Here is a 72,089-nt window from a genome sequence, read left to right as displayed (position 1 = left end):
GAGCACATTCTAGGCTTAGGGAATCCTAAGTACACCAAATAGAGTTCTAAAATACATAGTAGAATCGGGAAGCTGCAAATAATCCAGTACTAATGAAGTGGAAAGGAAGGAGTTATCACCAAGTAGGCAAGAGACAACGCTTACAATGCCATCGTAAAGACCTTTTCATAGGTACTGAAATAATACTAAATAAGGGAGAGGAATGACAAAATGTACTTTAGGGAGAAACCTTTGGTCTAAATGTTACGTGAAAGCAAATCAAAGGGGATAAGGACAGGGGGAGGACCAGTTAAGAAGCCACCATATTAATCCAAGTGAGAAATGATGGTTTGAACTAAATGGCCCGGGCATAGTTAGGAGATTTGAAGATCAAATAGGTGTGGGATTGCGAGAGCAGGAGGGATCAAGAATGGGCTTCAGAGACTCTGTAAGCCTTCCCCTAGAAAGCGAAATGCATATGGTTACTTGCATTTCTCTGGGGAAGATCATATATAGCTCTTATCAGATCCCGATGTGGGTTCATAACTGAAACAACGTTCAAACTACTACACTGTGCCATTATCACAGTCACACTTTATTTAAAGACTCAAATCTTCTTATAATTGTTTCTTAGAGTTGCCAGACTTCGTTAATAAAAACACAGGATTAGGTACAGGATTTAGCAAATAAAAGTTTACATTTAACTGGGCATTCTGTACTTTATTTGGCATCCCTACTGAAAGACATTCACGCTGTGAAATAACATTTCTCTGCGATGACACTCTGTATTCCTCATTATCTGGGTACAAAGTTCCTTCAATTCAAATTCCATTAATTAATTTATTCATTCAACAAATATTGATTGGCTGCCTACTCTGTACGTGGTGAGTACACATTAGTGAGTAAACAGATCATAGTCCCTTTCTCTGGGGAGCTTACAATGTAATTGAGAAGGTGATTTTTTTTTGGAAAAGTACATTAAAGAATTAAGAAATAATTATAACTAGTAAGTGTTAGGAGTCAAACAGGGAGTTGTGCTAGAGAACAATGTGACATTTCGCTCAGAGGGGAGGGAAACCAGGCCAGGTGAAAGGCAGGAAGGAAAGCGTTCCAAGCAGTGGGAAGAGTTGAGTGGAGGACAGGGAGGTGAGAAAGAACTACTGAGCTTGTAAAACAGAAAGATTTTGTTTCATGGTCAAAGGGGAGAGTGGAAGCAGTCAGCTACATAATATGCAGGGCCCATTGCAAAACGAGCATGTGGCCTCTTGCTCGAAAAGCAGGAAAAAAAAAAGTGCCATTAAAGGTCTTAGAATATAACATCTTCTCTTTTGTTATGATTTTTTAAACCTGTTACTATCATTTGAAGTTAAAAAACTTTTTTAAAGTTAAAATTTTAAATCATTAGCACAAATTATTCCATCTATCTTTATATTTGACAATGTCACTTTTAAAGGGGCATATAAGAATATTTACCTCATATGCAGAATTGCCAAAATGACACAATCTGTATTTCATAGCTCATACATCTTCGTGTATTTCATTCTTAACCAACACAGTGGAAATGCTGCACAAAACTGACTTGACTGTTTTTATATCACTTCTTGAAACGAACACAGTCTACCAACACTCTTCCCCTTCAGCTTGCTGATGGATAAGGAAGAAGGACTCAGTGAAAAAGGAGCTATGGACTGCCTGATCTTTCCCTTCTCGTCTACAACATCCCTCTCAGTGTAAGTTACTGGCTAATCCAGGGTAGTCAGAGTAAGAAAGATATAGTAGGGTTTCTTGGTCCTTTGGGTTTCTTAGAATGCTATTGCCTTCTTTCTGCACTAGAAGCAAGGTCTGGTTCAAAAGGAAAAGATGGCTTCTGAGAGCTTCAGCAAGCACCCCCTACTTATTTAGCTATAAACACAGCACATGCACCTTGTACTCTGAACTCCCACACAATTGTGAGTCCAGTGGAATTTTGTGCTTCTAGAGCACAGTGAACTGGGCATCAAGGAACGTTGGGTCCATACAGTTGCACCTATTTCTCCTGCTGGTGGCACACTCTGTTGTCTCATTGGACTTTACTTACAAAAAACAAATTCAATGATAAAATTAAGAATTTCAGAATGGCAACAGCAGAGCATTAAACCAAACACAAGGTCCTATGTGTCACAGGCCCGTGAAGCCAGCCCTCTGTGAGAAGAGAGGAAGCTAGAGGAGTGGACAGAAATCAGACCATGCAATTCATGATCTTTGGGGTCTATAATTTTCCCATTGCTCTCCCCACTCCCAGATCCTCTTTCTTCTGTAGGGAAAACCTACACACCTTTTAAATGCAACAATCCTTGTCTTAAATCCATTCCATTTATTCCAATATAACTTATTTCTTTCAGTTTATGAGGACTTTCTTTCTTATTACTAATGACACCTTGAACTTAAATGAAAAACAATCAAAATCCAAGTATTCCTTTATCTCAATATTTACCTCTAGATCTGTCACAAAAATAATAACAATAAAGTAACAACAATAATAGCACATTATGAATTGAATCAGTAATGAAGGCCAAATATTTTATGTGGTAGTTTGCAGTGAAAAACGCTTGGAAGCAGACATCATGAATCTCCAAGAAACTCTTTCACAGTTGAATTTTGCCATTTCACAGGACTGTTGGTTCTGGGGTGATGCCCTCTTAATCTGTTTTCTGACACCCATTGATGCATTTCCTCACTTCTGTGATTGAAGTACTGCATGCACTGATCACTGATTTGTAAAGTGGAGTGTGAATGTCCGATGCATTTTAAAAAGAAACCTTTAACACTTCACTCTGTTCTAGCCTGACTTCACTTTACAGTGCAGTCCCCTGTGTCACTTGCTGTCTGGGTCCTGATGCATCAGAACTAGGTAAACAGAAGGAGGTAGGGGACAGAAGAAAGAAAGCATAATAAACTTGTAGACCAAGGGCACTCATACTACCAGCATCTTCTCGTAGATTATAATTAAATGAAACCCCTGAAAATTTTCTTGAAGGTATTTTTGCTTGGTGGAGTTTTTTTGTTTGTTTTTGGTGGGTTTTTTGGTTTTTGGGTTTTGGTTTTTTGTTTTTTTTTCTTATAGTACACAGCCCCACTGAATCTCATAATTCTGCTCTGGCCTGTTCTCTTCCTGCACTTTGGGAAGCTGGCTGTCATTAAGGGCTCATGAGACACCTGGCCAATGCTCACTGGGTTTCATGGAATTCTCCATGCTCACAGCTTTTTGTAATGATATGAATGTCTGAGCTTGGAAATTAGCATCACTTGAGAATAGTAACAAAATATTGAACATGGGCTTTTCCTTCAAATACTTTCTATCTTTGAAAAGAATCATCCTTTTTCTTAAAATAATTTCCAAAATTCCCCATAGGATATTTATTTTTAAGACCCACATTTTCATCACATTTATTCTTCACAGCTGATATATAAATACTGTTTATACTATAATTTTTTTGTTCTAAGAGCAAAATTACCAAGTCAACAACAACAAAAAGATACATTACATTTTTTTTCTCTTTGGTGACTTAAGAAAAGTACCAATGATATATATTATAAAAAGAATTGTATCACAGTGTAAGATTCCTAATTATTCCTAATGCATCAAACTTTTTTTGTATCTACCATATGTATATGGTAGATACTAAAACCAGAGTTTCTCTACCCAACGTGCAACAAGGCAATAAAAACAGACATCAAGCTTTTGCAGTGAAGAAAGGTAGACTATTTATTGGTGAGGAGAATGGGGAGCTAATGCTCAAGAGTCCCAAACTCCCCAGTGGCTTGCAAGGGAGGGTTATAAGAGCAAAATTTGGGGCAGGGGTCCCCTGAGACGGTGGATGTTCTTGATTGAAGGCCCATGAGGTCATGTTAACAGAAGTCTCCTAAGAAGGTGGACACCATTGGTTGGAGGCCTGTGAGGTCATATTAGCAGATGTTACTTAATAACTTCTGGTGCCCCTTCACCTGGTCCCCTGGAGGCCTATTCCATCTCAAGAGACTTGGAATCTAAAAATTATCTTTATTCTTTATGTTAGAGATTTCATTAGGTATATCTTGTGATTGTATCTTTAGGGTAGTGCTGATTAAATTACTTGCCCTACAGGTTCTTTTGAATGACAAGCATTTCTATCCCTTGAACCTAGGCCCCTGTGTTCCTTGGCTGGTCTGGCGCGGCCCCGGGGCTGATATGACCCCATTCATTTTTCCATCTGAACTCACAAGATGGACGTTGGCTTCAATACTAGGGACTGTAGTACCAAAGTCTATATACAAATCTCTGTATGTAATCCACAGTACAGGACTATTGCCATAAACAAAAAATGGTAGTAATATTTTCTTTGTGTTAGGTTAAATAAGCTGAGATTTCTTTGAGACTGTCTTGCCAGCACATTTCTGCCATTGTGCTTTTTTCCTCATTTAGTATGCTTTACTTAGCATCCTTTCCTCCTCTGAGCCAAAGCCCCAGATTCATGACTGCCTGACTCTCTTCTCATTCTTACTCTCTCTTCTCATTTCCTCCAAGGTAGACAAGTTCTTCTCTAAGTTGTCCAAACCATAGCCCTCTTTTGCCCAGTACCAGTAAGCCTCTTGGCTTGTGTTTGTGGCCAAAAGAGGACCTCTCTATACCAATAACTTCAGGAGCTCAGTGCTGAGCTTTTGATATGCTAAATGAGAGAATAAAGAATTTGGAAAATCCTCTTTCAAGGCAATAGCCTGGTTTATGAAGCTATTGTCTTGATGCATAATCCTACTTTGCATTTGTTCCTTCTATTTGAGTGCCTTCTTGAAACTCTCTAATCTCTACACAGACTCAGTCCCAGGCAGATGGATGCATAACTAACTAGAGTGAAGCCTTATATTTAGAAAAAGCAAAAATAATAGTTTATAATTTTCAAATGCTCTCCCTTTTTTTAATGATATAGCCAATACCCAATCTCCTAGGAATTCACCTACTGTCTTCTCAACTTGCATTTGCTATTTATTTCCTCATCTTCTTACAAATCTACCATTTGCCAAAAGTGCCAACAACAACAAAAAAACTAAATACTATACTTCTTCCAAATTCATGCACACCCTTGACACTTCCACTCTGGTGGTAAAATGGCAGCACTAAGGCAGCATAAGAAGAGATGATAGAATAACTGAAATTGAATACAGCTCCCCAGTTAATAAAATTTATTTTAATAGTAATAGTCATATTGATATTAATAACAAATGTATTGAATAACCAATACTACACAGGCACCTTTATTGACTGCCTTTAGAGAGGAGGATGGAGATTAACACTTCAGGGGATTCAAAACTCTTCCCCAACTAACACTGGCCTCTACTAATCTTGTGACCTGGTTACTTAAGGCCAATTTAACATATCCCTAGAAATGTAATCAACATGCCGCTTAAATAGGTTCATGTTTGGCCAGGGGATGACAGGTTCTTTCTCCTCCTATGTGTGCTTTCCAACAGCACTAAGTTTCCTATAATTTCTCTTAGGATGCCAATAATTATTTTTCAAGTGTCTCCACGTGTACTAATATGAGGATGTCATTTCCAGATGTGATAGCTGTGTGATTTTGGAAATGTTGAGTGCAATGAAGGCAAGATAGGCAAATAAAACCATTTCATGGACAGCTTAAGGAAAGGACTGATGCTGTGTTGGCCAGGCAAGGGCTGGGGCATAACAAATGAAGGGAATTAAGTATGCATAGTTCTGGAAAGCAAATTCTGGGAAGAGAGAGACAGCGCCTACTTTCTGTCCTTTCTCTTTTTACAGGCCTATTCAAGAACTATACAAGGAGTCCCCAAATTACAGGAGTTGCAGGATCTTGTGACTCTGCTTGGGAAAAGTTTCATCCATACAAAGGAGGACCTTGTATGAGGCTCCCAAATTCCTGATTATCTCATTCCTCCACAACACTGGGGTGAGGAGACAGGCAAGCATCTGTATGATGGGCTAACACTACTTATATTTTGGATTACTTTGAGTGTGTAGTTAAGATCTAGAAAGTACACATTTGTACCATTTAATTTCCAAAATTTTTAAAAATTAATTAAAAATTAATTTAAAAATAAACTCCTCTCATGCTGGGGTTCTACTCTGTGTATATTTGCCACCAAGTTGCAATAGTCGCTAGTGTCAGTTATTGCTATTTTAATTTTCCAGGAAACATTCTCTAAAACCTGTTCATGCCATATGCATGTGTAACTTTAAAAAAAATAGAATGCATTGGTTCTTTTTTTACTAAAAATGTAATATATAGTTATTGCAGAAAAATGTAAATAGAGGAAAGCACAAAGTTGAAGAACATTTAAACTTCCAAAATATTTTTATGACCATTGTCTAATTGTATCCCCACAATACCCTTACAGATAAGGCAAGATCATTGTCCACGTAGCTGTTGTGGAAAATGAGAGTGAAGTGAGTTGCCTCGAGTTCACAGCAGATCCAAGGCTACCCCTGCGCCTTGTCTAATTCCTAGGCCAGAACTTTTTCTGTGCCATACTGTGGGCCACAGGGAGTGGAAAGGGAGCAAGGATTCCCTGGGAATTGGAACCAAACACAGAAATGCAGATACACTTGCGTGGCTAGTCCTGAGCCCAGCAAGGCTCGTGAGTGGATTCTCTCCAGCTGCATCTTCAATGACAGATTTCTCAGGGGTATTGAAAACTGCTTGGAAGGCTGCTTCCATCAGTGACCATGGAGGCTGACAGCTCTGGCCGAGTGATTCTTGGCCTTCGTTAGACATCCACCTCTGAGTTCAGGAAGGGTGTGGAAGGAATGTGTAGAGTCCTATCTTTTCCCCTCCTGACATCTTAAGAGGGGGTATTATGTTGCAGGCCATCATGGATCAGAAGAGCATTCAGATTAGCATGATCATTCATTTATCAGATGAAAGGTGTGCTCCAGTTTGTATTCCAGTCAAGGGCAGGTGTATCCATGTTTGTGCATAAGTACATCGACCTGGGGTCCCTGGGTAGCTCAGTTGGTTAAGCATCTGCCTTCAGCTCAGGTCATGATCTCAGGGTCCTGGGATCAAGCGCCGCGTCGAGTTCCCTGCTCAGTGGGGAGTCTCCTTCTCCCTCTCTCTCTGCTCTTCCCCGCTGCTTGTGCGCTTGCTCTCTCTCTCTTTCTCTCTCTCTCTATCAAATAAATAAATAAAATCTTTATAAATAAATAAATAAATAAATAAATAAATACATCCACCCTCCATTTGCCTTCTGTCCAGAGACACTATAGGCAAATCTGCTTTAATAAATGGATTCGTAAAGTGCTCTGTAATTCTTACATGGTTGATTATCCATGTAAAAGGTTTTCCAAATAACAAACAGCTAATAGCAAATGAGAATGTGTGATGCTACTTGATGTCTATATGAGTAACAGATTTTAAATAGACAGTTTTCCCTGACAGTTGAATACCTGTCTTTAAAGCCTATATTTAACGTTAAATATTTATACCATATGTTTAGGGAGGATTAGCCCTCTGTGGTCCTGAACGGTATTGAAAGCATCATTATTTATATGTAAAGTAAATTTATGAACGGAAAACCTTTATATTAAATATTCTCAGTGGCAAATAACATGAAAGAGAATGGTTGTGTTCAGAACAGTAGGAAATAGAGACAAATAGAATAGATAAAGGAAACAATTTCATAAAATGGGCCAGGGGCATGTGGAATACATTAACAAAAACAAGATAGGTAACATATACCACATGTGCATGAGCCGATATGTTCAGCAGACTGCTAACTGAGCTTTATGACAAAGAGACTGTCATGGACCTGGAAGCAGAGGGCAGATGTGACATATTTGTTAAGCAGGACTAGATGACGAAGCTATGGAATCTGTTAAAAGTCACATTTCCGAAGAATGGGAAAACATCATGGATGAGTTTTCTGCTTATTAGTTTTTTTCTAATATTGCAAAGTAATAGCATACTTTTCTTTAAGACAAATACTTCATATTGAATTTTTCATTTACACAATCATTTATTCACTTCCATTCACTATGCCCTCACCTCCACTCCCAGCAAAAATACAAACCTACTTATATATATGCGTGCAGGCAATTGGACCTGGAAGGCCATTATTGCAAGTAGACTACCTCTGAGATTTTTGCTGTCTTTGTGGACAACCACTAGAAAAAATATTAGCTGACCATAGTCCCTACACTTATGACCAGTTTTTAAATTGACTGCCCATGGAACACCAACTAGAAAAGTAAGGACAACAAAAAATCCAGGCCTCTGATGACTCCACTGTCTAAGTTTGAAAGGGCATAAACAAAAAGGGACTTCTTAAAACGAATTGGTTAATTTTAAGGCCAGAGTGTGACCACAGACTAGAAATTTTTTAATGACTAGAGGACCAATACATTGAAATGACATTTAATGACATTTAATGACTAGAGGACCAATACATTGAAATTATCATATTGAGGTTTTTTTTTTGGTCACATAAAGAAATAGGGAATCCTGAGGAACTACCCCAGTATAAATAGATAATTCAAGAGAATAAAAAGTAAAATTATTCCTTAGAAAGATTGTTGCCCCTCTTGTAACTCATCATAGGACATCCTGGTCCATTTTCTGAGAGTCTTTTCTGATACTGAGCTTTGATGAGTACTCTTCTGATACTAAGCTTACATCTATCGAATTACCAAAAATATTCTTAAATGATAATATCTACTATAGGTGAAGGCATGGAGAAATAGGGACTCATATATTGCTGGAAGGAGAGCAAGTTGATTCCCACTCTCCCATTGTACACATTTTATCTCTTATGAGGGAGTTTCTGGGTCTGGCTTAAGAGAAAGAACATCCCCAGAGGTATCCATTCCTTTAGAACACAAGAACAGCAACAGAGATAATGGTCTCAAAGATTTGCAGAGGAGTGACCTGGAGAGACACAGAGATGACGAATGAATGGTTAGAGCACAAAGATGGTCATTATATATAAAGAGCTCAGTTCAGTGCAGACTAAGGGACTCTATCCAATAATCCAACCAAATTTCCAGAGTGAGAGCAAGCATTCCAGACTGCCTTCTGGGTTGTTGTGACATTTTCCCCATCAGTGACTGATCTGCCAGGATCTTGGGAGGAGGCACATGTAATCTATCAAACTCTTTACAACAACCAAGAATTAATTTGGGAATAAAACCCCTCAAAATGGAAAAATACATCAGTATATAATTATTTCATCATAACCAAAACAGTTTGGCATCAAGAATTCTACCGCCGTATTAGCTTATTACCTTGGAACACTGGGCTAGTTGGGACAGCGTCATTTGGATATCACTTAAGAGATCTAACTTTCTTCAATTCAGAAACCAGTCCCTAGGCAGGACACATACAGTGAATTCCGAGTTGCAGTAAGTGCAGTAAGTGTGTTTATTGTCCTGCTTATCTTTATTCCAGACACAGACACATACAATGCGTGTTAGCAATACATATTCAATAATACGAAGTGTTTTGTGAATTACTCTGCATGGAGCAAACAAGTTTTTCACACGTGGGTATATGTTATTATTATCTAACATTAATTGCCAGACAAAGTCAACTTCACAAAAACCCAGAGTAGGCAGCTACAAGAAAGGCGTAATTTAAGGACATCTTAAATAACACTGATGAAAATATGGCTCACCACCAGCCTGCTACCATTCCTGACTTTACTATGGTCAGCATCATACAAGAGAGCTATGAATAGGCATTTTACTATCTGTAAATGATAATCTATCATCTGGCTAGCACTTCAGCATGAATTACTTAAACTCAGTGTGAGCCAATGTGATTTAGCAGAGAAAAGGCCAAGGGAGTAGTAGTATAAGACAGAAACGTATTGATTGCGAGACAAGTGGAGAGTAAAAGGAGATAAGAGATGTCTGACAAGACAGTGACATTCAGCACTACTACCAAGGAATCCCAGCAATCAGTGTTTGGCTATAGGGCACGAGAACCCTAAAAGGTGCTATGAAAGGTTATGTCATCAGGTTGATAAAATCAGGAGAGAGTGGGTACCCAGTTTCTCAAAGAGAGAGTATTTTATCCAAGTCTGTACCGGTTCTAATGTGGTACATATGTAGGGTTTTACACGGGTCATTCTAGTTCAGATTATTTTCTCTGGTATTCTAATATTGAAAAAAGTTAAAATTACATTAACATGTGTGTGTGTGTGTGTGTGTGTGTGTGTGTGTGTGTGTGTGTGCCTTGTATACCATAATTTGGAGTAATGGGAGGTGAACCTCTTATCATAAATCTGATTTAGGTTAGATATTACCAAGGGGTTTATTTTTCCAACCACTTCCTTATTCATTTACCCTTTCCTTCACTTTATTTTCATAAATTCATCACATTGTCAGTATAGAAAGCTTCTTAACAACTGCTACGAGGATTCAGCACTTTGTCTTTTGTCTTTGAGCACAAGAATGCCGACACACTCTTCCTAAATAATCCCTAAGTGTTCCATGCAAGGTGCTGGCAGACGAACATCTCAGATTTACTAATCCCCTCCCCCTCGCCCTTTGCCCAAGTTATTTTTCTGTTGAATGTACAATTCTTCAGAATTGTTTGTGTGAATTTGAAAGACTAAATGGTCATGGTGCAAAGAAGTGTGCGATTATTAAAGCAAAGTATTTTCTAATTCTTTTGTCTCCACTTTCTGCTTCCAATAGCTGACACTAATTTAAATAATAAATAAGCTCCATGGTTACCTTTTGCTCTATTCCATGCTAAACATCAGCACCTGATCTGGTTTCCAGCATTATTGCAAAGACATTTAAGTGTACAGTATAAGATTTTACTTGATTTATTAAAGTAATGAATTAGTTTTATTGTGGGTGATTAAATGTATTTTACTTTTTAAAGCACAAGAACTAGAAAAGAAGAGCATCGTTACAATCTGAAAATAACTAGAAAGATAAGTTCATTAACTTGCCTACATTTGTGCATCATAAAAACCTTGTTAAAAATTACTCCCTAGCCTGCTGTATTAGCTTCTTTATGAGGTAATTTCTCCATACAGTAATAAGATTTTTCTTTTACTCTCCAGTGCATATTAAACCCACTAATCTTCTTTTATAAACTATAGTTTCAGCCACTTTCTCAATTTACTCACTTTAAAGATACACTCCTATTAATATTAAAGGTAGCAAATGCAGATATGAACTTTGCAAAACATGCTTTCGGATTTATGGCACAATCTTTTAACAGTGTACTGGAATAGTACAAAAGGGAAAAAAGCCGTAAATGTCGAGTATGTCTCATGGCAAGCCAAACAATCTCAGTCCCCAGAGAATTAATTTCCCACCCCATTCATTATGTGAATGAACTGTAGACATATTTTCTGCTGTCAGCAAATAAAAACAGAATGGAAAGACTCCGTTCATTGAAAGAAATAAAATAAAATCTTGCACAGAAACCACACAGTCGTCAACGGTCTGATTGATATGGATTATTGGTATCCTGGGGAAAGGACAACTGGTAGCCATTTCTACCTGTGGGTTGATCTCTAAGGGTCAAGATTTTCATTTTGTATCCAGAATCAAATAAGTCATGTATGAGGTTGATTATTCAGTCTTTCGAAGATCGAATTCCAGTTATTTTGGTTATATCCCTTGTTTCTATAATTCTTCTAAAATATCCAATATTTTAAACAGTTTATTATTTAAAAATGGCAATAAGTAATTAAGCTAATACGGGGCTTCAAACGTCCTCAAATGGGTAATCCATCTTGGAAATAAATTAAGTCAAATTGTCATAGAAATCTATTTTAAAAGAGGACGCAGAAACAGCTGCTCTGACCTTTTCCCTTCCATTTGACTTTAAGGTGAAAAATAAGACCTTCCCTATTGCTCAGTAGTTGGGCTTATGTTGTTCACTGGATAACAGAGATTTAAAATTTTTTCTGTTTGTATGCAGAACTGGGGAATGGCATTTGAAATGTATGGGAAAGGCAAAATTGCTCATATATAAAGTTTCTTGCAGATCAACAAAAACTAGAGAAACACCTCAGTAGAAAAAAAGAAGTTTTAATTGAAGAGATCATACAAAAGAAGGAATATAATGGGCCAATAAATATATGGGGGGAAAAGTCCCACCTTTCTACCAGTTAAAAATACAGATTAGAAATTTTAATTTTTTTCCAACTTCAGATTGACAAAAATTAAAAATAATGGAAATAATTTATTGTTCAGAGTTTAGGAAAACAAACTCTCCTATGTTGCTCATGCCTGCAATCTTTTGAGAAACTTTTAACAATATGTAAAAAAAAAAAATTTAAACATGCATACTATTTACCCAGCATGCCTAAGGATGCATTTGGATGTATCTAGAAGATGATGGTGAGAAGGAAGAAAAAATTGGTAACAATGCAATGTTCACCAATACTTCGGTAATTATGATACATTTAAAAATACTGGAACATATTCAGCCATTATTTTATTTGCCAACATTGAAGGATTTCTATTACGCGCTGAGTAGAAAACAAATGATCAAACAGTACACATTGTACAGTGTGGGCTTTTCTTCAAAAGTACAAATATATACATATACATTTTCATTAAAAAAAAAGAATATACACTAAAATGCTAGCAATAGCTATTGCTGTGAAACAGAATAATGGGTTGTAAGTAGCCTGGGCTGATTTTCATTAACATTCTGCTATGCCCTTTTCTTTCCACCTATTAACCACATTGAATAAATAAATGCTTGGAAGCTAACTTCAATCTTCTATGGAATATATGATTACTGCCACAAGAAATTAAAGCCCAGATATATCTTTAACTTTTGTAGGTAACACAAATCATTCAGCTATCTGTAAACATACATATGATAGAATAATAACATATGGGTGAGGTCTCTGACATTTAATAGATACTCAAAAAATAATGTGTCAATAATGTTAAAGATAAATGAACTTAAGCTAACATTAAGTTAACATCTATGCCATTTTTATTGAGTTAGCAGATTAAGATCATAAGTAATTATTTCCTCTTTTTTCAAAATTTTGAGTATGTTATTACAAGTTAGAATTTATAACATCTTAGAGTCTAAAAGTTTTACACATATTAAATCTAACACTACAGAAGTTGGCAAACTACCACTTATTCATCTAAAATAAAAACATGGAATAAATTTTAAGTAGAATTTCTCCAAATTTGCTTCTTCTGTGTGTGTGTTTATGAGTGTGTGTCTTTTAAAAAGAAATTATAAGGCCTTATTTAGATAGGTCAAATAATTGTCTTAATTGCCACACTCTATGGAGAGATACTTTATCGTTGAAAAGTTTTAACTTTTTTTAAAACAGGAATTTGTATCTTTATTTTTACATTTATCTAACAAGAGTTTTATGTTCTCTTATTCTTCCCTCTTGCTCTCTACTTTCATTTCTTCTTCAGGCTAATTTGTTGTTCATTCCTACAATCAATCACATAAGCCTTCCTCCTGGTATATTTGAGAGAGAGAGAGAGAGAGAGAGAGAGAGGTTTGTGTGTGTGTGTGTGTATGTGTGTGTGTGTGACTTTCCCTGGAGCTGCTGTCGTCTTTTCTTGGACCAGATATTACATTTCTCTTCCTTATTTCTATAAATCTGCATTCTACTTTAGAATTCCTTCTTTCATTTACGTCCCATATTCTGAATGAGCAGATTATCCCAGCATGAACATCCCAATACAATTTCTTTGGACTCTTCCATTTAGCCAGGTGTTACTTGATTCTTTCTGCAAAGCCATCAGGAAAGGAGCTTTCTCTGAGATGGTCCTATCAAGAATCCATATTTTGTAGGCCCCTCTCTTCAACAAAAGTAGGTAGTTTGGTGAAAAATAAACTAAAATAGAAGTCAGTGCTAGAAGTTAAAGATAAAAAAACACAGGTGAACAAAATTCAGTAGGTATGCATGGTTGGTAAGAATTACAGAAACCTTGACTTCTACCAGTGAGAATACAAAGCGTAAGTCAGTGTGGAGACTTCTAGACCTTTGTTCTATTTCTAGCCACTTGTGCCTCTTGCATAGTAGGTCATCAGTTAGTATTTGTGGAACAAATAAATAGGTGATGGAGGGTGGGCTGGCCACTCTGAATCAGAGGTTTAAATGCTGAAAGAAGCAATCAATCTTCCTTACATCTGTTTTTTTCCAAGAGAAATCTAACACTGTTTCATTACAGTCACTGTTCTTGTATCTGGTCTTAATAAAAAAATATATATTTTAATAGTCTCAGAACCCATTACATTTGGCTATCCTAAGCTGTTTCCACCTGCAGCCTTTACACAGGCTTTAAATAAGTCTTTTCTGATTAAAGAAGGACAGACCAGGTTGGCATCATTAATATGAACTGTTCCTCCCTTCTGAGTACATATGTTGCTCCTAATGACAGATGGGAGCATTGGCTGGTTACACAGACTGCAAAGACTGAGGATTATAGGGCAAAAGGGATGCTAAAATAATAAAAGACCAGTTCTGGTATTGTAAGCAAGTGTGGAAGAAATTTCTTCACCCTTGCTTGCCACTGGCCCCAACAAGGGATTTGGGGGGGGGGGGATGAGGGGGTGTTGCTATGTGGCAAATATGTTGACCAACACACATTATAAGTGGACTGTAATGGTAGGCTTATTTGTCTAAGACATTAAAGTTACCCTTTTTAGTTAAGTGTTTTATTCTGGCATTTTGGAAAGATACATGATGCCAAACAGAATATTTATAACAAACCTTTTAAGATTTATTCTCATCTATTTTTGCCCTCAAAGGTCATTTCATAAAAGAGATCAAAAGGCAGCTTCTTCCAGGCCAGCTCAGTGGGTGGCCAGAAACAGATTAAGTACTAACAGAGCCCGGAAGAAGTACAAATCTGTAGGACTTGTTTTACACAGTTCCATAAGATATTGTCTCGATTACTATGCCACATAATTATATATATGAAGTAGTTTAATTATAACTGATATAATAAAAAAGCATTAAAAATGATCTTGAAACAAGCTTACCAAATGGGCTTCCTGTGAATATCTAAATCCTTTACTGGTGGTAATTTGTTTATGCAGCAATTTAAAGATCTTCAGGAACCCTTACATCATTTGGGGGTTAAACTCTACCCAAAAGAATAGTTTCTATCTTTCCAATTGCTAAAGTTCTACTGTCGAGAAAATCTGAACATTTGGTTTATTTATTTTCCAGACCAGTACAGATTAATTAGCTAAAAGTTTGAATTTGAAGTTTGTATTCCCCCCATTTTTTTTCTATATCTTGTTACTTTTGTAGGTCCATTCAGTCAGCACTACTGTGTATCATCTACGTGCAAGGCACTATGCTAGACTTTTTTGGTATACAATGATGAAAGGGACATGTTAGCTAACTTCAAGGAGATAAAACCCAAAAGGAGAATCACACGTGTTAAAAACAAAAGAAAACAAAACAAAAATGTAAAAGATCTCTTGCAGTCTGAAGAATGCTAAAAAGAGGTGCTTACAAAGTATGGTGACAGCTCAAAGGACATGCACAACTCCACCAAGAGGTTCAGAGAAGGCTTAAGTTCAGTTAAAATAAGTATTAACAAGTGAACCGCAGTTTATCAAGAGAATGACAAGGTTTCCAAAGGAGGAAGAAAAAAAAAAACTATTTGGAGGGAAAGGAAACAATATGTGCACAGGTGAAACAGGGAACTGAAAGAAGTGGATGTAAGTAGATTGAGGGTATGAGAAAGGGCACGAGGAAAATGAAGACAAGCAAATAGATGGGAGTCAAGTTAGAGACGACTCTCACTCTTTACAAAGAGCCACCAGCCAAGTAAGAAGAGAGGTGACAAGCGTTGTAATGCAGACAAATAGCTGGGAGTGTATTGGAGAGCAATGGAAAAGAAACATGAAGTGGAGAGAGTGATTGTGTATGTTTCAGTACTTCAGGGAAGAGGTGATTAGGTGATCACCCGAGAGAGCATGGGGAGGAAGGAACAGATCTGAAAGGGATGCTGGATGAAGTAGCAAAAGGACTTCACAAGTTTTGTGAGTGCAATCTCCCGGTTGTGCCAATAGCCACTGATGGAAAATCAGAAGGAGGGGCAGATAAAAGAAGCACAACACTGTTAGAATCAGCTTCGTAGGGCAAAATGATGTCTTATGTTAACAATAGACTGCCAGGATCGGGTATAATGTGATTCATGCACATGCTGAAATCGAGAAATCCATACATGACCCAAGGGTATGGGAAGGTAGAGATTCAGTGACAAGTGTGGCAGAATAATGGTCACCCAAAGATGTCCATGCCCAAAAGCCCAGAACCTGCGAATATGTTGCTTGCATGGGAAAAAATGTTTTACTGATGTGATCAAGGTTAAGGACTTTGAGATGGGGAGATACCAGGTGGATTCAATCTAATCACACAAGTCTGAAAAATGGAAGAGGAAGGCAGGAGAGTGGGCCAGAGAGATGCAGTATAAGAGGGCCTCACTTGCCACTGTAGACTTTGAAGATGGAAGGAAGGGAGCCACGAGCCAATGAATACAGATGCCCTCTACAAGATGGGAACACTCTTCAGCTGACAGCTTGAAAGGAAACTGGGATCTCAGGCCTATATAATCAATGAACTGAATTTGCCAACAACCTGAATAAACAGGTAACAGATTCTTCCTTAGAGCCTCCGGAAAGGAACACTGCTTGCCAACACTTTGATTTTAGTCTAGAGGGATCCATAACAGACTTCTGACTCACGGAACTTTAGAATACTACGTTGTGTTGTTTTAATGCACTGAGTTTGCTGTAATTTTGTTACAGCAGCAATAGAAGACCAATACACCAAGTTAGAACATAGGATGAAGGAAAATTATGCGAGAAGGGGCTCAGGTGGTGGCAGTAAAACTTTGAGTCACAGAGCAGAATTGTAAAAGCATTTTTGTCTTCATTGTAAATAGCAAAATACAGAATTTTTCCATATGCTTAACTGGGAAGTACCTAGGTTTGTTGTCCCAATGCACGTCTCTTAATATAACTTGGAAAACTTTGTTCATATAAAATAGTAGAATAATATAGCACTGATTATAAATATTTTATTTATTTACATCTACCTCATTACCAGTAGACAGAATTATCTAACAAAAATATGTATAATGGAATAAAATTTAATGTATTGTCAGGGATCTTTTGCATGCAAGTAAAAGAAAGCAACTAGAAGTAATAACCTACATGGGAATTTATTATAAGGATTTGAGAATGGTCCAGAGAATTTAGGGACAGGAATGCAGCTCTGCCTCAGGACCAAATGGACATGAAACCAAATGTGGCCGGCACATTCCCTAAGTGTTTAACAGTGGTCTTGCCCAGCATCTGTTCCACCCTGCCCTCTCACTATTGACTGCCTTCCTTTGTTCTTGATCTACAAGGTAGCACAAGGTCATTAAGTGCACCACGTTTTAATTTTATTAGAGGTCCCTGAAGAAAGATTGACTTGACTCTCTCTGCCCCAAGTCTAAACCAAAGAAAAGAGACTCATTTGGTCCAGGTTAGGTCAGGGCCCAAACACCTGTGGCCAAGAGTGAGGTTATGTCAGGTTAAGTAGATCCATGAGGCGGTGGGAAAAGGAAATTTCCACCTAAGGGATGCTAGTCAAGTCAGTTTCCTATATAACCATTATAAATAGATAAAGAGTATAAAACGGAAAATAAAGATAGAATGGTAGAATAAAGCCAGTGTTAAAGTTGATACACAAAATTGCACACCAGAAGGTCTTAGGCCAATTGTTAAAGGGGGTTGTATATTTGTTTCTAAACTTTATAAAGTCAAACTAAAGGTGAAGACATAATCAGCTCAAAATTCACGACTTCTCTAAGATAAAACCACCCAATAGCTAAGGAAAAGGAAATTCTTTTAGGCATTTAAGTTTGAGAAAAATTTCCCAGAATGGATTCTTTGTGTGATATAATGGACAATATCCTAAAAAGCATTATAAAGTACAGCTGGAAACTTATATTCAGCTGTTTCTAATGGACTCTTCACTGCAGTCAATGTCATGGACATCAGCAATATTTGCTGACTGGCCACCTGTTAATAGATGGAAAGCATTAAGTTTATCTATTAAGCCTAATCATTGTTTCTAATTTTGAAATTAAAACATATGTTGATCATAGAGTCCAACTAATCTTCTGTTAATATTTATTGTGAATGTTGAAAATATCAATTTCATACAAAGGTAAAATCTCATTATATTAATCCAATTAGTATGAAAGACGATGGTGTCCTGGTTAATGTTCAACAACCAGTTCTAGGTGGTGTTGGGGTGGGAGGGTTGGATGGTGCCTTACTTTGTAGAGTTCATTGATTTCTACATTGTAAATACTTTTTTTTAAAGATTTTATTTATTTATTTGATAGAGAGAGAGATCACAAGCAGGGGGAGCGGCAAACAGACGGTAGAGGGAGAAGCAGACTCCCTGCCGAGCAGGGAGACCGATGTGGGGCTGGATCCCAGGACCCTGGGATCATGACCTGAGCCGAAGGCAGACGCTTAACCGCTTAACCAACTGAGCCACCCAGGCGACCCTATATTATAAAAACTCTTACACTAACCAATTTCAAGTGAGCAGTGGGATAGCACTGAATGTGGAGTTGGAAAGAAATGTGCAACAGCACACCACTATATAGTATTTCTACCACGCAGATACGATAAACATAAATAAACTCAAGATATAGGTAATAGTAAAATGTAGCAAATAATTAGGAAGTGGTAAATTTTTAGTATTTGTTACCCAATTTGTTTGTAAGTATATCATTTAAATTTAATAATGGCTGGATTTAACAACTAGTTTTCAAAGTTCCTGAAAATGTAGCAATCAGCTCTTACGAAGTCGTACAGGCTGCTCTATGACAATACTGGAAAACCAACACCAATCAATTGTTTTCTAAAATGATAAATCCGGGGCGCCTGGGTGGCTTAGTTTTTAAGCGTCTGCCTTCGGCTCAGGTCATGGTCCCAGGGTCCTGGGATCGAGCCCCGCGTCGGGCTCCCTGCTCAGTAGGAAGCCTGCTTCTCCCTCTCCCATTCCCCCTGCTTGTGTTCCCTCTCTTGCTGTGTGTCTCTCTCTGTCAAATAAATAAATAAAAATCTTAAAATAAAATAAAATAAAATGATAAATCAGTTAGGATATGCAATATGGACCACAATTGGCTGTAATGTAGTGGAATCAGCAAACAGTACTGAGGACATTTTTTTAAAGCTGTTTTGTCCCAGTACAGGAATAAACATCTACTTTATTGTGGCAGGTGGCTTCTTAGCAGTGAGGCAGGTTTTGTTTTGATGGTTTATAAAACAATTGAATTTGATCCAGTCTGAATGTACTTCAGCATTCACTCAGAGTCTCTAGATTTTATTATCTGATTCACTATTTTAGTTTTCAATAATAAAACCTACTTTACTATTTTAAGTCATCCAGGAAATGTAGCCTTCTGAAACCTCCATCACTAACTCCTTCCTCCCAACTGCATATATTTTTATGAGAGAATATTTGGAAAATATGGGATTTCTTAGGAATGTAGCTATTTGCTAATAGCTTAACACACTATATTTAAAACATTTAAATTGTTTTCTTAGATGCTGGAGTCTTAAATTTATCACATGTAAGAAACTAAAGCAATGGGGTAAAATGTGAAGATGATACATTTTTAAGAAAGAAACAAAATTGGCTGATAAAACAACTCTATAAAATATTCAAAAATACTAACAGAATAAAGCTTGTTACGTGTATGTACTACACTATTATGCAGCATATGGAGTTATGGAAATTGAGCATCTCGTTCAAGAGATCTAAAAACAGGAGGAAAAAAATGCCATACCAGAACCAAGAACAGAAAGATAAAGTTCAAACATATGTGAAAATTTCTGAAAGTTTGGTATGTGGCTGATGAAAAATTCAAGCTATTGGGTTCCCTGAAGGGAGTAATATTTTTGCACAGGTATAAACAGCTACTGTCCAAAGAATTACGTTCACTTGCAGTTTTGATATAGTTTGATGAGATAGAAACAGGATAAAGAAGAGTGAGGAGAATAGAAGGGATGGTACAGAAATGAAAACATGGTTACCACCAGAGATTTGGAGCAGCATTTCCCAGGTACTAAGAGCCATCATCATGAAACTCTTGATGAATTTCCTCTCTCCACTTTATTATTTATCATCAACAGACAAGGAATCAATGCAAAATCATTTATGTGTAGAGACTATGATAGAAAGACTTTTTAAAAAAATAAGTATTTATTGATTTATTTTGAAAAATATTTTATTTATTTATTTAAGTTAACCCAATGTGGGGCTCGAACTCATGACCCCAAGATCAAGAGTCACATGCCCTACCAACTGAGCCACCCAGGCATCCTGATAAAAAAAGGTTTTGTATAAAATTTTCAATTGCTAGAGACCTCATCATAACCAGTATTTTGTAGTGACCTCATTTCTCCTATGTTTCACCCATGCTATAAAATAGAAAGCTATTCATACTAGTTAGAATACATATGTCATAGCAATTTAAAGTGAACACTGGAGTAAGACCAACTACATGCAAATCCCAGGTCTATCCTTTACCAGTTGTATAAAGTTAATATTTAAACTCTTTATGCATCAGATTCCCCACTTAATATGAGGGGGTTAACAATAACTAATTCACAGGACTGTGGTGAAATTTTAATAAGTTAATATACTGTTTAACGAATTAAATATATACATATATATTGGACAGGGTTCAATAAATATCAGCAATTGTCATGATCCTAATCACAATCATCAACATCATTGTTATATTATTACTATGAAAAGAAGACCATAAGTTCACATACATACACCACCTAAAATGTTGAGAGAATGTCGGCTAAAAACGTTCTAAAGTTGAAGCCTATGATGATTGTTTAGATAGTCCCCAGAGGAAAATTGTTAGGAACTATCTATCAAAATAAAGGGTTGGTGGAGTGACCCCACAAGACGGATACAGAAGATAAAAATCTTACAGCTGGACCTAATAGCCCAAGCTCCTGGCACTACTCCCACATCTTAACCTCGTCTGACCTGGTGGAAAAAGGATCTGGGCAAGCTGCCCCCATAGCTCTGGGGAAACCACCCCTAGATGGAGCAGTTTAATTGAACATTCCAAAACTTCCTAAAGTTCCATGATGGGATCATGTCATCCTCACCCAAAGAGCCTAGAGCTGTTTTTTGCCACCCAAGGAATATTTGTTCCATCACTGTGCTCCAAGAAACTGCGTTTAAACTACTATTTTTTCGCATTCCTCAAAGGAGAAGCAATGTAGCTATATAAATATATATATATATATACATTTTAACTTTTTTCTTAACTTTAAAATCTGTATGGGACAAGACTAGAATATAGGGGGCAAAGTTTGATAGCTTTGATTAAAGAACTGAAATTCTATTCACATCCCAAACAGTGTAGGCTGTGTGTTTGTGTGTGTGTGTGTGTGTGTGTGTGTGTGTGTGTGTGTGTGTGTGTGTGTGTGTACGTTTTGCTCAATGAACGGATGTGAACTAAAATAAAGGCCTAAAAAGAATGATCAGCTTCAAACTTAAGAATAATCCTGGAAAGTGATTTGAAGCATTTTTGAAAAGAAAATTATTAGATAAGCTAAATAAGATTAGAAGAAATTTGTCCTTAAAAAAGGAAAATCCAGGGAAGCATGCCTAGATATGAAAAGATGGACTGAGAGTGATGCCGTACTGGGTAAAACACTAACAAGATCATAGTAAAGATAGCCTGACAAGTTATTTACACAGATTCAGAGTAGTGGTGGATGGAATAAACGTGAGCTCGTACTCTCTTAGCTAAACTTGCGTGGAGAAAAAACTATCAGAAAGAAAATTAATGAACCGGTGCTGTGTAAAATTGACCAATGCCACTGGCTCTTAAATATGGCTAAATATAATTGCCCAAAAGGGACATGACTTTTTTCTTATAATTATATTTTTGCATTATTTTTTCAAAATGCATTAAAGATCCTTGCCCCAAATAAAAATTCTGCTTTTGTCTTTTATCTAAAGAAAAATCTATAGCCTGTTGGATTTAAATCTAGGTTTTCAACCCAGTCCCCAGTTTCACATTTACTGTTTAATAAGCTCCACCCTGTGAATAGGTTAGCATCTGTCTACATAGTTTACAGGAGCAGATCAAACACACTTCCTTATTTACCAAAGAAATGACACTGTAGACCACTCCTATCACTGGACTCAAATAGCATCCTAACAGCTCAGCAAAAACCAAACACAGAAGGTCTGGTGAGCAGTACCACTGCTATCTTGATCAAATTGGCCTTCTACTTGGACACACAAGTAAAACGTACGTTAAGTCCCTTGTAGTTAAAAGTGGTTCCTTGAATATCTGACTACTAAACTGCCACCTGCTTTGAAGCTCGAGTTTTATGGCCTATTTATTTACCAATCTGGGATCTGAAGAGTTGGAGGCCTGATACCTAGCACCACTGATGATAGTAATTAAAGAAAACAAAATATGTTGCTCATTATCAGACTATGAGAAACATTTTTTAATTTTATGTTTTTTCTCTATTCTCCCCAAAATAGTTCTGACAATTTGTTTTATTAAGAAGTTACATATACCCTTGTGATGTGTGTGTGTGTGTGTGTGTGTGTGTGTGTATTACTTTAAAATGGGGAGATATATTGTATAGCTATAGAAAAAAAATCTTAAAAGGAAAAGAAAACCTCTAGGCAGAAAATGAATCTGAGGCAATTTTTAAATATTATCTATACAATTTGAGTATTTCATGAATACCAATAATCTAGTCTCTTTTTGAAAGCCAAATTCAGCAAAATCTTAGTTGAAATTTAAGAACTACTAAATATTTTTACTCTATCCCTTTTAAGGAGAGTGGAAAATATCATGCCACCCAATCCATAAAGATACTCAATTTGAAATACTCATAAATAAAATTGTGGTTTGCAAGTTCCTTCAAGTCTCACTCGTTTTGTACATTTATGTTTGACTGGACAGTGAACACTCAGCTAGTACTCCAGAAATCTAATTGAAATTAAATAAGCAGCCCAGGTGTGTGGCTTCACTTTATTCTTTTCTTTTTTTGTCCACTCATCAGGGGTTGCCCCAGGTTCTATGCTAAGTTCTGCATGTACTACACTAAACAGTCTCATATAATCTACTAAAACTCTATCAAGGGAATGACTCCAGCTGTTGACTAAACATTTTATTGTGGAAATTAAAAATGTAAAATTAAAACCAAATTTTACAAGCTATCAATACTGTTGACTACAAAAATGTTTTCTGTCTTCCCTCTGCCTCATTTACCTCTCTGTAAGTCGCTTATACTTGTCCACTGTCTGCACATCTGGAATGATTTCCCCTTGGCCCGGGTAGACTTAAACCGATTCTTCCACCCACCCTTGTCTAGTTTCTCTTATAACCAAAGGTGTACAATTCAAGGTGTCTGTCAGGAATGAAGGTGGCCATTTGTCCTGGAAGTAGACAGGGTCACTGGACCATGTCCTCTCCAAAAACTCAGTTGCTATAATGTGGCACTAATTGGAAATTACATCAATCTGTCGATTGATAGACAGACAGACATAAACTTTTATGGATATAGGACTGAGCTTCCAAAAGAAGGTCTGCTTTTTAAGGAACGAGACCACAACGTGTTCCTCAGTGTTGTAACACCAGAAGCCCAGAAAGAGAAAAAGAACAGTGGGAGTAAAGCACATTGGACATGCCAATAAATGAATGATAAATTATTAAAGCATGATTGGAAATATTGCCATTTTTCATAGCTGTCACTTTCAGTATAAAAGCATCAGCACATTAAACTAGTTACTGCTTTTTCATAATTGAGACTTTAGCTTCTAGCTGTGCCCTGCAGCTTTTCATTAATCACTGAGACTGAAGTTCAAGCTCAGTGACAGCTTAGAAGGCATTAAACGGGCAAAGTATTTTCCAGGTACAGTTAGGAAAGGCCTTTTAGTCCTATAATCCATAGCTAATTGTTTTTCAAAGTCTCTAAACACAATCTACTTCTGGCGTTTCCTAGTGACAGAATTAGCTGCAAACTGGTTTTTTTTTTATCTTCCCAGGCTTTCTCTCACTAAAATCTATTGAGAGGCCTATTGTTAGCTGCATAAAACAGGTGCAAAATGACTGTGATATGTAAAACTGTAACTGATACTTCACCAAGGAAACATTTATTAGGTTGCCTCTGAAACAATACTTCCTGAATACTTATTCTAATCATACCATTTAATTTGTCATAAAAGAAACAAGATGGCATGAAACTTTGCACACAGGCCGAGTTCACTTTTCTAATGGGAAAAAAAAAAAAAGACTCCTTTGGGTCTCTTAACAAATGCAACCGAATCTTCACCCGACATGAAGTAAGACTGAGGCTTCCCACATTTACACTTGGAACTCCAAGATTCCCAGCATAAGCCCCTCTGTTGCTTTGGTTTGCCAATTTTTTTTCTTCCTTTTCTGAAAAGTGTTGTACATCAGATTTTAATGGATGTGCCAAAACATTCTTTCTTTTGTATAACAAATTATCAAGAGCATTGAGGTTCATTAATTATGTCATCTAATTGGATTGAGGCAGGTGCAAAATACCTCAGATGAAGTGGTCACTGGCAAGAAGGCCTAAGTGCAAGTTTTTCTATTAGAAACCAGCATGTCTCCAGACTCTTGGAATTACTTTGTACTTATTGATTAATGGCCATAATTTATTACAGTGCAGAAGATCTTGCATTGAGTTAAATGTGTGATTAATCAATTTTCCATCAAATTATGAACAGCAGACCAGTTGCCGGAAAGAAAATACCAAGTGCATTTTCCCATGGTGTAAATATATCAGGACTTCAGCTAATAACTGTCTATCACTTGCTTAATATTCCCTGTCACACTGATAAATGTCATCTCCACAAATGGGCCACAGGTAGCAATGATGGAAAGACCACCAAACATGTTTTATAGCTGCCCTTCTTATATAATGAAATACTCTTTGAATCCATCTCAAAACAATTTATTAATGCAAAATTCATTTCTGCCTTCAGCTTGAAATACATCATTGTTAAGTCAACAATATTATATAAACTGATAACTGATATTGAGGAAAGAAAACCTTAGGCGAGAGGGAGATGAATTTTGGACTTCCTGCGCACGGGAGCTCTTTTTTAGTTCCCGTCAAAAATTCAGACATGTGACTAATTGTTGTCAACTCTAATCTGCTTTGAAAGCATAGCACATGTGTGGGGTGGGGCTGCCACAGAGACCTGCTGATTGAAGAGAACGCAGTTTGTTCCAAAGGTTAATTTCTTTGGTTAAATAACAGGTACTGTGAGGGTTCGCCACAGTAATTGTCTCCTTTGAGCAAGGGTACTTTATCTTACAACTAAATTAGGTGGATGCTACCTCCGAAAAAGTACAAAATGCAAATCAAAGCCGTAAGATAAAAGAGCAGTACCTGAGTCAGTCATGTTTTGGGAAAATGAACTTGTATTAAAACCTATAGAAATAAAAACTGATAAGATAAAGATTTAACTGAGGCAAGTAAATGACAGCGATCAGTCATTGAGCCATCCCAATCCAGAAAGTGTGGAGCAATACATATAACAACTCTAAAGGAAGCTGAACCGATACTAAAGACGGGTCCTAAGAATGCTAGAGCAGGAGAATCAGGATCATCATTCCTCCTCTTCGGGGAGCAGGGAGACAGATGAGCCCAGGGGGTGAAGCTTGCTGTGTGGATCCCTGTTGGTGAGACAACAGCTCTCTCTTGGTGATGTTAGATCCCCAGCTCCGTGAGGTTAGGTTACGTTAGAGCATTCACGCTTTCTGTATGAGGACGTGAACATTTGGCCAAACTCCCTGGAAGAAGTTCACTCTGTGGCATACCTGTAAGTTTCATCCTGACATTTTAGGCACTCTGCCCTGAAGTTGGATTCTACGCTACCTTATCTGAGATTAGAGTGTTTTTGTCTTAAGCCCGTCCCTAAATACGATGCAACTTGCCCTATCTTGAGAAGGCTTGATTCTGTTAGGATAGTAGTCAGACCTGGTGTAAAGCTTTGCAAACCACTTTCCCTATTGTCACAGTCTCTTGAGCTGAGTGAATTATGATGTCTCAGAATCTATTCTTCTCCAAGAGTAGTCACATCCTCTTCTTAAATTTAGATTCCCTAGTTTCTAGACTACATGTGCAAGGAGAATAAGAACTGGAAGGTACATCTAGAAGCTCTTTCTAGCCCCATTCCCATCTACTGTATGATTTGGCACACATCGTCTTGGAAATAGTTCCCCAGCCCTCTTTAATGCCATGCAAGGGATTTATTTTAGCTCTTTAATTCCAGTTCCCTCCTCCTGTGTTGTATAGAATCTTTAAGTATGTTGGATGTTTTATGCTATGTCTTAAAATTCTGTAATTCCTCAAGCTCAAGTCTCAATCGTTTTAACACCTATTAAATCTCTCCAGCTAGAAGGGATCAAACTTCTCCTTGGAAGAAGGGGGATTAGGGCTTTCCACGTGCCTAGCAAAAGTGTATATTACACAGATCTTTTCTTAGTCCCATGGAATTTTCAAGTTGAATCTTATTCTGACACTTATCTTAATATTTTTCTTTGGTCACACCATACTTAAGATAGACCTCAAACTTGCCACACAGGAGGAAGTTTTTGCTTCAGGGAGGTGAGCTGGCCTAAGGAACACGTGACCGTAGGGAAGAAATTGGACCCTCTGTGCATTGCTGGTGGGAATGTAAAATGGTGCAACCGCTGCAGAAAATTATACGGGATTTCCTCAAAAAATGAAACATAGAATTACCATATGATCCAGCAATTCCACTTCTGGATATAGGCCCAAAAGAATTGAAAGTAGAGACTCAGATATTTGAACACCCACGTTCCCAGCAGCATTGTTCACAACGACCAAAAAGTGAAAACAATCCAAGCATCCATTGACAGATGAATGGATAAACAAAATATGGTTCACACATATAGTGGAATATTATTCAGCCTTGAAAGGAAATTCTGATACATGCTGCAACATGACTGAACCTTGAACGTTGTGCTAAGTGAAACAAGCTAGTCACAAAAGGATAAAAATGGTATGATTCTACTTGTTTTCTTTTTTTTATTTTAAAGATTTTATTTATTTGACAGAGACACATCGAGAGAAGGAACACAAGCAGGGGGAGTGGGAGAGGGAGAAGCAGGCCTCCCGCCGAGCACGGAGCCCGATGTGGGGCTCGATCCCAGGACCCTGGGACCATGACCTGAGCCGAAGGCAGACACTTAACGACTAAGCCACCCAGGCACCCACGTATGATTCTACTTCTATGAGGTTCCTAGAGTCATCAAATTCATAGAGACGGAAAGTGCAATGGTGATTGCCAAGGGTTAGGGGGAGGAGAAAATGGGGAGTTATTGATTCATGGGTAGAGTTTCAGTTTTGCAAGATGAAAAGAGTTCTGGAGATGGGTAGTGATGACGGTTGCAAGCATTGTGAATGTACTTAACACCACTGAAAGGTACACTTGAAACGGTTAAAATAGGAAATTTTATGTTATGTAAATTTTAGCATCATTTAAAACGAGAAAAAGAAAAAGAACAAGAACACATGACTATAATAAAGACGGGGCAAGTGGGAAAAAAGACAACAGCTCAGAGGTGGCCTTGCTAGTTTGGGCTTGAACCCCCTCTCCCAAACATGGTACAGACCCTGGAAAGGTATGGCCAGTCCCTTTTGTGCAAAATGCAACTGATCTCTATGCAGAGAGACATGGAAAGTTCAATTATGTTACATATCATTCGTTGAGTACATTTTTGCCTCTCAACATAGCCAAACAGGTAGAAGAGCAGCCAGATTGGCAGGCACCATGCAGCAAGCAGTGTGTAAATCTGGAATATTTAATTTCTGGGTACCATGATTCTCTAGTGGCTTCAGGTTTGGAATCCGATTCACATTTAAATATATGACTCCTGCTGTCATAGCAATGGAAAGAGGGGATACCCCAGAGGGACAATCGTTACTCATGTTATGGACTGAATGTTTATGTCCCCTCCCCCCAAATTAATATGTTGCAATCCTATCCCACAATGTGATGGTATAAGAGGTGGAGCATTTGGGAGGTGATTAGAATTACAGGAGGTCATGAAGGTAGAACCCTCAGGAATAGAATTAGTGAAGCCCTCGTGGTTGGGACTCCTTAAGGGAGTCACAAGAAAGCTTGCTTCCTCTCCCACCCTTCTGCCATGTGAGGATACAACAAGATGGTGGCACCTAGGAAGAGGAAGCAGGCTCCCACCAGACACTGAACCTGTTGGCACCTTGATCTTGGACTTTCCAGTCTCCAGGACTGAGAAATAATTTCTGTTGTTTATAAGCAACCCAGTCTATAATATTTTGTTATACCAGCCTGGACGGACTAAGAGAGCTTGCCTCCAAAGGATTGTGGTGGGGTTGAAACAAAAGTTAAGGGTTACCACCAGATCTTCCAATGAAAGCAAAAATTACAGACATTTATAAGAAAACTTCCAATGTTTAAATTTTGAAAAATGATACAAAAAAAAAAAGGATCCTTTGAAATACTATGCATGTTTTAGCCTGGTGACAAACTCAGCCTTTGAATCAACAGTTTATCCCTTCTGTTTTAATGGATAAGGTCAAATCCTTTACCTAGACTATATTATTTTTCTAAACTAAACTGGTTAGAAGCGACTCTTCCATCTCTAAACTCACAGATACATTGTATCCATCCATACACAGATACCTCTTTCTTTAATGTTCCTGTGTGTGTGTGTGTGTGTGTGTGTGTGTGCGCATGTGTGTGTGGTGTATGTGTAATTTTGATTCCTATAATCCACGCCACTTGAGGATAGAATAGAATTATATATATCTACGATGTTTAATACAGTACCTTATACCCATGATCTGCTAAATAAACACTTGCTAATGTATAAATGTCCGAATCAATGAATGTGAACTGAGGGGGTGATGACCTCAAATAACAGCCTGCATTATACTAGAAGCATATTTCCGAAGTCCAAATTCGTTTGCAATGTTTTCTTTTTCCCAATTTGTAGACTTATTTATATGCAAAGTTTACATCATTTATCTTTGTCTCCCTCCCCCTCTCTCTTCCATGTACTAAGTGCTAAGGTATATTGATTAATTATTTCAGTCCTATTTAACTGTTGGTTAAATGCCCCCAATTCTACATACTAACTCATTTAATCGTCATACAAATCCTGTGATGCGGGTGCTATTATTGTTCTTAATTTCAGATGAAGAAACCGAGAGGAGAGGAACTCGCCTGTGGTCACAGAGCAGGTAGTGGTGCCCCGACTGGGTGGTAGGCAACAGCCACATCGCGTGGTCTCCAAAATGCCTGGAAGGCACTGCCTCTGTGCCTGGCAGTGAAAGCAGGAGGATAAAGATGTCGGTGGCTCTTACTCTTTTCAGCTGTTTCAACATTTCAAAATGTAGCTTTTGCTTTGGCTCTTGTTTTCATTTTTATTTTCTTCCATTCTTTTCTAACAAAAGACATGTAATTGCATTTGTCAAATCAGGCTTGAAGTGAAGCCACAGGTTTGTCACCAATACAAGACTTCCGCAAAAATCAAGGGAAACTTACTGTGAGAATCAATTGGCTATACCAGGAATTTACAATAGAGTGTTACATATTTCATTAGTATTTATAAATTGTATCTAAATCCTTTATATCAGTAAAATCTACAGTAAACATACGTACATATATATAGTCATACCTTTTGTCCCAGAGAACTGGTTGTTAAACCTTTACCGTATACCACTGTCTTGGAGAAAGCGCAGGCATATCTGAGCGTGAGCTAAGGAGAAGCTGAGCTGCAGATACATTTCCTTTGGCTTAGTGGGATATATTTATTAGGTTTGCAGTCACTTCCATGTATAGCTAAGTGATTGTTAGCCATACACATTTAGGAAAGGCTTCTATAAATATTTCAGTTGCTCACTGTGCTGACTTACTCAGTACAATGACATAAAAGTGCGGGGCCGGAGATTGTATTGTGATCTGAACATACCCTGTGGTGCCCAGGACAGGAAGTACGTGGGTTGTGGTCAAGAAACAAGAGTCAGAAGTTATTCTGTGGAAAATTCCAATTATCAACCATGAAAATTATTAGCAGAGAATTAGGAGACCCTTGACACCTAGTAAAATCCAAAATTCTCCCCTGTAGGAACATACATAAAAGGTAAACATTTATAATTATAAACACACCATACTTTTTGTTTGTTTGTGTCCCACATGGCTTTAGTTTTTTTTATTTGAAATAATGAATTCAATAAATATTAGTTTGGATATTCATTATTTTCAAGCCCTTTCTAGGCTTAGGAAATTCCTAATTTAATTTTTTAATTTTTTAATTTAAATTCAGTTAATTAAAATATAACGTATTATTAGTTTCAGAGGTAGAGGTCAGTGATTCATCAGTCTTATATAACACCCAGTGCTCATTATATCACCTTCCTCCTTAACCTCCATCACCCAGTTACCCCAACCCTCCCACCCACCTCCCCTCCAGCAACCCTCATCTGGTGTCATACGAGTAAGAGTCTCTTACGGTTTGCCTCCCTCTCTGATGTCATCTTGTTTTATTTTTTTCCTCTCTTCCCCGATGATCTTCTGTTTTGTTTCTTAAATTCCGCATGAGTGACATCATATGATAATTGTTTTCTCTGATTGTTATTTCCCTTAGCATAATACCTTCTAGTTCCATCCACGTTGTTGCAAATGGCAAGATTTCATTTTTCTTTTTTTTTTCTTTTATTTATTCATTTGTCAGAGAGAGAGCACAAGCCGTGGAGTGGCAGGCAGAGGGAGAGTCAGGCTCCCTGCTGAGCAAGGAGCCCAACATGGGACTCGATCCCAGGACCCTGGGATCATGATCTGAGCCGAAGGCAGATGCTTAACCAACCGAGCCACCCAAGTGTCCCAAGGTTTCATTTTTTTTTTTTTTTTAAAGATTTTATTTATTTGACAGAGAGAGACACAGCGAGAGCAGGAACACAAGCAGGGGGAGTGGGAGAGGGAGAAGCAGGCTTCCCGCCGAGCAGGGAGCCCGACGCGGGACTCGATCCCAGGACCCCGGGACCATGACCCGAGCCGAAGGCAGACGCTTAACGACTGAGCCACCCAGGCGCCCCGGTTTCATTTTTTTTTTTGATGGCTGAGTAGTATTTCATTGTGTGTGTGTGTGTGTGTGTGTGTGTGTGTGTGTGTGTGTGTGTGTATCTCACATCTTCTTTATCCATTCATCTGTCTATGGACTCTTTCCATAGTTTGGCTATTATGGACATTGTTGCTATAAACATTGGGATACAGGTGCCCCTTCGGATGACTACATTTGTATCTTTGGGGTAAATACCCAGTAGTGCAATTGCTGGGTCATAGGGTAGCTCTATTTTCAGCTTTTTGGGGAACCTCCATAGTATTTTCCAGAGTGGCTGCACCAGCTTGCATTCCCACCAACACTGTAGGAGGGTTCCCCATTCTCCGCATCCCCACCATCTGTCGTTTCCTGACTTGCAATCCCTATCAAAATACCATCAGTATTTTTCACATAGCTGGAATAAATAATCCTAAAGTTTGTATGGAACCAGAAAAGACCCCAAATAGCCAGAGGAATGTTGAAAAAGAAAAGCAAAGCTGGTGGCATCACAATTCCGGACTTCAGGCTCTATTACAAAGCTGTAATCATCAAGACATTATGGGACTGGCACAAAAACAGACACATAGATCAATGGAACAGACTAGAGAGCCCAGAAATGGACCCTCAACTCTATGGTCAACTAATCTTTGACAAAGCAGGAAAGAATGTCCAATGGAAAAAAGACAGTCTCTTCAACAAATGGTGTTGGGAAAATTGGACAGCCACATGTAGAAGAATGAAACTGGACCATTTCCTTACACCATACATAAAGATAAACTGAAAATGGATGAAAGACCTAAATGTGAGACAGGAATTCGTCAACATCCTAGAGGAGAACACAGGCAGCAACCTCTTCGACCTCGGCCACAGCAACTTCTTGCTAAACACATCTCCAAAGCAAGGGAAACAAAGACAAAAATGAACTATTGGGACTTCATCAAGATAAAAAGCTTTTGCACAGCAAAGGAAACAGTTGACAAAACCAAAAAATAACCTACAGAATGAGAGAAGATATTTGCAAATGTCTTATCAGATAAAGGGCTAGTATCCAAGGTCTATAAAGAACTTATCAAACTTAACACCCACAAAAAAAAATAATCCAGTCAAGAAATAGGCAGAAGACATGATCAGGTATTTCTCTCTCCAAAGAGAAATATACATACAAATGGCCAACAGACACATGAAAAATGCTCACCATCACTCGGCATCAGGGAAATACAAATCAAAACCACAATGAAATACCACCTCACACCAGAATAGGTAAAATTAAATATACTATACTTTTCAAAAAAAAGTTACTTGATTTAGAAAGGCAATTGTTTAAAGTAGTGGGAAAACTGTAAAGGAAGATCTTTGCAGCATCCTTCTTTAAATTTTTTTCTTCCTTGATGGAAATGGCGTATTTTATAAAGCTAGAACTCAACATTTTAACCGCCATTTGGAAATGATTGAGAATGTTTCAATAAAACAACTGAAATATTATAATGATCTGATTTGGGTGAATATGAAGGTTATACTCTTTGGCCTTCTTTAAATTTATTTAATAAAAAACAGAAAAGTCAGATGAAAATCAGGGAAACTCATGAAAGGTAATAAAGTTAAGCAATGAAATCAATATTGCTAATTTTAATAAAACTTTAATCAGGTCATAGCAAAAACAGTAGCTCATTCAGAAGAGATACAAATGAGCTACATTTCAATTGTAGTGAAAATGACTGTCACTGAAAGAAACTGCTAGACTGATAGGTAGTGATTAGGAAATTTATAATGTGGGTAATGGTGTCTTGGAAAGGACACTGGCCTAGGACTTGATAGACGTGAGTTCAAGCCCCAGCTCACCCTCAACCAGGGGTGACACCGGGCTATTTCTGGTTCCTGACTGTTAAAAATGCCTTGCAGTTGGGCCAAGAGTCAATCATCTGATTGAATCTCAAGGTCTCTCTCATTCTCTCTCTCAATGAATTCTGATACTTGTCACAGAGAATAAATTACCATCTTACATCTAGATGATACAAAATTTGTCAAATTCATGTTGAGTAGCTCTTCAAATATAGCATGGGCTAATGCATGGACTATTCTGAATTCATTTTATATGAAACAGGGCTCTTGCCCCTCAGAAATTGCTCCTTTCCTTACCCTATACCCACAGCACCTCATTCCCAAAAACACTTTGTAATGTCTCATTATAGCATTGCCAAGGGCATCTGTCTGTGCTCTGCCTACTGAACTCTGCCTCAGTAATGTAAAGTGTTTGATCTGGGCAAACAAGTTGGAAATTCAGTCTTCATTTCCCAGACTGTGGTGGCTGTGGTTAAGCATTAGAGAAATATTATTTCTTGTTTATACATTCTGGGACACCAATTAAGAAGGACGGCTTGGGTGTGTTCCACACCAGAAGGTACTGAGGCCAAAGGCTTTTACACATTTTATCCATGACTTGGATGATGAACTAGGAATCCTGTTTATTCATTTTAAGGATGAAATCTTGGAAGGAGGTGCTGTTTATCCTTTGGAATATTTGAATAAAAGTCAAGAAAACCTAAGTAATTTGGAAAAGAAATCAGGAAAAGTTTGAGTAATCTCAAAAGATGGACATTGGATGGTAAAATTTTAAAGTAAATTACGAACAATGAATCATGGAACACTACATCAAAAACTAATGATGTAATGTATGGTGATTAACATAACAATAAAAAATTAAAAAAATAATAAAGTAAATTAAATTTGGGGGATGTCAAATAAAAATGTATTGTGTAGAGTTGTGAATAAATTTTAAGGGTCTAGTTCTCAGACTGGGGCTGCAAATTGAATAAGAGACAGCAAAATTTCAGCCTAGCTTTCTTGCTCTCTCCAAAAGTCACTGTGAATCTGGTTGAACTTGGACATATACAAAGGAAAATTTTCAAATTCACCCACAATTTTATCCTATAAATTAATAAAATGAAGATAAAACAGTAAAAAGCAACAGTATTACCTGTAGGAATTACTCATTCAAACTTCTTTACATGTCAGATATCACTCTCTCCATGGTATATATTTGAACAGCACATTTAAGAGAAAAAATATAACTTGGAGATAATGCAGAAGAAAGCAGTGACACTGATCAAATAATTAGAAGTAGGTGGCTATAAAAAGAAATCTTAGTAAGAATTAAAAGTGTTCAAAATGAAAAACAGAATGCCTGAGGAATAACACAGTATGGATTTTGGTGTTTGTAAAATGTATCTGAGATTCTTTTTCTTGAAACTATTTGGGGCGCCTGGGCGGCTCAGCCAGTTAAGCATCTGCCTTCAGCTGGGGTCATGAACCCAGGGTCCTGGGGTTGAGCCACATGTCGGGCTCTCTGCTCAGTGGAAAGCCTGCTTCTCCCTCTCCTTCTGCCTCTGCCCCTCCCCCTGCTCGTGCGTGCTTTCTCCCTCCCCGCCATCTCAAACAAATAAAATCTTAAAAAAAAAAAGAAACTACGAATAGAAAAAAATCATTTTAAAAATGGAATTTGGACCTAAGGAAGCTATTTGTAACCATCTACTTATGATCATGGCTGTTAGTGCAGGGGGCAGTCCTACAAAGCAGAGAGGCTACCTGCCCTAGTCTAAAATTAGCAGCCCCTGCTTCTCCTTCTGCACTAAAGCTGCTTTAGGCTCTTCTATCTCCATGTGTCTCCTTTTAAATGCAAATGATTTGGGAAGGGTTGCCCTTAATTCACTAATTTTATCTAGCAGTTAACACCTTAGCAACTAGACACCCAACTGAAAGAGAAAGGAACTGGATGAGGGTTTTGGTGGATGTGCAGCCTTCCTGAAGATAAGAGGGAGATGTGGAGGTTCCTGGAAAGGAGTGTTTGTCAGAAAGGAGGGATGTAACCAAACGGTCCCTCATATCAGTCCATTTTTGGTGTGTATGCCAAAGGTCCCAATCCCTGACCTAGTGTCACTCCTGAGTTTGGTATGAAATGATGAAAGAAAATTTAAAGAACTCTGTTTAAACTTGTCACAGGCACAAATTCCAAACCCCACGAAGTGAGGCACTTTTATCTGTGGTGCTGCAGGGCGGGTAGGAAGGGAGAAAAGTAAATGGCTTGAAAATAGTTAGACCTCTTTAACTAAAATTAGTTTCTGGCAAGGGCTCTCAGCCACACTGGCCTACATTCTCCAGAATTATTGTTCTTATGCTTTTTGCCCAAGTGTGTTTGCGCAGTTTCCAAAGTCAGGAGCTGACCATAAAGGGAAATCAGAAAAGCTGTGACTAAATGAAGGAGAAAATAAAATCCATATGCCTAAAATTCTATTGCATAAGTGTCATTAATCGTTACTTCTGGAACATAAGACTCCTCTGTGAGCATATATGGAAAACTTAATTTTGTGACTTTGACATACACTATCAAAAACTGCCTTCTAGCCAAGAAGAAAGAGTTGGCTTACACCCCAGTAAATGGTGCTATCATTACTCAAGGGAAGTGCGGAGCACTCTGCTCTAGATGTATGTTACTTTTCTTGTTTGATGTCCATTAAAATTCTATTTCCATTCTCCAATGTGGTTATGCTCTGCAAACTCTTTGGTGTGAAGCAACTAAACTATGTCCAATTGAAAAAACTGGAAAATGGGCAGGCATAGCTCATATGGCCATATAATACACATATTCATCAAAATGTTTTGAAAGAATTGTCAAAAAAATGTAGAGTACAAGTTACTACTGTCCTGGGATGGCTGAATATTACATGCTGTCCGTTTGAGTGAAAAATTACTGAAGCACACACTCAAGCAGTGTAAGAATCATCAGATCAACAACACTTTGAAGAGCTACATTTACACAAACCACACACATCTTCATTCTGACTGAGGAGACAAGGATATGATAATTTAGCAAAACATATTTTTAAAAACTTACTTTGACCAAAACAAAGGTTAGTAGTTGTATCTTTATGGCAAAACACACTGATTTTCTGTGCTTGGCATCCCAATTAGCCTAAACAAAATGGCAGTCCTTTCTCACTCTTTCTGCAAAGGAAGTATGGAAACTCCATTGCCAATATTTGTCATGACCTCTAAGCCAGCCCTTCCACGAACATTTCCATTTTTATATTTGCCTTTGCTTTAAGCCTGTAAAACATTCTGAAGTAAGAAAGTAGGGAAGGGGGAAAGATGGTTTTGGGGGAGGAAAGCATGATTTAAGATCTGTGGAAAAACAGGGTAAGTGTTTTCTCTCTGTTAATAAAATATTTCTTTCTTTCTTTCTTTCTTTCTTTCTTTCTTTCTTTCTTTCTTTCTTTCTTTCTCTCTCTCTCTCTCTTTCTCCTCTCTCTCTTTCTCTCTTTCTCCTCTTTCTTTCTTTCTTTCTATTTATTTTTTATTTTTATGAAGGTAGAGATTTGGATCTGCCTTGTTCACGGCTGTATTCCCAAAGCCTAGAACAGTGTCCATCAGAGAGTAGGTGTTTAGAGAATATGTATTGAATGAATAAATGGTGTTTTTCTCTGTAAATAACATCCAATGAATATTTTTCTAAGTATTTCTTCTTGATTGTAGAATATCCATTGACAATATTGACTGAAAAAGAGTGTTCTTTTTTACCCCCACCCAAGAAGGAATCCTTCTAACAGAGCACATAAATTCCAGAGGAACACATGTGAAGAGGTGAATCTTCTCCACGTCACATCCCCCTCCACAGCCCAGATACACTCAAACCGACCCAGAAATCAGTTGTGTAACGATGTTGCAGTCCTCATTGAATTGCTGTCCACGAACATTATTAAGCATCTATCATATGTACGGAACTGTGCTGTGAGCCATATACAAAGATGAATAAGGCATGGACTTTATATTCAAATTAGAGTCTGTAAAGGAACAGGATACATAGACAAATAATTTCAATACAGTGTACAAAGTGCAATAATAGGAGTAGTTTACCCTGTTTGGAGGAGCCGGCAGGCAGGGCAGATTTCTTAGAAGATATTGTGACAGGTATTACAGAACATATTTTGACTGAATGTTAAATAGAAGCTTGCTAAGCAGACAGGAGCAAAAAGGCCATTCCAAAGCGAGCAGCCCGAGCAGTAATGTGAAGTCCGGAAATTGCCTAATGCATTTGGGAAACCACAGGTCAATGCTGTGAGGTGAGGCGCAACGGGAGTTGAGTTTGGAGAGATAAACAGATACGAATTCTAAAAGTGATGGAAAGCAATTAGAAGGGTTTAATAAATAAGGGCATAACATGATCAGATTTGCATTTAAGAAAGATCACCCTAACTCCCATGGAGAATGGGTTTAAATGGAGTGTGACCAAGGATAGGAACGTAGAACTAGGAACAAATTTAGGGGTTTGGGAGCAGGGAGGGCATAACTCAGGTATTTGTGAATACCTTGGTGTACATTCCTCTACATTTCAGGGGAAATTTCTTAGCTAAAAATGCAGATTAAGGAATATTTGGCATATAAGCAATCATTAAAGTCCATGGTGTATGACAAAGTCATGATGAAAAAAGCCAGCAAGCCAAGAGAAACAGAAGGAATCAAAAGAAAGGAAAAGAATTCCAGGCAGGAAAGAGAGAAGCAATGAGCATAGAAATGGAAGTATGAGGAAAACCAGGAGATAAATTACTTATATTGTAAATATACCCACCTTCCTTGTTTCTTTCTAATGCAGGATAGTCAGAAGAAAGGCAAACAGGGACAAGCGGGCCCTGCCCTAAGAGGTGACCACCCTTAAAAGGATTTTACACCACCCTGGAAGGAGCCCGCCACCCTTTCCCATGTGATAGGTAGATGACAAAAACCTGATTGGGTGACAGGAGCAGGGAGGGTTAATCAAATTTAAAAAGCCTGCCAACAAGCCCATAAAAACCCCCTAGACTTAGAAACTCCAGGGGCAACCCTCTCAGGTCTCCTCCTTCTTTGGGAGCTTTGTACTATTATTGCTCAATAAACTGCTTTGCTGCCCACCACTCTTCCTCTGGTCTACCTCTTCATTCTTCGAAGTGGCGTGATCAAGAACCTCGAGCACCAAAGGAAAAGAAATCCTGTAACATTTCTACAACTTGAAACCTTCAGAAAGTAAGCATATGTTTCAAATAGTTAGGTATTTCTATTGTTCAGAATAGAAATGTAGAAAGAAAATAAATTTTCTTAGGGGGTATGAAATATTCTTACCACCAAATCTGGCTGCACACTGACTCCTGATCTTACCTATAAGCAAAGCATTTTTTTAAAATTCCACTTGTGGGGCACCTGGCTGGCTCAGTTGGTAAAGTGGCTGCCTTCAGCTCAGGTCATGATCTCAGGGTCCTGGGATAGAGCCCCATGTCTGGCTCTGTGCTCAGCAAGGAGTCTGCTTCTCCCTCTCCCTCTGACCCTCCCCACCGCTCGTGCTCTCTCTGTGCCTCAAATAAATAAAATCTTAAAAATAATAAAAATAAAATAAAGTAAAATTCCACTTGTGGGGCACTTATGTGGTTCAGTGGGTTAAGCATCCGACTCTTGATTTTTGCTCAGGTCATGATCTCAAGGTCATGAGATTGAGCCCCAGGTGGGGCTCTGGAGCCTGCTTAAGATTCTCTCTCCCTCTGCCTCTGCCCCTCCCCCACTCACACTCACTCCCATGCTCTCTCTCTCTCTCTAAAAAAAAAAAAAGAGCTAAAAAAATAACAAAATACCACTTCACATTTGTGTACAGGGTTTTTTTTTTTTAAGATTTTATTTATTTGACAGAGAGACACACAGCAAGAGAGGGAACACAGCAGAGGGAGTGGGAGAGGGAGAAGCAGGTTTCCCGCAGAGCAGGGAGCCCGATGTGGGGCTCGATCCCACGACACTGGGATCATGACCTGAGCCGAAGGCAGACGCTTAACATCTGAGCCACCCAGGCGCCCCGTATACAGAGTTTCATTGTAAAGTTTTTTCATATGTACCCATCTTGTTATCAATTCTTACAATAAACCTATAAGGTAGGAATTATTTTCAAAAGGGAAAAACGAAGGCTCAAAACCCAAGTAACCTATCCAAGGAAAGTTCCCAGGTCTTCTGAGTTCCAAGTTGCTTACACTAATAGTATACTCAGGGTTCTTGGGGTAAAGCTCTTTCATTCATACAAAACAACTTGGCCTTCTCTGAAAAGCTAAGCTGATTTTCATGTTGGTTACTCCATGAGTTGACTAAGTTGCCTCTCTAAAGTTTAGTCCTATGGCATAGATAAGGGTTTTCAAGCTGAAAAGACCTTTTAACAATAACACAATATGTCACAAGGCTTAAGGGGATGTGGTGAAGATTCACCATGGTATTACAATGAGCCTTTAAAATTTCACCTGACACCTGTCAGAATGGCTAAAATGAACAACACAAGAAACAACAGATATTGGCAAGGATGCGGAGAAAAGGTAACCCTCCTACACTGTTGGTGGGAATGTAAGCTGGTGCAGCCACTCTGGAAAACAGTATGGAGGTTCCTCAAAAAGTTAAAAATAAAGCTACCCTACGACCCAGCAATTGCACTACTATTTACCCAAAGGAAACAAAAATACTGACTCAAATGGATACATACACCCTGATGTTTACAGCAGCATTATCGACAATAGTCAAATGATGGAAACAGCCTACGCGTCCATTGACTGATGAATGAATAAAGAAGAGGTGGTTTATATATATAATGGAATATTACTCAGCCGTAAAAAAATGAAATCTTGCCATTTGCAACGACATGGATGGAGCTAGAGAGTATTATGCTAAGCAAAATAAGTTAATCAGAGAAAGACAAATATCGTATGATTTCACTCATATGTGGAATTTAAGAAACAAAACAGATGAACATAGGGAGAAAGAAAAGAGAGAGAGGCAAACTAAGAAACAGACTCTTAATTAGAAAGAATCGACAGAGTTGTTGGAGGGGAGTTGAGTGGGAGGATGGGTTAAATGGGTGATGGGTACGAAGGAAGGCACTTGTGATGAACACTGGGTGTTATATGTAAGTGATAAATCACTAAATTCTATACCTGAAACTATTGCTATATTGTATGTTAACTAACAGGAATTTAAATTAAAACCTGAACTACAGGGGTGCCTGGGTGGCTCAGTCGGTTAAGCGTCTGCCTTCGGCTTAGGTCATGATCCCAGGGTCCCAGGATCCAGCCCCACATCAGGCTCCTTGCTTAGCAGGGAGCCTGCTTCTCCCTCTGCCTCTGCTGTTCCCCCTGCTTGTGCTCTCTCTCTGTCAAATAAAATAAATAGAATACTAAAAAAAAAAAAAAAACCTGAACTACAAAAAAATAGATAAAATAAAATTTCAAAGAACAGGAATACCAAATGTCTTAGTGAACTAAAGCAAAATGGCCATACTTGACTGGGTATGGTTGTGAAAACTCATGAGAATTTGTGGCACATCAGCTTGCAAGGTATGGAGACATAAAGAGAAAATTTTTGTCTCCCTGAAGAGAAAAAGCTCATATTTCTGGTGCTATTTGTCATGTCCCAATTGGCCAAAGCCATAATCTTAGTCCTCAGGCTAGTCTTGGGTCTTTGAAGAACTGATCTACAACAGAACCCACAGGTTCTGAACTCACTCATCCCCCTGGACTCTCTGTCTGTCAGATTCCAGTATCCCCTCCTGGGTGATTCAACCTCTGTCTGGCTGTGGAAAGCCTCTGGTTTCACCTTTGCTACTATGATCTCGGTGCTGGTAGCTCTTCCCTGAGCAACCCAAGATCAGCTCTGCCAACTGAAGACCCTGGACTCAGCCCAGCATTCTGGAGAGGATGATGAGTAAAGGCAGCCAAACCAGGCCACGACTGCCAGAGCACCACCCTACCCTTCACTGATAAAATTCTAATTTGGTTAAGAATTTTTTTTAACACCTTTGTGCCACTATATAGATGTTTTTAAAACAACTTAAATGTCCATTTTTTAATGTAACCTGGACTTTGACATTATAGATCTCTTTAACAAATATATAAATCCTATTGGCATTATGGTAAAATGGGTTTTTGTATACAGTTATCCAGAGATGAAATCTTCTGAGATTTGAAAGAAAACACTTTTTGCATCAATTGCTAGCATTTTCTCTTAAAATTAACTTTTAAGTCATCAAATTCCAGAATGCATATGAACTTTAATTATTTACTTTTTTGGTATAAAATAACAGAGCAGATTCACTTAAGAAAGTCAATTCAGAAATCGTGTGTGTGTTACCAATATCTCCAAAGATACCTTTTCAGAAAAGGGTTAGAAGAAACTCCATTGTTTCAAGGATAAATAGTCTCTGTATAAATTATTATTCACAGTACTGTCTAAACAGAAAGAAATTCCTTGACTCAGTGGTGTGGATTCTTGAAGAGTTTCAGTTGGAAAGTATTATGCACTGTTAGACAGGGAATGTTTGAGCCAAATATTCAAATACACAGTCATTTAATAGATCTTATTGGAAGAATCTTTCACTATTATTTTAAGATCTTTCTATAATTATACACAGAAAATTTGTATTCAGCCAGAAAAATTTTACATTCTTCCTAATCCACCATTTTAATAGAAATATTTCTTCTAGCAATTATTTCTTCCCATTGTTTCTATCTGTATTAAATTTTTCCAAAGCTTAAAATTAAAGTAGAGGATGGTATACCTGAGACGAATGGAACACTATATGTTAACTACACTGGAATTAAAATGTAAAAAGTTATAGTAGAGGATAAGGGTCTCTGTCAATATCTAACAATCTAAAAATGACCTTGTACTTTTAGACCAATTTTTGTAGGCTCTGTATTAATTATTGAACGCATTCATGTTAGCAGCTCTAGACAGAATGCCTGCTAGAGTCCACAGCAGGATAAGACAATTAGTAAATCCGTGAAATTTTCTTCTGTTTGTACTTCGATTTTAAAGGTTAAATGTTAGTTTGTTTAAGATGTTTTATGTGTTGGTCAGAGATGTTTCTATACAACAGTGCTGAATGGGTTTCTTCATGGTATGAAATACAAGTGTGTGAAAATCAAGTATGCATAAGAAAACCAAATTTGGTTTCATTTATCATATGGCCTTGAACATTACAAATCCTGTGGAATCAATAAATAATTCAATCCAATCCATTTAAAATACATTTATGGACTGTCTACATTGAGCAGGGCACTGATACCTTCGCAAAGTTTGAATCTACTAAGTACACCACACACAAAAACACACACATACACACGCACGCACACAAATGGCTTATTAAGGATGCATGTCAAAAGCAGGATCAGACTAGTAGAGGGTGGATTAAAGGGTAAAGACACTGTCCACTTTGCCTCAAATATAAGCAGGACTGATCCTCAATGGGCAGGTACAGACACAGTGGTCCTATTTGCTTAAAAGTTGAAGCACTTCTGTCCTGGGGTGCTCTCCCTCATCGTGGCTGCTGAAGCCCCTCCCCCAATCTCATCAGGGTTTAGAAATAACAAGGCTGAAGTCAGCACAGCAGGAGACAGTGAGGCTTGCACTGTTGGTTGGTTCTTGGTGGTTGGAAGCGAGTATAACCACTAGTCTGACGTCTTGAGCATCCATCCTGAGAATAAGGTGGAGATGGTGGGAGAGAAAACAGGTGAATTGGAAGCAGATCAAAAATTAATTTGCAAAAAAAATTAATTAATTTGCTTAAAATGGAATCTGAAAACTATTCCTTAAGCCCGGGATCAACACTGCAAATGGCTGCAGGAGTTAAGCAAATAAAGTAAGTTGGCCAGAGGAGGACTGTGGTAAACTGGAGAGTATATGTCTCATAGAAGCTAGAAGTTGCTAGTCCTGCACCCAGTATTATGCAAAGTCTTCAGATCTTTCAAATGATATTAGAAATCTAGGTTTGTATGTGAAATTTATTGATTTCTTTTCTTTTGGGGGGGGGCAGGGGAAGGCAGAGGGAGAGGGAAAGAGAGAGTGTTAAGTAGGCAACATGCCCAGTGCACAGCCCTATGCAGGGCTTGATCTTAACTACCCTGAGATCATGACCGGAGCCCAAATCAAGAGTCAGATGCTTAATGGACTGAGCCACCCAGGCGCCCCTGAAATCTATTGATTTCTAAATGTTGGCAATTAATTCAAATAAAAATCAAAACCCTAACCAAAACACCAGGAGAGCTAAACCATATATATCTGTTAGTGGGATTCAGCTTGAGTTCCATTAGCATGCAACTCTGACCTAGAATCTCCATTCTTTTCCAGTGAAGTGTGAACTTGTGCCTTCTCTTTTGACCTAAATAGCGCAAGTAGAAAAATCTACTTTTTATGACCCTCACAATTTCATCAGTTCATAATTACACAAAATGTTGTGGTCTTGTATGCCTTGAATGTAATCAGGTAGGTTGAATTCATTCCACAAATTAAAATAGTAAGCATTCATGTGGTCAAGCAAAAAGGCATAATCTTTTAATGTTCCAGGTCATAACTAATTCCTCCCCTCACCCATTTTTAAAAGTTCAACAAGTGTATGCTATTCTATAGGAACATAAATTGGTGTTCATTTTGCCTCTTGCTTAATAAAACTCTGATATAAACTCTGTCCTAGGATTTACACCTAAAAAATCAGGCAGATTCTAGAAAAACTGTACTAAAAACATGGTTAAATACAAAGAAAATAAAACATATATGCCCATTTCCTCATTTAAACAAAATGAGGACCAGAACAGAGCACCACAGCCCAAACAGAGGTTGAAAAAGTATCAGAATTTGGTATAGTCCGGAGCTTTCCCTCCTTCCTAGTGAGGAGATGGTAGTTCCAGGCACTATTTAGGAGGCTCATAGTCTAACTGGTACTTTAAAAACTCCATCTCTGAGCCTAAATGTTACTGGGGGAAGAAAGAACATAGAGTTGTCATGCTTCGGAAAGTCTCAACTGACAGGTTGCCAAGTGTGGTGTAGCAAGGGAAGCCAGTGTTCAGGCATCAGAAACGCCCCCCATCCCCACCCCACCATCCACCAGCTGAGTGATTAAAAGCAAGTTGTTTAACCTCTCTAAAAGTCAATTTACTTTTCTGTAAAATAGGAATAAAAATGCTTCCCGGAAATGGGAGAATCAAATGAGATTACAGAGGACTTACAAAGAATTAAATATATTTAGCATGGTGTCAGGATGTTATTAATTTTTCTGATACCCCACCCACCCAACACATCCACAACAAAAACCCCAGTTACCTACAGCCAAGAAGCAAGCAAGATTCTAGAAACAAGCTTGCCAGTGAGCAGGTAGAGAAGGTGCTGGCCCCGGTTACATCTCCTGCCCACACAGCCCATCCATTACTGGGAATTCTACTCTCGAAGAATAAAAAACCTTCTCGAAGTTAAAGGGACTCCTCACCATCCTCCCTTATCTCTTCCTCATTTCTCCTTCCTCTTCCCTCACCTCTAGATCATTAAAGTATCTGGAAGGAAGAATGCCTTAAAGTTTATCAACTTGAGATCAGTCCTATTTGATCAACAGATGTGGTATATAAATAACAGGAGCTGTTCTTTATTGTCTGCTGATTCTGTTCCAATCACCACGCAAAGTGCATGTGTAACAATGGTTTCTTTGCTCCCTATACTTAACTTTAGGAAGATAATATTATCCCCATTTAACGGATATGGAAATGGGAGCTAAGGGTGATTTAGTCCTGTGTGCCGCATGCAACAGCATGTCAGAAGTGAGATTTCCGTCAGGTTCTAGTCCAATTTCAAAGCCTGTGTTCTTAACCAATTCTGTTTACTGCCTCCTTTGCAAAGAAAGAGAATACACTTCTAGTCTGATGATTGAAGATGTTCAAGCGGTTCCTTCCATTGAAGGAATGAAAACTAATGAAGGATAGTGCTTGAGGACGGGAAAAAAAAGAACTCACACATTTGGGAGAAACAGTCATGAGAGGAGGAAGACGGGGAGAGAAGTAGCATCAGCTAAAGACGACAAGTGAGAGAAATGAGGAAGAATTGTCAGAGGGAGGTGGGGAGAAAGAGGGAAGGAGGAGAGGGAGGAAGAAAGGGGGGAATAAGGGAGAGAGAGAGAAAGAGAGAGAGAGAGAAAATGAAAGAAAATTCTTTCCTCTGAGGAGAGCTGAAGTGCCAACAGAGCAAGCTGGGGAGGCGGGCGGGTGATAATGGAGGGATATGATAAGAGGGAGTGCGGCGCAACAGTAAAGGGACTCGGTTAGCATGGCCCTGACTAGTTGTGTTAACGAGCTCTGTGGAGACTACTACCAAACAGCTGTTCAGAGAGCTTCGGCAGCTCAGAATTGCCCTGAAGCCCCAAGGGGCTCCCTGTTCCAATTCTTAAAGAAAAAGGTTGGAGGATCCATTCAGTTATCTCTTTTTCATTTTATTATCTAAATCAGCCTGCTGAGGAAAGATTGGTTCATGAGGGAATATACCTGTACTTTGAGAAATGGAATTAGGATATGTCTCTTTCCAACTATATTGAACTACATTGAATGCAAAAAGAGAAAAGGTATATTTTTCTGCAGTCGCTTTCCCTAAATATTTAGAGATATATTTAACAAAATAGTATGTTGTTATTGCCGAATTACTACTCTGCTATTTCCATCTTGATACTTTGCATAATCTTTAGTTGAAATCTCTAAAAGCCCATGACTGGGTTATTATGTTTTCAGATGCCACTTATAGGTAGCAAGCAATATTTGGGCTTTGGATTTGTCATAGAAAGAATGACATAAACAAGATGAACTCATACTCAATCACGATTTTGGCTTTGGTTTTACTTACAGTCATCACTAATGCCTTCTGCCAATATATACCAGATGTTCTGCTAACAACAACAATAAATCTGAGTTTCTTCCTAGAGTAAGTATGGCTGGATATCCAAAGCCAGACTTTGGTGAGAAAATTCAGAGATAGTGCAGAATTTTGAATTCAGAAATGCCCCCTCATATACATGGCTTCATTCTAAGTGAGTCAACAGAAATGATAGTCTCTTACCCATAAGTCCAATGCTGTAGTTGTTTGTATAAGGTGTTCTTTAGCTCACTGAAACAGAAATTAGATTTAGATTTAGGGTATGGTTTGAAAATATATACCTCACATGGGAATGGGACTATTTAAGTCATGTTCAATCAGTCCTAAAAATTATTTTACAAAACGGATTTTAGAAGTTGCTTAGCTCACCTCTTCTTTCCTTAAATATTACAATCTGCATATAGGTGAATTTACTTTATGTGACCACTTGAGAGTCAACATTAGGTGAATATTTTCAAAAGCTTTAGAAAGGTTCCAGCCCCTCACATGTTCCCCACATTTCCTGAACACTGCATCAGCAGTCATGCTAAGAGACACCGATCGCCTATAGGCATCCAACAGAATAGCACAGTGCCCAAGAGCGAGGGCTTTGTCATCAGAAATCCAAGCTCCCCTAGTAATACAGATTACTAACTGTATGAATGTGGGCAATCTTTCAAGCTTTGATTTCAATATTTGTAACATATAATGACAATTGTAAATCACTTCATGGGTTATCATGAGGTTCAAATGAAATGATGCACACAACAGGCACACAACATGCTCTTACCAAATGCCTCTTAATACATTTTAAAATGATCAGAAATAATAGTGAAAATGAAAATCTTGCTGGAAGAGTTAGCAAAGCAAGTCAAATTTAAACCAATGTTTAATGACTGTCAAAGAGTTAAGAAACACAAGAGAGCAGGAGGAGTAAGAATGTTGGCCCCTGAAACAGCAATTAAAAAAAAAAATTCTGGAGGAATTGAAGAATCATCCCTCATGACTGTTATTACCTGTCATTTGCTGGATGTTTCTTTTAGTGACCCAATGACAGTTTTTTCCTCTCTAGCCCTGTGCCTACAATTCTAAGACACATCACTGAAGCCCGTTAAATCACATATTTTCTTTAGGAAACTGATAGAATAGAAAGAGCATGATCTTTAAAGACATGCAGATCTATGATTAACTCTCAATCAAATGTTATAAACTATACCCATAAAAACTTGATCAAATACCTCGCTGAAGCTCAGTTTCTTCATCTATCAAATGGGGATAAGATTAACCAACTCTCAGACTCTTCAGAATGAGTAATCAAGTGCTAGCCTCATTCCTGGCCTACAGTAAATACTCAAAAAATGTTAATTGCCCTCCCTGCCCCTTCCTTTTCAGGCATGAATAGGTGAAACTATAAAACAAAGTCTACACCCAAACAAATGCTTCCCCTTCTAATGTTTTAACTCAACAGCATTATAATAAAAGTATGTATAAATCTATCATTTTCTGCCCAGTTATACAGAGCTTTTTTCATACAATAGCTAATCACCTTCATTTTGTAAATCACACAGCTGGTAAGGAGCAAAATTCAAATTTCTACATAGGTCATTCAATTGTGATCCCACATGCTCTCCACTACACCTAGAATCACTGGCAGTTGAACTTTTTCAGTGCTGGCACTTAGCGTTAGTTATGCAGGGAGGCCCATTAAAGGGACTGCCTTGCTAATCTTGAAGCAGGCCTCCAACTAACTGCCTCTTTGACCAACTTCTCTGTTTCTAGATCTTTTATTTCTCCAACAGATTCAGAAAACATGGAGAAACGGTCAAACTGTTTGTACCTAATCAACAGAAATTTTTATTCAAACTCTTTGATGTGACTTTAATCAGGGAGGTGGGCAACTAAATAACCTATTCATTTAATGGACTCTCCCTTTTCTCCTTTACATGTTCGCAATTAACTTGCATCACTCTTTGACCAAGTCACACATTTTTATTATCTGCATTCTTCAGACGTATTTCCTATTTCCTCAAGTGGCTACTCCCTTTAAGAGATACTTTCTTTTTCTTTCTAAGAGATATTTTCTTCAAAAGGTAAGCACTTTCTCAAAGAAGTTTTAAAGCATAGTTACTATGCAGTTTCTTTATAAGTGAAATTAAAATCTTACCTAAGGAGAGCCAGGTCTCTTAACCATTATGGCATCCTATTTTTTTACAGAGAAGGGTACAGATATCCTCTCATTTTATAGGCTACTACCGTTCAACAAGATAATCAAATTTATGGAAGTAATAAAAAATGTAAGGAAAAATATAAGCACTGATTAGAAGGAAGATGGCAGAGTAATCTGGCAGCAAAATTTACTCATGGTATTTTAGAGATACCATTAGAAATATGAGTGTTACACTTTAAAAAAAAAATTCTTAATTACATATACCAACAGTGTTGGAATTACTTAGATGACATTTACATCCTGGAGAAAAAGAAAAGAACTTAGTAAGCAGATACTGTTTCTGCTGATCTAAATCTCTGTTACTTTTTGGTTAAGATCAAACAGACTAGTACATGATGCCTCACTTGGCCATCCCTAGTGAAAAGTTACCTCCTGCAAGTTTAGCTCTGTAAGGTAAACAGTTACAGGGCAAAGCAGTGTTAGCCCCATAAGTACCCTTTGTGGAGGGACCAGAACCCAGTTGAGTTATGGTGCCGTGTGATTTGGTCGGCCTTCCTCTCACTCTTAGTCTGCCAGAATATGAAGGTACACTTTGCATAAGAGCAAATTTTAAAAGTCTAGTAAATGACCAGGGAAAGAGACAAACACAAAAGTGGCCTAAAGAATTGCAATAACTTCTTCTGGAGATATTTTTTTTCTCTTATGATACTAAAAATACATCTTTAAAAATCCACAAGAAAATACTGTTGAGAAATGCACACCTACCAGATTGACTCATAATGACCTCTTCAACTATTAAAAAACCAGGCTAAATTATTACTTTTTTCAGAATATCTGTATATATGAACTAAATATAGACTTTGTAGAGAAACTGTTTTTCTTCTACTTTACTTTTTTATGTGTGTCCAGCAGGCCTTCAGCCTCTATACTCTGATGAGAGGTGCCAAATTTGTTGCACTGTAACTTTGAGTTAAAAGTACATTGGCCTATTTTCTGAACACAAAATTGGGACATATAGTCTGACAAAAGATTCAGTGCCTCTCCTAGTGAAAGGGATAGTCTGGAATAAATAATTCAGACACCAAAAATATAAGAAATTCTAAGATGTTTCAATAATTTTTGGTGGTAGAGGTAGAACATTTAGAATCAGGTCTGTCCCAGAAAATTCACCATCATAGAGTATTATCTATGCTCTGCTTTTGAATAATTTTTTCTCCAGTGTTTTGGTACCCAACTTTCTTTTAGATTATTTTTTATAGTCCCATAGTACCTTATAGAACATTGACAAAGTGTTGTGCAAACTAGGACTGGTGGTTGAGCAATACATCTTCCCGGTGTGCGAGGGGGATATTCACCAGGAAAAACAGAGGCAGGAGTGATAGAGTGATGGCAGTTCCCCCAGTGCCTATTGCGTTCTGTGCAGTGCTGGCTAGTGAAGGTATTTGTCATATCAGGATTTCCAACTAAAGGAAGCAAAAGTTACACTCCTAGCATGATGATAGGGGTTGGTGATCACAGGCTGGGATTCAAACTTACAGTTGACCAAGTGTTTCTCTTATTTATTACAGCATAACAAACAACCCAAAACTTAATATCCTAAGAACTATTTTGTTATAGCTCCTGATTTTGTGACTTTAATCAGGGAGGTGGGCAACTAACCTATTCATTTAGACTTTTAAAATTTGCTCTTAAGCATGCAAGTTTCAGCTATGTGATTCTTCTGTTTAAGGTAGTATTGATGGAGCTTGAGTTGTACTCAGCTTGGAGATGGGCTGATCTGGAGGCTCTAACATGGTTTCACTCCCATATCTGGCCTCTTGGCAAGGATAGCTGGAAGGCAGGGCTGAGCTGATTATGTCAACCAGTGGATCCAAATGTGGCCTCTTCATGAGGAGAACAGGGAAGCCTCAGGGTTGACAGGCATTTTGCATGATGGCCTGGGACTCCAAGAGTGACTGTTCCAGGGAATAAGTACAAAACTGCATGGCTTTAATGACCCAAACTTGGAAGTCACATGGTGTGACATCAGTTCTATTTTATTGGTAAAAGCAGTCATGGGTCCAACCAGACCTCTGATGGGGAAGAATGGGAAAGATTTGGACCACATTTGTAAATGACAGGACCAGGATTGACTGACTTAACCATAGACACATAGCCAAATTTTATGGAGCCTTGCAGGAAGCCAATCTATAGACATTCATCCTTGAACAGTCATGCTTTCCAAATGGAATTGGTTACTGTTGATATTTGTACACTTCCAAACTTTTTTAAAAATTAAAATACTTGTAAATAATCAAGTAAACTAAAAGCCATCATGGTCCAGTCATGGAGTCCAATATATCCTATATATTACAGACTGTGTGTCAGTGTTCATTCTATTCCTTTTCTCTATGTCAGATGTTCTTTCTGATCCTCTGTACTCATCCAAATCAGTCATTCATCCACACACAGGATAAATTCTATGAAGCTTTCCCTAACACTCATGGTCCACCAGAATGTTTTTGTTTTTATTTTGTTTTCTCTCACTGCAAAATCTTTTACTGTTCATACCAATCATTTGGCTTTCTTTTATTGTTAACGGTTTAGGTCTGTATTTTCTGACTCCTCCGCTAGGCTCAAGCTTCTTCACAGCATCTAGTTCATTGATTGCTAATTGGTTGTTGACTAATTCGGTAATTGATTGTTAGACTATTCTCCATAGACCATAGGAATTCTTCTTCTTCTTTTCTTTTCTTTTTTTTTTTTTTAATAAAGAGCTGTTAAAGAACTCAAAAGAGTAATCTAGGATACTGATTTGAGGACATGTCACACTTTTCATTTGAAGAAACTTCTAGATAGGAGATAATGATTCTCTATAGAAAGAATGACAAAACTAAATGAATACAAAATAGTTGTTCTAGGTAATACAGCATTTTTCACTGCTTGGAGTATGACTTTGGACCTCAGGTCCTTCAGCTATAAAACAGAGATAGTTGTACCTACCTATAAGAAGGGTTGTTTTAAGGATTAAATGAAATAATACCTGAAAATGTTCAGCACAGAGCCTAGGACTTCGTTAAGTCCCAGCAAATTATTATAGTGGTAATAGTTTCAGGGGAAAATACATTGTAGATTTCATTCTCATCATCATTATTATTATATCCTCCATAATTTTAACATAAGAAATCTCAAGATACTGTTCTGTCATTTTATTCTTCTTTAAATAAAATTATTTCCCACAGATTGAGGTCACATTAGTGATTTAATCCTTTTTTTCATAAACAAACAGTAGAATGTACGCATTAAAAGCTCAGGCATAGGAGTTAGATCCATCTGGGTTAGAATCCTAGTGTCAAGACTCACTAGCTTTGTAACTGGGTAAGTTGCTGAACTTCATTTTCTCTCACTTTATTCATCTGTAAAGTGATAGCAATAATACTATATATTTCTCATGATTATTATTATTGTTACTATGATTAGAGTACACTTAGCAGGAGATAAATGCTCTACATGCCTGCGGTGAATTTTGGTAGAAAAATCTCTTCCACTCCTTATCTTTAAATATAGAAAAGTAAAGCTTAGAGTATGAGAGAAACCTCAGATGTAATCTAATTCAGCTTTTCAACTGTACAAAGATGCTTTAAAAATATCTCTCATAAATTATTTGGGCTTCCATGAAGGGAAAGCACAACCTCATTCCAACTTTATATAGCTTAAGTTATTTCTTATGGCATCTAATTTTACACCCCAGGTAATCTCATATTTTGGTCCTAAAACTGTTCCCTGAAGTACATGGAAAAATGTAAAATCTCTTTTTTTATTCAATAAATTATTAAAGATTATTATCATATAATCCCAAAGTCTTTCAGTTTTCTTTTCTTCCAATGGTTCCTCATGTGCCCTGATCCCTAGAATCTTTTTCCATTCTGCTGTCTCACCACCAGATTGATTCTCTACAATACTTTTGGTGGGAACCAGAAACGAACACACCAATATGAGCATGCAGGGTAGAGTTGGTTTATTACCTCCTGATTCTAGGACCTGAAATTCTATTTAGTGCAGCGCAGATGTTGACTTAATTGTCAATTCACTTGTGTCATTGTCTATCACAGTGTCCTCTTCTTCAAAGCCACATCAAAGATTGAGAAAGGTTTTGATCAATTTATACTGCATGATTATTATACATAATTTTAAAAGTTTTATTTATACTACATAAAATGGAAAATATAACTCCAGTCCACAAAGTACATAAAATTACAGAAACTTACTCCAAAAATGAAGGGACCAATGGAAAAAAACAATTTACAGACTATCCATTTCAATATTTTAAAGGACATTCACAGTAAAAAAAAATAATAATGATGATACATTAAGAAAGAGCCTAAGAACACACATCATATGGGATGTTCTATTTTAATTGTATTTTGACAAGAAAAAATATTTTTAATGAAGAGTTTATATTTTTAGTTTAACAAGATGCAGATACAAAAGTTGACCTTTTTTTAATGATAAATTTAAGTTACATGGTATTTTCAACTAAAATTGAGAAGATAACCAAAAGTTTTCATATTGACCTGGTAGGGAAACTTTGGTCTAGCTAACTAAAGTTGAAACATCCACACTTATTTGAACAAGTTTTTTCAGTTACAGTAAGAGGAGCAAATAATAATTCATTGTGAATGGCTTATTTCATCCCACTCTCCCTCAACCTATCTTGGATTAAGAGTTTAACTTTCACATTATGTCAGCTGTGTAATATGTGTAATAGAATAAAGTTAAAGACTAAAGGCAACTCAGAAAAAAATAATTAAACCAGTAATCAAAGTGTTTTGTGTTTTTAAAAACATAGTAATAAAGAACAGGAATGACAAATAGGAATAAAGAATATTAAATAGAATACCAAATTCCTACACAGGGAAAAAGGATTATAATTCTGGTTTTTATTCTTAGTCCTCAGGTCAGAGTTCTGGAATTATCTAAAGACCCCTTCTTATCTGTGGCCAGTTTCACCTGTCCTATTCTAGAATAATCAAATATCACCAAAAATGTTTTAAAAAAGTCCTGAGACTAGTAATACAGTCATGTTTATGGGTATGTAGTGAAGACCAGCCCTTCTGAAACAAAAAAATAATTTTGCTGAGGTTAATCTTACTTTGGAGATGACATCATATTCTTAACATGTTTTCACTAATACTTTGCAGAAAGTTAACATGTCACAGCCAGAAAAGCGAGGTAGTAAGTAATACAATATAGACCCAAACAGATATATACACAAAAAAACAAACAAAAACTAAAAACAGTAGTTAAATTCATAGTTTTAGCTCCTCTGATTGATCTGTTCAATTTTGTTATTCCCGTCTGAAAGGAGGATCCTACAGTTTGATATATGCTAACCATTAGGCTGCTGTTGGATTTCATTGTGATACAGGATGATCGTATTCACTAGTTATCATATTTAAAAAAAAAATCTCTGAGTCAAGAAGACATGATATAACTGGGTGTTGCAGGCATTCTTTGTGCTTAAATATTCTATCAGTGTTTCACTAGAAAGAAATCCAAATGACATAGTACCACATTATCTTACCAAGCTTCAGAACAAAATAATGTAGCCCAATTTAAACAACCAAATACAATTTTGAATATCATAACTTTTTCATATTGTATCTCATTTTATTTATTATTAACAAGATTTCCCTATTAAGATTATTTACCAAAATAAATGTAGAATGCCCACATCTTGTGATTTTCTTCTTAGTAGCTAGAATGCAGTGTTGTGACATTGAAAATTTTTATGCTATTTCCCCATTCATTTAGGCAATCTGCGTGTTAAAACATGCAACGGGTATCTGTCTCCTACAGAATTAGACACAGTAGTGTGGTTTCCTTCACTCTTAGGGGATGCTTTAGTAAGTAGATATTTTCTTACCTGTGTCTTCTTTTCCTTGAGGACTAAGACATAAGACTCTTCAATAAATTTTCACAAGAAAAGCATGGGACAAATGGAGACAGAAAGCAAATCTATTAAAGCTTATTAGCCAGATCAACCAGAATTTTGATTTCAGAATGAGAAGATTCTGTTAAGATTTTCCTTTGTAATTTAATAGATTAATCAGATGGCTTGACAATCTAGTCAATAACATCTAGAAACAAAAATGATGTGCTTTATGCTAATTTTTAAAGTAACCTTTGATTTTTAAAAACTACTCTACATATATTAGGATTTTTTGTATCTTTACTAGATTTAGTTATGATAGATTAATTTTTGATATATGTTTTGAGAAAACACCCACTATGATTGCATTTGTTGGTTTCACCCTGTAATTTTGTATCTTTGGCTTTATATATATTAAGTTTATGTCATTAGATGAAACACGTTCATATTATGTATCTTTTCCCATTCTTTTGTTGTCTTTCTGTATGTTTTGATTTAGTTGTCTCACTTATATATATCTAGTGTTTAAAATATAAAAACAATGTGTCCAACCTGAAAGTCTTTGGCATTTAATAAAAGAGTTTAATCTACTTATACTTATTGTGTTTGCCAATTTGTTTGGATTAACATTTTTTAATGATTTATTTATTTATTTATTTGAGAGAGCAAGAATGAGAGAGAGAGAGAGAACATGAGAGGGGGGAGGGTCAGAGGGAGAAGCAGGCTCCCCGCTGAGCAGGGAGCCCAATGCAGGACTCGATCCCGGGACTCCAGGATCATGACCTGAGCCGAAAGCAGTCGCCTAACCAACTGAGCCACCCAGGCACCCCTGGATTAACATTTTTAGAGAAAAAAATCCTCATCCAAGACAGATATCTGCTCACTTAATATTTGCTGAATATCTGGCCTATTTTTTTTCTCATTTTTCCCCTTTCCTTTACAGCCTTCTATTGACTTGATAGACTTTTCTTTATTCTGCTTTTTCTTTCCCTCTAACAGTTTGGAAGTTATACATCCTAATTTATTACCAGACAACTATTCTGATGACAAATTTTACAGACATTTATTTTAACTGCTTAAGACACTATTTTTATCAAAATAAAGACACCATTTTTATACATTTGTATAATTTCTAACTATTCCTTAGCCTAATTTACTAAAGCAGTCTCCAAGTAAGACAATGGACCTGAGTCAGACACAGAAATGTACTTATTAATATAGATATTTAAATATTAAATATCTTTATTCATTTTTAGGATTAAATCAAGTGACTATGAAATAATAAAACTTAAAAACAAGAAAATCAATGTCAGAATACTTAAAACTCCAATAAGAATACATTGTATTTTATAAAGGAGTATTCAAGAAAAACAGAAATGTTTCCTTTTAAACTTATTTTTTTTTACAGACTATTAAAATTACCAAGCAGGATGAGGTGCCCAATAAATATTCATATCATTACGACCTGGTTTTGATTGTCATTCTCATGAGGCTGCACATAACTATTGAGCCGTTACATGACTCAGTTTTTTCATTGATGAAACTGTATGTTCCTTCTGCTGTCAGTGATGTGTAATCAATTGCTGCAGCTTTATTTGTACTGTCTACAGCACAGAAGCAAATTCAGATTAGCATAAATAATTGCAACATCTAACCTTTTGGTTAGCATGAAGCCATCCATAGGTAATAAAAGTAAGATGCTGCAGTGGGGAAGAATCATCAGTTCACAGTGTAGTTATTGATGGACAAAACCTATGAAAGTCAAATGAAATAAGAACAAGTGTCCCTGTTAATTAGTGTTCAAGCATACTAATAGAACCCTTACACATTGGCATTTTTAGAGAGATAATTCATTATACAAATAAACTCAGAAACAAAACAGTTATCTTTCTCATCCACGTGGAGAATTGTCTTAAAGTGATATTTTTTCCCCAGTGGTGGGGGTGGGGTAAAGAGGTGGAATCTATAGAGAATATCCCTTCTGGCCATGTGATGGGCAGAATAATGCACATCCTTCCCCAAAGATGTTCACATCCAAATCCTTGTATTCTGTTGATATGTCACCCTCTGTGGCAAAAATGGACTTTACAGATGTGATTACTTTGAGGAAATTGGAAGAGTATCCTAGATTATCTGGCTGAGGGTAGGGATGGGGAGGGGCAAATATAATCACAAGTGTCCTTGTAAGTGAACAAGAAAGGTAGGAGGTTCACAGTCAGAATGAGTAGTGGCAACTGAAGCAGAGGTCAGAGTAATACAAGTGAAGACCTTCAGGATGAATGGGGGGGTGCATAGGCAGGAATAGGGTGGTCTTTAGAAGCTAGAAAAGGCAAGCAAACAGATAACCCCCCCACCACCACCACCACCAAAACCTCCCGAAGGAATGCAGCCTTGCTAACACCTTGATAATAGCCCAGTGAGACCCATTTCCAACTTCTGTCCTCCAGAACTGTAAAATAGTAATCTTAAATTGTTTGTGGTAATTTGTTACAACAGCAATAGAAACTAATCCAGGCCTCCAGTGTTAAGAATTTCTGAATGAAAAGGAAAAGTCATTTCGGGCTGGGAAGAATAACAACTGAGACTCAGAAAGGTTAAATAATTTTAACCTTAGAATCACCTGGCTAGATAGTGATGGAACCAGAATTCAAATGTGGACCTTCCTTCACCATTAATCCCTACTATATTACTAAGAGCTTGGGACTATCTCAGTGCAGAATGAGCAGAGTCTGTTCAAAGGTAAGTGGAAAATTATCTTTTCTATGGCCAAAGCAATAGGAAAAATTAAGCTAAAATATTTTCAGTTCTATGTAAGAATGAAATGTTTTGAAATCCATAAAGGAATCTTTGTTTTGTGTACAGTCCTCAAGGTAATCCAAATACCAAAATTTTTAAACTATTGTTTTACACTGGAGCGGTTCTTGAATGGGACAAAATCTGGAAAAAAAAAAACTACACACAATGATGTTTTCAAGATGAAGGGGCTTTTATATAAAATGCAATTTTAAATGGATGAGCCACAATTGCATCCTTGGTAGGAAGAGTGGTGTAAATAAACATTAATGGAGAAAAAAACATACTAGAACCTAAGCATATATATTTTAATCATAACAGTGATAGGAACTGGAAGAGAATGTCTGAGAGAGATAGTGAAATTACTTAAAAATAGTAAACAATTTTCCTACTTTATTTTTTCCCAATATTTTATTTATTTATTTGAGAGAGAGAGAGAGAGAGAGAGAGAGAGCAAGCATGAGCAAGGGGAAAGGGGGGAGGGGTAGAGGAAGAGGGAGAAGCAGGCTCCCCGCTGAACAGGGAGCCCCATGTGGGGCTTGATCCCAGGACCCCAAGATCATGACCTGAGAGAAGGAAGACGCTTAACCAACTGAGCCACCCAGGCGCCCCTTTCCTACTTGATTTTAATCAAATTGGAACTGGCTGAAAAAATGGAAGTAAGCTTGCCCATGGTGATTCAAGGCATACTTTCTGATGTCCAGTGAAAGGCGGTCAAACAAAAAGGAGCAGGTTGGGCGCCTGGGTGGCTCAGATGGTTAAGCGTCTGCCTTTGGCTCAGGTCATGATCCCAGGGTCTTGGGATCGAGTCCCGCATCAGGCTCCCTGCTCCTTGGGAGCCTGCTTCTCCCTCTGCCTCTCTCTCTCTCTCTCTCTCTGTCTCTCATGAATAAATAAATAAAATCTTTAAAAAAAAAATAAAATAAATAAAAAAGGAGCAGGTTAATTACTTTGAGTTTCTTTGAAGTCCAGTGGGGAGCTGATTAGGTTCCTTTGATACTACATTCTTTTTTAGCTTCAGTAGGTCCTTACCTGCTCAAAAATTCTTTCATCTGTCTTACGTTTGTTATTCTATGATATTACTTGCAAAAGTCTACCACACTTCTTCCATCCTCTTTAAGTATCTAATCCCAAGGCTGTCCCCAAAACATTCTTCAGATGAGCTTTTCTCTTATTTGACATTGAAGATTGTAGCCATCTGGCTGTGGTCCCTCACCTCAAACATTTTCAATCATATCTTTGTTTCTCACCTTCTTGATGTCAGTCTCTGAGAGAGAATTGTTCTCAACGGGTACCAAGGCTAACTCCTCTATTTTTACTATTGATAGTTTTTACTTCACTTTCTCTAAGATATTCCACCATCTTAAAACTCTCCTGCTTTCTTACAACTATGCTACTGAGAGGTTCAGAGTTACATCAAATCACACAACTAACACGACACAGAAAAAAATGTAAATCTCTTCTAGAAATTCTCAAATTATAAATAAATAAATGGCCTTACCACTACAAGTTGCCAGTTTACTCTCTCTGCCTCAATTCTCTTAGTATACAAAATTCATTTAAATCTAAGTTCAGCCTCTTCACTCTACTGAAATTATTCTGTCCAACATGACCGCTGGCCTTCTAAATGCCACATCTAATACTCCCTGCAGCCTTTTTTACATTTGCCTTCTTCACACTATTTTTCTCTAAGGACCGTGCTTTCTTCAAATTGTCATCTAGGTTTCTATAGCCCTAAATTCTATGACTCTCTTTCCACTCCTCTGATTGGTCCTTCTTCTTTCTTTTGTTGGATCAAGCCACTTTTTTTTCTTTCTCTTTTTTTTTTTTTCAAGATTTTATTTATCTGAGAGAGCAGAGCAAGAGAGAGAGTATGAGCAGGGGGAGGGGGAGATGCAGAGGGAGAGGGAGAAGCAGGTTCCCCGCTGAGCAGGGAGCCCCATGTGGGACTCGATCCCAGGACCTGAGGATCCTGATGACTTGAACAGAAGGCAGATGTAAGCAGCCAACTGCGCCACCCAGGCATCCCTTTTTTTTCTTTTTAATCTACCTCTAATACTATTTCTTTCCTTTCTTCCTTATGCACTGGGACCAGACATTCTGATATTTTATGTAAAATGCAGTTTTAAGGGAATAAGTCATAATTACATCCCTGATAGGATGTACATAAATAAACATTAACAGACAAAAACATTCTAGAAGAGATGCATATATATTTTAACTAAAACAATATGACGTTCTATTTTCCAATCGGTCTCATCTTATCTAGAGTTTTTTGAGTATATCATTATATTATCTATAAGCAATGATAACTTTTCTAATTCCTTATTTCTCTAATTTCTTTGGTCACTAATTACAGAAAAATATTTAAATGATAATGATGCAAACAATGATTTGTGTTTCACCATTAAGCTTTAGTGTTGAAGTATATTTTTTATCATTTTATCATTCTTATTTATGTATTTTATCTTTTTTTAAGAAGGATCCATCTTCTATATTACTAAGAGATTAATATCAAGGATAAATATTGTTTTATATCTTTTTTACATCTATAGAAATGATTATAATTTTTTCTTCTTTGAGTGATTAATATGACTTACCTCACTTTAAACAATTCTATAAGATCAATATTATCTCATTTTATATAGGAGAACTGAGTTGCTGAGAAATTCAGTGTTATGCCAAGTCATACAAATAACAAGCCATGAAAAGGAAATGTAAACCTGTTCTGGATTTAAATGGAAGGAAGGAAAGAAGGAAGGAGGGAAGGAAAGAAGAAAGAAAGAAAGAAAAAAGAAAGAGTGACAGATGGAGGGGAAACAGAATCCTTTACTTAAATGAAATCTAGTGTAACAATTCTAAAAAATGATAAAAGCACACCTGCTCTAGCAAAGTGAGGGTAAGAAGCACAGCGCCCTGATTTCTCAGCCACCCTGAACACTCAGAACAGTTTTTGATGTATCTGAACTGAACTCCAAGGAACAGAGTTGAAAGCCAAAACATGCTATGCCTTCTATTACCCATGCTCAACTCATTTATTTGTTCTACAGAGTCTTTATTATGAAAATTACATATGCATATGATAAGTTAATTTAAATTCTAAACAACAGTATAAATGAAATGCAAAAGTATCCTTCACTACCCCCACTTTCATTCCTTAGACTTGGATATTTAAACTTCATTCATTTTTTTAGTTGTTTAACACCATGAATCTAAATAAAATGCTTATGCTTCTTTTATCTATTATTTTACATCTATTTATAGACTGCTTTGAAAGATAAGAAACTCAGTTGTAACTTTCTCCTAACTAGTGTTTGTTATATTAATTTTAATACTCTTGTTTGCTTTTGTAACCTTGTATTATTTACCTAAAAAATTAGTAAGTAAACTGTAAATAATGTAATAAGCTTCTATTTCTTATTGTAAAGCTTTAGATGCCATCTCTTAATCACTGCACCCCGCAGCATGAGAAAATTAGCCCCAGTACACCACTGAATGTGGCCGTCTCTTCTGTTTCTATTATCCTCTCACTCATAGCCTCAGTCACACTGGAGGCCTTGTTTTTCCTCCAACATCCAGGCCTGATCCAGTCTCAGAGCACTGGCACTAGAACCTGCATGTTGGCTGCTCAACCAAATCACATAGTCTTTATTCATAATCAAATAAAACTTCCCCGTAACAGACATCTCTGTCATATGTTCGATTTCAAAATTCTGAGGTACCTAGCTACAAGCTTTAAAAGACATGGATTATAAGTAGGCAAATTTCATCTGTCTTCTATCCCTCCTTTTTCCTTGGGGTATCACTCTGCAAATTACCTTCTATCTCTTTTGCTTCTTCAATTTCTCTCCTCTCCATTGGTTTTTCCCACTTTGAACCCAAACGTATTTATTGTTTTCTTAACGAGCAGCAATAAAGAGTTTCCGGTCCCTATCTTCCCCTCAAGCTCCTTTCCTATGCATCTCTTTCCTTTCTATTAAAATTCTTGGGAAAGAATCCATATTGTACCACCTAATTTCTCATCTTCCATCTACTCTTTTATCAAGACCATCTTGCTCCTGCCCTTCTTTTCTCCTAAATGGTCTTCCCCAACATCACTAACAATTTACTAATTCAGGGGTGCCTTTAAGATCCTCACCCCACTTGACCTTTCTTTAGCACATTCACCACGACTAAGTCTCACCCACCTCTGCTCTCCACTCCTATTGCCCTGGCTCCTTCCTTTATTGGCTCTTGCCTGGGACACTGTAATAACTGGTTTCCTCCAATCTATCTTCCCCATCACCTCCAGTTTTCTTTCTGAAACCCACATCTGTTCAATTAAAAAAGGATTTTTTGAGCTACTGGAATAAAGAAGAATAATTTTAAGGGAAAACGCTCACAATATGACATTAAGTGGAATAAACACTTAACAATCATATAGATTGGGTTAAAATGTATAAATAGTATCATTTCAACTATATATAAATATATGCAATGTGTACATAGTATGTATTTATGTGTATATGTGTGTATTTGTTTGTAAGAACAAAGATAGCAAAATGTGAACGTGATTTTCTCTGGTGGTAGGATGCTGAATGCTTGTTTTCTTTTTTTTTTAAAGATTTTGTTTTATTTATTTGACACAGAGAGAGAACACGAGAGAGGGAACACAAGCAAGGGGCCTGGGAGAGGGAGAAGCAGGCTTCCTGCTGAGCAGGGAGCCCGATGCGGGGCTCCATCCCAGGACCCTGGGATCATGACCTGAGCCGAAGGCGGACGCTTAACGACTGAGCCACCCAGGCGCCCCTGAATGCTTGTTTTCTAAATGAGCATTTATTAATTTAGAATACAATGTGATGTGTAGTATGTGAGCATTAAAATTTCATTTGAGGCGCAAGAAGTCCAGAAGAGCTACAGAGCTATAGTATCACTCCAGTCAAGTTTTGAAGGGTGAATGGACATTTTCCAGGTAGACTACACAAGATAATAAGTATATTTTAGGTAGAAAGAGGAGCATGAGAAAATCCATGGATATGTGAAAGCACATTTCATACTCAATACAGAGAATATTCCAGTAGACTAGACAATATAGTGGGTTCACATTATGATAACCTTCTATGTATATACTAGCAAGGAATCTTGCTAGTATAATGATCTCCTATACTCATTGCCTGGCTGAATCTCAGATGGTTGTTTTCTACAACTGTGTCCCTGCCTCCCTAATCATGGCTTATGTAGTCTGTTTTTGGACAGTAGCATAGAGAGTGATGGATGAATTATCACAGCCCTTACCCAACTACACATATACCCATACACACACACTTAGCTCTTTCCTCCAAAATATATATTATCTCCAGCGACATAAAAATACCATGAAAACCAACCCAACATCAAGCCTATAAAAAGTCTTCTTTCCTTCAATATTTCCCATATTCAAGGTAACTTCAATGAAAAACACAAGTAACCTGCTTTCTAATTTTGCTAGTCGTTTTAGCAAAACTTCATCTTGTCATCCTGTTTCTGATCTTTGCACCATGAGTTAGTGCATAAGAACGACTTAAATATATTTCAATAAGTAACAAATACACAATGAGTATGATCAAGTCATCTTCAGTGGTTCAGCACAACTGCTCTTATTCTATTCAATACAACCATTCAAATAGGTATTGATTTTGATGTGACTGTGGCTGGGGGAAGAAATACTGGCCTGGTAAATCGGGAACTCAGATTAGAGTCCCGGGACTGCTAACTGCCTGTGGGACTCTGGGAAAGTCCTGAATTTCTTAATTTCTCCTGCCTTCAACTGCCTCATCTTTAAAATGAAGGTCTTGGAGGGCGCCTGGGTGGCTCAGTTGGTTAAGCCACTGCCTTCAGCTCAGGTCATGATCCTGGAGTCCCCGGATCGAGTCCCGCATCGGGCTCCCTGCTCGGCAGGGAGTCTGCTTCTCCCTCTGACCCTCCCCTCTCTCATGTTCTCTCTCTCTGTCTCATTCTCTCTCTCAAATAAATAAATAAATCTTTAAAAAAAAATAAAAAATAAATAAATAAAATAAAATGAAGGTCTTGGATTAATTCATTTAAAAAGTCACTCTGTCTCTGAAATTCAAGGTCCCTAAGGAAAATTATGTGGAGGTTTACCTTAACTCTATCTAATTTTGCCCATTTTGTAAACTGACCTTTAACAGGGCTTGCAAAACTGACCTCAGTTTTTACATTTGAATAACTGACAGGTGAGAAAACACAAATGTGAATTCCCCTCAATTTCATCAACATGAAATCAGCTTTTTCCAACACTATAATAATAAATTCACCCTACACAAAATATTTACAGGCCTAGAAATGCAGATATTTTAGTCACTTAGACAATTCTTAATACTATTATACCAAAGTGAAGTTTTTGTCTTCTCCATTGATTAGATTTTGGAGCTACGTCATTAGATTTCTCACTGTGATCATGACTTAAACCTAAGACATTTGAGCAATAATTGTATTATTATTTGCCATAACATAAACAGAGCTGGTAACAACAAGTATTTAAATACTCATTCTTCCTTTACTGTGAGATACTAGCCTTTAAAATCATAGATTTATACAAACTAGAGTGTGAACTATGAGCATGCACTTCAGCAACTATTAAAAAGCACTGAACCAAATGCAAAGTTAGGTTTTCACATCCAAAAAAAAAAAAAAAAAATGACCTTCCTTTTGTGGAGCCAGCCCTGTTTTATAATGATTAAAATAAATTCAACATGATTTAAAGTCACAACTAATGCTAAAATACCTAGGTAAACTATTTTTTTAAAGAACTAAATGAAAAAAAAACCACTAAATCATAGTTTCTCTTACTGTATTCCATAGGAATTTTATCCATGCTAGAAATATAAGTAAATTCTGAGTGAGTCCCAGGACTAGGTATAGAAACCAATTACCTAAATTGACTACACACATTGATATCTTTTAGCCAAAGCATTATAAAACAATTTTATCTTCTTTGAAGTGGAAATGCCTAGTCTTGTAAAGAAAATCATAGCACCAACAGAAAACTCTAAAAGTAATTTTAGAAGCTTCAAATCTCCATTAGTTAATATTTTTCTTCTCAGTTTATAGCTTGATCATATCTGAATTACAAATACATGACTATGAAAGTCAGTAGTATTTTCTAAGCAGGAATCTGTTGAATTACCCCAAGATTAAAAAAAAAAATTCCAACCTCCAACTATTTGCCACTAATATGAACAAAAATCTCCCTAATACATTCATGGGCATATTGAAGTCACTCCCCATGCGAAACAACTGGAAAGATCAATCAAATCAGGTGTTGAAGATTTTAAATTAAAGAAAAAACAACACTAATTTATTTTTCACTTACAACCAAAGCTAGATCTAGCATAATAAACTATATTTTTAATAGCTTGTGCATATGGCCAAATATAAAGAAGTCAGAGTCTTTATTTTAAAGCAAATGTGTCCAGCTTAGATGTATGATAGAATTTCTAAATCATAGCACCCAACATCAAACAGCAAGATTTCAGAGATTCCTTGATTGATTAATCAATTGCATAGCTTTCAATGTAAACACATGGGGGAAAAATGTGCATTCTTTGTTTTCTAGATTTTCAAAGATATAATGAAAAATATAATGGTTTGTGAACATCAAAAATTGTACTTTCACATTGATTAAAGCCGTTAACATGCAACTGTAGCCATTGTGTTTTTTTTCTTTGTGTTACAGAATTTAAAAATGGATGAGAAACTTGGTCAAATAACCAGTAAAATTACGTCTATGCATTAGTATTTTTAAGAGGCAAAAAATGACATTCTATTACCATGATGAGACTAGAATTAATTTAAATAACTTTGGGCTTGATTCCTGAAAAACAAAAATACTTACGCGGTAGGGGGGCATTATTTCTGCATTTTTTTTTATATGCACAAGTCATGGTCTGTATTCAACTTCCAATTCAAAAAGAAAAGTTGCAGATTTATGTAGGCAGGTTTTTGTGTGAGTGCACAGTTCCAAAGTGAAAAATAAATAAGCCTGTAGAGAACTTACGCCTTTTAGCAGAGTGTTAAAAGGATTGCAGGCTGAACTCCAGGCAAAAAAAATCTCATCCCAATAAATTATTACCAAAATGTTAGCAAGCACTGAGTTGTCACACTCAGGCAGCAGGGACATAATGGTGACACAGAAGAAAACTGCCACATAAATCACTTTCAAATAGCCCTTCACTTGGTACAGGGGAGAAACTTCCGTCCTCAGCTGAATCTCATCTCCTACCTTTTCATCTCTATGATAAAATGGCAACTGTCCAAATCACTAAAAATAATTTAAAATAAATCCCTGAAAAGATTGCTCCAAATTTAGTAAAGCCTTTTGTGATTAAGAAAGAAACAAATAGAGGCTGTATCAGAAAAATGTTTTTCAGAAATATTCTCCCCTTTAAATCTGAATTGATAAAGTAAATCATAGGTTTCAAACTAAACCAAAGGAGATAGATGAGAGAGAGATAGATTTTTTTTTCTTAATTCCTCTGGGGAGGTATATCTTTTGAAGAGCAAAGAAACATAAAGAAATAGATTCTATAAGTAAAATAACTTGGTATTGTCAGGACAATTTCCAAGAAGGTGAATGCATTTAACTCATGAAAAATGTTCTCGGGATTTTTATGTATTTTGTAAAAGACAATTTTGAGCATTCAGATCACATCTGAAATTATTTTTTAAAAAACTACTCAGTAGAAAAATATAGCTATCTTTAAATAAAAATGGACTTTATAATTAATCATCATCAAAAGTCATTCTAATAGTAAATAAAGTAAATCAACATTATCAATAATTTTTTTAGAATAAAATTGGTCATATGTGTTTTTAAAAGACATACTTGGATATTTATAGAAACAAGTTTCCAAAATGGAATAATCAGTTTTACTTTAACATAAAGTATTTAGAAACACTGTCATAACTCTATTGTTTCTTACATTTTTAAAGAAATCACTTTTGTTGATTTATCTTTATCCCTTAAACTTTCAGGAAATCTTAGCTATTTCATAGGCCAATCCTGTGAAAATGTTTTCTCTTTATTCGATTCTTCTTTAATCACATCTTGAAAATAACCAGAGACTAAACCTAGACATTCAAGATCATTTTATTAATTCTGTGAAAACTATTGCATAATAACACAGACAGCACTCAACTTCCCTCGTCAGTTTTGAAACAGAAGTTTCATTACTGTTACTGTCTTAAATTTAGCATCCTTCCTAAAGCTGAAGGGGGAAAAGAAATCAACTTGCAATTTAGACAGTTACCAAATTACCAAAACTAGAACAGCAACTCTTAATGAGCAAAACCATTAACAATTTTCCGACTGGAGCCCCTGTTCAAATACCTTGGACACCTTGTTAGCACAGAATGAGGTGTTCAATCAAGAGACTGGGAATTGGAAGTACCAGGGCACAGTTTTGAGTGGTGATTACAAGGGCGAGAGGGTGAGTGCCAAGGTAACAGTCTTCTACCCTGCAGGAAGCTGAGAAACCTTCAAGTCTACATTTGTAAATCAGGCCCGATGATTACAGCAGTCACAAGCAAAGAACATATGAAACAATTATTTGCACCATTCTTTCACTGTTTTAATTTGCTCTTAAAATGAACAAGATGATCCCCAGAGTCACTGGCATTTTGTCTTTATAAATTTAGAGCATGTGCTAGGATTTTTCATGGCACTGTAAGCAAAGGAAAAGACTAAAGGAATCATTTCAAAGAGCATTCTCTTTTTTTCTTTCAAGTTATATTATTATTCAGGTTTGCTGTAACTTAAAATGTATAAAGCAGGCTGCAGGAGTTTATTTTAGATATTTGAGTTATGTGACTCTTTTTAAAATATAAAATACTTGTTTCCTAATTATTAGTTTCTAATTTTTGTGTTGTTTTTCATTTAAGTGAAGTGACTTAGACATTGAAACCCTGGCATTAAATGGATGAGGAATAGCATAACATGTTTCCAGTTTTTAACCATCTTAAAACACTCTTTACCAACCCACAGCTTACAAATAATTTATTAAAAGAATTTGACTTTGGCCTACAGTATTTAAGTTGTCCTCAGAACTTAAGAGTGAAGCAGTATCAAATTTGTGTGTAAAAGAATATATTTAAGCAAAATATAATTTTTAAAATAAACATTTTCTTATGTGAAAAAGTTGCACTGGAAAAAAAACAACAGTAAACAGAAAGCTAAATCTTTCAAATGCCAATGCATTGCATTGATTTTGTTGCTATTAAGCACATTTTTTATTGACTGCTGAGAGAAATTAAAATTTAGGTGTCATAGAATAAAGTATTTATCGTTAGAAAAAAGAATTGCAAATATATATTTAAAAGTTTTATTCTCTGCTATAAAAATCTGTTGTAATTTTTTAAATGTATAATATATGTATATAATTTTCCTCTTCTTAATTATTTAAGGGATGATATTCTAATTGTTTTGGGGATAGTTTTGCTAATTACAGGCATGAGGGTCTACAGCTAAGATGACTGATTATATTTTTACATGTCTTTATAATTTCATAAACTTCGTTATGACTTAATCTGAAAAATAATTTACAAAAGAACTTACTTAAACACAAATGAATTTTATTTCATCTCATGAAAACATATTAGATGTGGGGTTCAAAGTCTAAGTTTTCTTCAATAGCTGGGTCCTGAAAACTATAAAGCATTTTTAAAAAGCTTCCAATGTATTTCAGAATTTGAAAACATCCTAACATCCTGTTTATATAGGCAAGAAAGAAAAATTACATAATTTTAACTACTCACAACTTATTTTAGAAAATCTCTTAAATAATATGATTAAGTTTATTTTTGAAACAGGCTTATATATTTTCCTAGAGAGCCTTCTCTTTTCTCTTGACTATTATTTCTGTCAGTTTGTTTTCTGAATGGTGCAATATTGAGTTTCCAGATTTTGATTTCCCATACTAAATCAACGGTTTAAAACACTGGAAACTCATATGAGAGATTACCATGTAATTTTGTAATGTATTACAATCACATCATTTGTGCCCCCAAACCACAAGTGATTATTGTTCAAGAGCTCTTTTTTTTTTCAATCAGTAAAATCTTTTTCATCATGTGCTATCCAAATGTAGAGGGCGCTGTTGTTCATGTATTTTGAAAGTGTTTCATAAAACAAAACACATCCAGCTAATAGTTTAGCATTTGTTTTTCAAAACCTGCTTATAAATTCCAGTGGAAGTATGTACGTGTAATGCTTGAATTTAAATTTAAAGTAACTGAAAAAGTGCTTATGTAATAGATTATTAAAGTTCTTATGTTTGCCATTAAGGATTTATGTATTTTTAATTGTCCCCAGGTTCTAACTAATCTTTAATTCATTTTAAACATTCTGATTACTAAATTTTATAAAATACTTTAATTTTCTGGCATTATAATTATGTAAAAAGTGTGGCCTTGTGCGTTGGAGATGCATGATGGAAAACTTAGGGGTGTCATTTTCAAAGGCTTCAAGAAAAAAAGAAGCAAATGTGGCAAAAATTTTAATAATTGTTGATTCCGGGGGCAGGTGAGGGAAGCACACAAGTGTTTATGGTATTGTGTTTTCAACTTTTTCTATGTTTGAAATTTTTCAGACTATAAACCTGGAGAAAATATTCTGATTACTTAACTCAATTTTACGTTTATTTTTGTTAATTATTTTTCAAGTAAATAGATATTTTAAGAATATTCACTGAGCATGCTGGCTTCTTTATGGTTAGCTTTTAATGCAGTTTTAAAGTATAAATGTTTATCTGGATTATATGAAAAATATCATTTCTTTCATTAACTGAGCAAAAACAAATTAATTTTAAAGTACAAATCTTTAAAAAAAATGTTTAAAAGTGAGTATACAATAGTGCTTTCTATGATTTTTTAAACATTTTCTCCAGTATCATGAAATCATGAGTTTACCTCTCTTCTTTTGAACTATGACATTATGGTTACTGTAAAGAATTTTAAAATGGAGTCAAAAACCCAAACAAATTACAGTCAGTATTATTCTAAACACAAAACTTCAGTAAGACATTGTTATAACTCATAAAACAAATTTTAAAACTCTAAAAGTTTGGATGCAAATTTGTATAGAAAGCATTGAATAAATGCTGCATAAAACTAACCAGCACATTCCCAGATATAGTAAATGCTGTATAAGCATTAGGATTCCAGATTTAAAATACATTAACTTAGAAAACTCAAACCAGACACTAAAAAGAGATTATATTCCAATGTTTTTATTCTTAATTTAATACTGAGAAGGAACCACTTCAAAATTTTTCTTGCCATGTTTGTACAAATACAACTAAAAGCCGTTTTTTAATATTGTGATATGTGCTGAATAAAGTTAATAAGAGGATATCCTCTCTAGTTAAATAAAATTACATTTGAAATCATATGGATTTTGATTGAATATTTCTTCTTGATTTGTATTGTCAGGCACCACTGAAGCAGCAATAATAGTTCTCTCTCTTTTTCTTTTAAATCTAACTTGCAGAAAGAAAGAGAACATCAGTGACTAGTATATGTGAAAATGTAAATATATATTCTTTGCAGAGTCAAGAAACTAAATCACTAGAAAAACATAAATATAGCTTAAAGAAAAGTTTTCGGGGTAGCTCAGACATAACTTTTCAGCACTTCAAGCTATTTTAAAAGCAAAATAAGCATGGCAGAAAACACAAGAAGAAAATTCAGTTCACTAAAATGGCTGATAACTTGCTCTCTTGAATAGGGTATCTGAAACTTTGTCTGGTTAAACTGTATCTAATCTAGCACAAGTAGGCATTGTCTGATTTTTATGGTATCCATGAACATTCAAGAAGTTTTCCACCTTAAAAACAAGGAGGTGGGGGCATGGGACAGTGGGGGGGGGGAGGGCTGATCCATAACTGAGTAACAGTTGCCTTTTATGATTGGCAAGTTCTTTGGGACCAAGATACCCCCCAGCCTGACTGAGGAGGACGCAGAAATGCAGTTCGGCCCTGTCTTTCTGTCAAATCACTGCCATCAAAACAATGGCTCATATTACATGAAAATCTTGTGCAAATGAGCCATAATGGGAGTGAATGACAATCTCGTAAGACCATGCAGCAGGGTCCTCCTTTGATCAGCAATACTGTTAATCTTTCTCAAACATAGCACACTAAGTATACTTGGCAAATCCTATATGAGAAAGTCCCTATAGCACAGATCCAGAGATAAACAAGCTGTAAGTGAAATAGACACCAGTGAAAAGTTCCATATTGGTCATGGATTTCCATTTTACTTGAGCCTTTTTTTATTTTTGTTTTTTTATTTCTGTTGTTGTTTTGATGGATGTTTTTGTTTCGTCTTTTATGGACTATTTATACTCCATACTTCCTTATTTTAAAATCTTATAAGGGTTGCTTTACATACATTGGATTGAATTTTAAGCGGCTGATGTAAAAAATTATCTTGAAAAGACTTCCGTGGGTTCTACTAATTTGAGAATGTATGAAGTGCCTTATTTACATAGGCTTTGTCATTAATCACAGTGGACTCAGACTGATGGCTTTATATGATGTTGCGCCAAAACACGAAAAAGGGACAGAGAGGCGAGAACTTTCAAGCATGATGTTTTCTAGTGTAAGGAAAGAATGATTTAGGTGTTTCTATTTCTAAGGTGGTTTAAACAACCATCAAAATATCTCACAAGGAGTTATAGATCACCCTTTGGATAACAAAAGGTGTTTTCTTTTGCTCTCTAATATCAAAATCAAATTGGTTGGGTCACCAAATATGTAAGGCACATGTAGACTAACGCAAGCTGAGTCAATCATGTGCTGGGAGGAAATATGCCTCTTCAGTTGTGCTCTGCTTTTGAAGTGTTGCCTAAAAATCAGCCTTGGGCTTCAAAGAGAGAAGGATTATAGCCTTTATCCAGCAATTAATATGGCTGGAGCTCAGAATGTCAGCATCTAACCACGATCCTGGCCGGAGAATAGCAGAGCAGAAATTCAGTCTCCTTCAAGACTTGGAGTAAATCGTAAAAATGAAGAAATAAGCAGTGAAATCTTATTACCGTAAGGAATAAGGCAGGAAAGCGGGGGGGGGGGGGGGAGGAAAACAAACCCTGTCCATTTTTTGACATGCAGACCAACCCTCCCCCAAAAGTGGTGTCCCCCGACCTTGCACCAGCCTTCTCCACCTAGATCATTTTACTCTGCCACCAACCGTTAAGCAGAAAAAGTGCTATCAAGGAGAAAGCTACTCCTTTTGCCTTCTAACACGGATCGGATAACAACCTTTCCAAGTCCTTCCTCTCTGTCAGAGTTCAAGTGTTCAAAAATGGTCAGAATATCAAGCAACAGAAAAGCAGCAGGATTTTGCAGGAAGAGTTTAAGTACATTAGATTATACAGAGTGGTTCGAAGAGACACTGGTGTTAGGTTTCATTTTCATTCTCCATCACATTGTCAGTGCCCTCTGCCAACAGCCTAGAGAAGAGAGTGATCCCCTTCTGCTACTGGGATACTGCAGAATGCACGTCCTTAAAATGCCGGTCATTTCTACTTAATACCCTGGTATGTTTGAGGTTGAATATTAAATGACAAAAATGTCCTCACCTTCACAACAGTAGGTTATTTGGAATTACTATTTCAACATGATATGCTTATTTTGATCTAAGGGCATAGGGGTGTCATGTCATCTCTTCCAAAATTTGTGAACAAAAATGAAGAGAATCTCTCACTTAGTTTGGGGAGGATCTCCCTTGGAGAACAACCGAGCAGTCTGTCTGTTAAAATCTGACACAGTTGTTGCTACATGTTTCCCTACACATTTTTCTACTGATGCTGAGGAAAACCCATGCGGAAAGTATTTACAGAAGAGGATCACAGCATCATGACGGGCTAAGCAATGGGTTTCATTAATAAGCAATGTTTATTGCTCAGTGCAGAGGTTTTGTGTGGAAGGCGCTTGAAGAATGATCACTATAAAATCTAATATTAACAAAAAATTTTAATATGTAATAGGCTCTTTGATATCATATACATATTTACCCCTAGGTCCCACACATAAATATAGAATTGAGATCACAAAGGCATTTGATTTTCTACATCCTTCTTGCACTTAATGTACTTCCTTTTTTATATAGTCTCTCATTTGGCACTCATAGTGAAGGGCCTGACAATGTATTTTACTTCCATAGAAAGTTGGAGGAAGAAGAAAAGATGGCTGATGAATTAAGTAGCTAACAGAAGGCAAAGTGATGCCCATAAGCTTCATTCTGTTGAAAATAAGGGCAAGATGTGTCCAAACTTACACAGAATCCATTGTCCCTTTTCCATGTTTGCTGTCTTGCTATCA

This window comes from Zalophus californianus, chromosome 1 (assembly GCF_009762305.2).
Source record: "Zalophus californianus isolate mZalCal1 chromosome 1, mZalCal1.pri.v2, whole genome shotgun sequence".
NCBI classification, from domain to species: domain Eukaryota; kingdom Metazoa; phylum Chordata; class Mammalia; order Carnivora; family Otariidae; genus Zalophus; species Zalophus californianus.
The sequence above is the reverse complement of the archived record's forward strand: the minus strand, read 5'-3'. Positions refer to the sequence as shown.